This window comes from Theobroma cacao, chromosome 5 (assembly GCF_053813885.1).
Source record: "Theobroma cacao isolate CCN51 chromosome 5, ASM5381388v1, whole genome shotgun sequence".
Taxonomy (NCBI): domain Eukaryota; kingdom Viridiplantae; phylum Streptophyta; class Magnoliopsida; order Malvales; family Malvaceae; genus Theobroma; species Theobroma cacao.
This window is the reverse complement of record NC_142643.1, coordinates 25329698-25401786: the sequence shown is the minus strand read 5'-3', so window position 1 is coordinate 25401786 and position 72089 is coordinate 25329698. Positions and strand designations below refer to the sequence as shown.

The following is a 72089-nucleotide window of genomic DNA, read 5'->3' as shown; positions in this document are numbered from 1 at the left end:
ACCTCTTCACTAGTGTAGTTTCGCCACAACACTTTCACTGATGCTACTTATTTTGAACGGAGCTTTTTGACTTGTCGATCGAGGATAGCTATTGGTTGCTCCTCATAAGTCAAATCCTCTTTTAGCTGGATGGTCTCATACCGTATTACATGAGATGGATTCGAGTTATATTTCCTAAACATTGACACATGAAATACGGGGTGAATATTCGAAAGGTTTGGTGGTAGCGCCAAACGATAAGCCACCGCTCCAACCCTTTCTAAGATCTCGAAAGGTCCTATATATCGAGGGCTTAATTTTCCTTTCTTGCCAAACCTCATTACCCCTTTAGCTAGTGAGACCTTCAGGAATACGTGATCCCCCACATGAAATTCCAAGTCTCTCTGTCTATTATCAACATATGATTTCTGTCTACTTTGTGCTGTTAACATCCGTTGTCGAATCATGTGTATTTTCTCGGTGGCATCTTGTACCAACTCAGGCCCCAAGAGTTTCCTTTCTCCCACCTCTAGCCATCCAATGGGTTACCTACATCTCCGTCCATATAATGCTTTAAATGGTGCCATTTGGATGCTAGTTTGGAAACGGTTGTTGTAGGCAAACTCTACTAAGGGTAGATATTTATCCCACCTGACCCCAAGGTCTATCACGCAGGCCCTCAACATATCTTCCAATGTCTGTATCGTCCATTCGGACTGGCCATCGATTTACGGGTGGAAAGCCGTGCTAAAATCCAACTTAATGCCTAACGCTTCTTGCAACTTTCCCCAAAACCTACTAGTAAATTGAGCTCCTCTGTCAAATACTATAGAAATGGGGATACCATGCAGTCGTACTATCTCATTCACATAAACTCGAGCGTATTGGGCAGCACCATAAGCAGTTTTAACCGAAAAAAAATAGGTTGACTTCGTTAACCGGTCTACTATGATCCAAATTAAGTCGTAACCCCCACTAGTTCGAGGCAAACCCATTACAAAGTCCATGGCAATATGCTCCCACTTCCATTCGGGCACAAGTAATGGCTGTAATAGCCTTGCAGGCCTCTGATGCTCGGCCTTAACCTGCTCACAAACTAGGCATTTGGAGACGAACTCCACTACATCTCTTTTAAGTCCTTCCCACCAATACATCTCCTTCAAATCTTGATACATCTTTGTAGCCCCTGGATGTACCACATAAGTTGCCATGTGAGCCTCCTCCAATATTTCTCTCCTTAGTCCATCCCTGTCCGGCACATAAAGTCTAGTTCCATACCTCAACACTCCATCTGTGCCTTTGGTAAACATCTTCCCTTTCCTTCCTTGAGGGTCCTCTAAGGCCTTAGCTACGAAATCATCTTTACATTGTGCTTCCTTAATTCAGTCTATTAAGATAGGCCTCACTCTAAAATGTGCTAGCAATGCATTTACCTCTGAAACTTCCAAATGCACACTCATGTCTCCCAAGCTATGAATCTCCATAATCAAGGACTTTCTATCTGTGGAGATATGTGCCAGACTTCCCATCGATTTTCGACTCAAGGCATCCGCCACTACATTTGACTTACCAGGATGGTAGAGAATAGTATAATCATAATCCTTTAGCAACTCCAGCCACCTATGTTGCCGCAAGTTAAGATCCCTCTGCTGAAATATATACTTCAGGCTTTTGTGGTCCGTATATATCTCACAAGTCTCACCATATAAATAATGTCTCCAAATCTTTAAGGCAAACACGATTGTTGCCATCTCTAAATCGTGTGCGGGGTAATTCTGCTTATGCCTTTTAAGTTGCCTAGATGCATACGCAATCACCTTTCCATGCTGCATTAATACACACCCTAAACCAACTCGCAATGCATCACAGAATACCGTATAACTCCTTGTGCCTTGCGGTAGGCTTAATACTGGAGCTGTGATGAGACATGCCTTAAGCTTCTCAAAGCTATCCTCACAAGCATCAGACCACTCAAAGTTTGTATCCTTACGTGTCAGCTTAGTCAAAGGGGTGACTATTTTGGAGAAGTCTTTTACAAAACGACGATAATAGCCAGCCAAACTCAAAAAGCTTCTAATCTCCGTAACTGATGTTGGCCTTGGCCGTTTTTCCACTGCTTCAACTTTCTTCGGATCAACTTGTACCTCGTCCTTAAATACCACATGTCCTAAGAATGTAACGCTTTCAAGCCAAAACTCACAGTTAGAGAACTTGGCATACAATCGATGTTCTCTCAAAATTTGGAGCACTATCTTAAGATACTGCTCATGCTCCTCCCTACTCCTCGAGTAGATCAAGACATCATCAATAAACACTACTATGAACTTGTCCAAATAAGGCTTGAACACTCAGTTCATCAAATCCATAAAGGCTGCAAGAGCATTCGTGAGCCCAAATGACATCACCAAGAACTCATAGTGCCCATACCTTGTTCGAAATGCGGTCTTTGGTACATCTTCATTTCGAATCCTCAATTGATGGTACCCAGATCGCAAATCTATCTTAGAGAAACATTGCGCTTCTTGTAGTTGATCAAATAAATCATCTATTCTTGGGAGAGGATACTTATTTTTCACTATCACTTTATTAAGTTGTCGATAATCAATGCACAACCTAAGTGACCCATCTTTCTTCTTCACAAACAACACCGGTGCTCCCCATGGGGATACACTAGGACGGATGAAACCTTTATCCAACAAATCTTCTAATTGATCCTTAAGCTCTATAAGCTCTGCAAGTGCCATTCTATATAGGGTATGGATATAGGTCTAGTGTTTGGAATTAAATCTATGCAAAATTCAATCTCTCGCTCGAGAGGTAAACCCGGTAATTCCTCAGGAAATACATCCATGAACTCATTCACCACCGACACTTGGCTTACATCTCCAACCTTTGCCTGAGTATCCCTTACTATAGCCAAATAACCTAAACAACCCTATCGTAATAATCTTCTGGTAGATATGACCGATATCAAATTGGTTTGAGCATTACTCCTATCCCCCTGAATACTAAATGATGGTTCATCGGGAAAATCAAATCTAACCAATTTGTGATAGTAGTCCACACTAGCATGGCAGGGTGATAACCAATCCATTCACAAAATCACATCAAAGTCTTAGGTGTCTAACACCACTAGATTCATCAAAGTGTCTTTGTCCTTGACTCGCACAACACAGGACTCATATTCCCATTCGGCTACAAATACCTCCTTTAAAGAAGTAGACACCACTAATTGTTCCTCTCTCCTAACACGATCTCTACCCAACCGAGATGGAAAACATGGAGAGGTAAAAGAGTGGGTAGCACCAGGATCAAATAGTACCTAAGCATTCATATTACAAACTAAGAGAATACTTGAGACCACGACATTGGATGTCTGGGCCTCTTGCTGTGTTAAAACAAACACCCTTGCTTGGCCCCTACCAGCAGAACTCTGACGTCCAGATCTAGATGGCCTGCCTTAAGAGGAAGTACCAGTACCTCTTCCTCTAGATCCACTAGCCTCTCGACCCGATGGACCAGCAACGGAATGAGTAGATGAAATTAGCTGGGTAGAGCCACGAGTAGAATCTGGTGATTGATGTGCCATCGGATAATCCCTCCTAATATGCCCAGGTTGACTGCACCCGAAACAAGTTCTTGTAATAAGGAAGCATCGTCCACTATGTCGTCTCCCACAAGTATCATAAGGGTGGGTGACTTGACTACCTCGTTTAGAATCTTGTTGCCTCCCTAAATTAAAAGTTCTTTGTCCCGCCCCAACATTAGCACCAGGCGAGTCACTCCCCCTCTAGGGCAATCGTAAGTCTCTTTGTGGACCTAAACAGCTAGAAGACGGAACACCACTACTAAAATCTCTACAGCCTTGATAACCATCTGTCTTGGCCCTTTTTGCTCTATCTCTCGCAGCCCTACTCTCACTGGTTCTCATCTCAATGTGCTGAGCACAATCCATTGCTGCAAAATAGGTAGTGAAATCTCAGGATGCCACAGTCCTAAATAATGGCTCCACTAGACCATCCACAAACCTCTGAATCTTCATCTCCTTAGTATAAACGAGATAGGGTGCATAGTGAGCCAGCTGTGTAAATTTGATGTCGTACTCTGATACCGTCATACTCGAAGTCTGTACCAAAGTCTCCAACTCTTTGGCTCTGGCATTACGTACACTGAGTGGTAGGAATCGATCCAAGAAGGCTGCACTAGACTCACTCCAAGCCAACGATGCTACATCCGTCGGTCTACCTCTACATAAAGAGCTATACCACTCCTGCGCCACATCCTCTAATCGGAAGGCGGCTAGCTCGACTGATCGGACATTGGAACATCCCAAAGCCTTACAAATTTTCTCCATTTTATCCAAGAAAACCTGAGGTTTCTCCTATGCGTCAGACCCTGAAAATGATGGAGGCTTGAGCTTCAGAAAATCAGGAAGAGAAATCTCTAAGTGACCTCTCTCAACCTCATGATGTTGGAGATCAGCTTGTCCTTGGGAGCTAGGGGATTCTTGTACTGTAGGTCTCCCCTCTACTACCCTCTGTATATCCTCCATATGAGTCGCCATCATCTCTACAACCCAATTAACTCCCTGCAGGCCTGCTGCCAAGTCCTCAATGGTAATGCCCTTAGTGGGTTGTCTATCCACATCGCCCGAGGACTATCCCTCCTCTCATTCACTCACGGATGTATCTGCCCTCACTAACCTAGTGGCCCTGCCACGTCTACCCCAGCCCCGTAGGGTGGATGCTTGTGGCTTATCTACCATCTTAATAGGAGCATCTTGCTCCCCCATCCTTCTTGAGGTGGCTTGTGTCTTAGGTGGCATTCGTACCTAGACATGAGCAAACACCTGTTATTAAACACATTTCATAATCATACTTAAGGCAAAAGGTGGTTTCTAAGATAGGGAATCTATGCGGTCACTTGGTTGTAAAATGTGTCGCGGTTTACACTTCACAACTGGAGTTCCCATATAAAGACCCGACTCTCCGCTGGACTAACAAAAGGAAGTCCTAGAACCTAGACAAACCTAGGGCTCTAATACCAACATTGTCACGATCCAAATTTCGAGCCATAACCAGCGCAAGGGCCCAATGGACGTAGTCCACTAAGCCCAAGCAAGCCTATCTATTTATCCTACTCATCATTCTATCAAATATTGCTAAGTCACATTTTATAACTTTAAATCAAAATAGTGATAGACATTGCCAACTCGTACTGGCATTACTCATTTAAAATATACATACATTGTCTACAACATGTATTTTAATAATTTACATTAAGTTGTCTATACATATCAAAAAGAGACTCGATGCTTAGCGGAGAAACTCGACGAATGTACAGCTACTAAATGCCAAGACACCTACCAATAGTCGAGTCTACAAGGGCACCTCGACCTAGTTACCAACTGCCTCGTGATCTGAAAATATGAAGTTGAAAACGGTGAGTATAAACTTAGTGAGTGAACATGAAAGAGAACAAGTATACCATAAGGAATGTTTAACGAAATCATGATGCATTCTTTTTCAAAACAATGCAATTTGTTTTTGTTCTTATTAAACCCTTCATGTAAACCCCACATGAGAAAAATCACTTATTGGAAAGAGTCCATGCTCAACAAAGGTTTTGGAGAGTGAAAACTTTAATAGCATTCATGCGAATCAAGTCAAATAAATGATGGGTCCTAGCTTAAAATTGTCTAGACATGCTCAGGTTCATGAAAACTTAAAATTCTAACCCGAGGTAAAAAATGACCATTTTGCCCCTATTGTGAAAATTATCATCATTTCTAGTTTTCTTCGTGTTTTCATCATTACACATCATTTATGCGGTCTTATGCCTATTTAGACCTTAAAATATCATAAAACTTTCTTATGGGAGCTTATTAGAGAAAATGACAAAACTACCCCTGGCTTGTGTTATTGTGTCTATGCCTAGTTACAAGCCTATAGAGGTTGAGGTCTCACACTCATAGCCAACCCCATCATTTAGATTGAAGGTTTACATTAGATGAGCTAAATAAAAATTACAACATGTGGACAAAAGCCAAGTTTTGGAATTAAGTAGCTTAATGTGATAGAAACAGACTTAAAGAAAAGTAAAACATTAACTCTTACTGCAAAGAAATAATCTTGAAAGAACGAATACCAAAAGAATATCCTTGTTTATCTATACTAAGCCCTTCTCTTTATACATATTAGAATAATGTCCGTGCGTTGCACTTGAGTAAAATTAATATTTTCTAAAGACTAATTGTTATATTGATTACCAAATAAATTTAAGTTGGGGAAGATATTGAAATAAATTTGTAAGGGTGTATATATTTATAGGTATAACAATTCAGGGTGAAAATATTTATTTAACAAAATAGGTTTATTTGACAAAAATATACTAGATGCTTAAAAATGAAAGAAGTTAACATCAAGATAAGAGAGTCAAACTGCTAATTTCTATGGGAATAGGGAGAAGACAAGAAATGGGAATCTAAGGAATTATGATTGCTACATTTTTCTTGATTATAGGTGTAAGTATACATTCTGTTTTATATTATAGTTGGTTATCCACAATGTTTCTCATCTTAGTTTTTTATGAACATTGAATTAAATCTTGGTGGTTCGAAACTTAAAACCAAAAGTTTCCATAAAAGTTTCCATTCTATAACACAAAAAAGCTGCAAGTTGTACATCAAATATTTTAATAACATGTTGCTGGAGTTGACAAAAGAAATGTTTGTGGAAAAAAATGTTAAGAATGAATAAAACATTCACATTTGTAATTGTTCTAATACATATTTGATATTTTGATCCTTGAGAACCTCATTAAGCTACTATGGCTAGGTATGCCATTTGATCTCTAGATAAAGGCCATTTTAAATTGATGATGCTTTGCTAGAAGATGTATTAGATGGACTTACGATGTATAAAAACACTCTCTTTTGAGGTGTACAAATGTTTGCTTATCTAATGTTTATTATATTTGGAGCTTTTATATTGACTTTGTTAACCCTTGAATTGTTTAACATAATTTGATGAGTTTCTACAAATAATTATTTGCAGCGTGATGTCTATTTATTTTTTGTTTTTGCAACATTTGCAACTGTTAGCGACCATTCATCATAACAAGCATTCACCATCTGCTGTAAAGCATACTTACTTATTTTACCTTTTAATTCTTGCATTTATTTTTGCTAGCTTTAATTTGGTTTCTTTTTTCTTTTAAAGATAGCTTCTATATTTATTTTTCCTACAATTAATTATTATCTTTTTGATAGGCCTCCTTTTAATAGAAATAAATTTCCTTTCATGCATCAAACCATTAAAAATTGATCAAGAAGTACTATAATTAAATGAGATTGTTGCCATGAGAATTATGGCTCGTGCGAATCAAGATTGGATAGTCTTACATACGTAATACATTTCCTATTTAATTTTTCACATGATTAGAATCAGGATTCATGAATGGTAAAACTTCTAGGTTTCTTTTATACATTTATTTAATTAGTTTTTAACAAATAGAGAGTTCTTTGGCATGGCAAAACTAATTAAAACATTACTGTTGGCTTTTGCACTGGTGGTGGATTTGTTTATAATAATGTTAGTCTCGATAATGATGATATATATATATATATATATATATATATATATATATAATTTCTGCTAAATAAGAAGATGTTGTTGATGGTAAAAATTAAGGGAAAAAAAAACTAATTTGTAATGATATTTGCTTAAAGCATAATATTTTTCTTGACGATGACAATTGTATTTGGCCTTTCATTTTGCAGTGTTTACGGCTCTTTTTGGTGTAACATTAACAAAGGCAGTCCTCGTATGTAGTGACATGTTGCTAGGTTTTCCTTTTTTGAATTTGTCTTCTTACTCTTTTTTTTTAATTTGTTTATCAAGTTATGTTTAGTATTGATTGCAGCAAGATTGATGTATTTTTTTCTTGCAATGTCAGCTTCATGTCATGGTTATTTGTTATAGATTAGTAATATAATGAGTTTTTTCATGTTTTTTATTAAACAATGTTCGTTTAACATTTAAATTATGTACAATTGTAGTTTTGCTTTGCAGTTTTTACAGCTCTTTTGCACATATTATTATTTTGTTTATTTGTTGTGATGGTGTTTTGTCAAATTCTATTTGGTATTGATTGCAACAGGGTTTGCGTGTGTTTTCCATGCAATTTGTTTTGGCAAAATCGATCTATCAAATTTTTTTTTATTTGAGAAAGAAATGGACATGTGGAATTTTCTAAAAGGAATGGAGCTAGGTTTTGTCAATCTTTTTTCTTTATTTAGTCAGTTTTTAACGATTAAAAAGTTGTTTAGCATGGCAAAATTAATTAAAACAATACTGCTGGGTTTGGTGATTGATTGATATCTGAATTATTCTATTGATTTATCGCTATATTTAAACTTTTGTTCAAATTTCACTGACCTCTTTTTATAAAAAGAACAACATATGTGGCATTTTAAATAGATGATTCTTTGCTAGAGGAAACATTAAATGCACTTACAGCGTATAAAAACACTCTCTCTTTTGATGCACATAAATGTTTGCTCATCTGATATTCATTATGTTTGGAGCTTTTATGTTCGCTTCGTTAACATTTCGATTGTTTTACATAATTTGATGAATATCTACCAATAATTATCATTTTTTATGAAATGGATTCACTTTTTACGTCAAGGTAATGTTTATTTATTTTTTGATATCGCAGTGTTTGTAGCTATTTGTGGCCACCCATCGCAGCAAGCATTCACCATCTACTATAAAGTGTGCTAACTTATTTTAGCTTTTCATTCTTGCATTTATTTTTTCTTGGTTTGATCTGTTGTATATTTTCTTTTTAAGAAAGCCTGTATATTTATTGTCCTTGTAATTAATTATTATCTTTTTAATAGACCTTCATTTAATAAAAATAAGTTTCTTTTCATGGATTCAATTAACCATTGTAAACAAATAGACACAACCAAGTAAAAAATTTGAAAGCAAAAAGATTAGTTAACTTTAAAAATTTTGGTAATCCTACTATAGTTGTGTCCGAAGGTGATAGTTGTACACCTGAACTTAAGCAGATTTTTGAACCTTAACACAACAATATTCATGTTATGTCAATAGCCAAATCACAAATAAGTGGTCATGTTAACCAACATAAATGCTCATTCAATGTTATTGATGTGCCTATTGGATCACATATAGTCATTCATTTAACTATAGATGTTGAAGGAGAATGCAAACAATTTCGATTGAGACTAGAACGATTACTTCAGTCATGGGCTCAACAAAACCTTATTCTAAAAAAAGAAAATTCAACTCCTTATCTTCTTCTTCAACTGCCTTAAGTTGCTACGTTCCACAAAATACTACAATTCTAACTTACAATTTGTCTAGACATTGTTCCATAGCTTTTTGCTTCAGAGGATCAAATTACACATAATTACACATGTCCTTTTTGCTCTGTTCACATGTGATATGAAAAGAAGGCTGACATATCAAAGTAAAGTAGACATCTAACTTTCAGTTTTTATTGTTAAAAAGGCAAAGTCAAAATACCTCTTTTTAGACAAACGTTTGCCTTCTTAGATCATTTCCTTAGTGACAACACAAATAACACAAGAACTAAGTTTAAAGATAACATAATATTGTATAATAGTATATTCTAATTTACATGATTAGGGGGTCAAATATCCTGCTTATCCACTTGAAGTTGTCCATCGTGAGAAATTAATTAACTTTATAAACCTATAAATTTATATGATAAGCTACTTTAATGTGAAGAAAGATATAATTTTCATCTTAATATAAATATATTTGTTACTATTAGAATTATCACATTTGTTTCTCTAAGCTAATTAAAACATGTTAGAATATTTTTTTGTGACACGTTTATTTCTGCGACATTAGATTACTACTATTGGATATGAATTGAAGATGTTCTAAGATTTTTTTTTTGGTATTATGTAACCAATTTCATTCTCATAGTTCTTAACTGACAACACCCTTACATGCATCAGCTTGCTCACAACTCTTTGCTTCCTTCGATTGGATCAATATCTTGCTAGAAACTACTCTTCTTAAGTGACTGGTTTATATTTTTTTTTATTAAATATATGAGATCATTATGAATGAAATATTATATCTAAATATGTTAGAATCTTTTTTTGATGTTAGAAGAGCTTTAGAAACTTATCTAGTCTTTTATACTACCTGTTGTTAATATTGTACTGATTATAATGATCACATTATATGTATATCATTATATTTTCATAGTCTTCTCATTTCTATTTCATTTTTATACCAATTTTTACCTTGATGTTTGTCTGTCATCTCTTTTAATTGAATCTAACAATCACTTCACATGCTTGAGTACACAACATGAGCAATTTCAATAATAGTTATTCTCCATATATTATCAGTTTGACTATTGTCTACAAAATGATTAAACATTGCAGTTCACAAACTCAACGTTGTATACTTGAGTTGAAAAATTAAATTTATAGACTTTCATTGTTTTTAGAAGCTTCATACAACTCATTTTGAAAAATGATACTGCACAAATGGGATTGGTCACGTTTGGTAGGCCGGCAGAGAAATTGGTGGGAGCAGCTATCACAAAACTTGCAACTATCAACACTATTCATTGCATGACATTGCTTGGACCTGTTAAACCTTCGATAAACCAAATAAGAACTTTTATAATAGGTTTCACCTTAAGATGAATTAACACAAGAATTGTAAACTATAAAATCTTGATTGTGATGAGATAGCTCATCAACAACCCACCACTCCAACTTCTAGCAGCAACTTTGGATCATTGACACACCCATCAACAATTTAGCAACTAGAGGAGCAGTTTTTGCCATCACCAGACATCACACAAGTGGCCAGAGAACTTTTCCCAAAGAGCACACCTTAAAAACATCCTCATACTAGCTAAGAAGAAAAGCCGCTCACCAAAAAATATAAAACCAGGTTTAGTTTACATCATTGCATCGTCCATTATGCTTTAATTGAAATGTACACAAAACTTATGTTCTTTTGTTTCAAAATAGGGGGCACTCCAAACTAACCCCTTCATAAAAACATGGTTGAAGCTGGAACTTTTGGTGAATCCACTATTGAAAAAAGACATTGAAATTTGTTTACCAGCTACATGTTAGAATACCTCATCTTCTTGTTTCAAGGTTACATGTTTATTTGCACATTATCACTCTATTTTTGTATATGATTAAAGTGCTAGCAATACATTAACAAACTAGGTTAACTACACTACATGTATTTTGTAACAACATGACATCAAAACTCAATCAAATCCAACCTCAACCAAAGGTAAAGTAAGTTTGTTATAATATTTCCCAAGTTTGGATAGAGATGGATGCTCTTGTAGTTTAATATGATTTAGGAAGACAAGAAAAGATCCCATGGAATTCGGCATTTATTGGAATCTATTAGGAGATGTTTAAACAATATTTCCTATAAAATTTCGCATATCTACAAGGAAGGTAACTAAGCTGTAGATTATTTATCAAATCAGGGTCATCATCATCAAAATCTTCAAGTCTTCACACGAGTTCAAGGTGAGTTAAGTGACGTTTTGAAACTAGATAGATTGAATCTCTCATATGTTCGTTTTAAATAAATGTAAAGGAGTAGTACTCCTAATTTACTATTTTTGTAATTTCTTTTTAGATTCTTGTAAAAAAGGTGACTTTTATCTTTATAATAGCATTCAAAAATATGCATGTCAAGGTAATTCATCTTTAGGTATTTTTATTTTATTACTTTGTGATCATGTAAAATTAGAGGTAAGGTTGATGTCCCCCTCCTTTTTGTACGATTTTCATTTTATTAATAAAATTTTAACAGGGTAGCTAGGCCCTGCAAGAATTTTCAATATTAAAAAAAAACAGAGGTGAAACAGGTCTATATTTTGTAAAGCTTTGCCAAAACCTCATGTTGCATTTTGTTTATAGGCATTAGCTTTTGTTACTAAGCTAACAATGAATGTATAAAATTACAAAATGATAATTATATTGCCTTAGATTTTCGCATTACTCTTTGATGATTTGTATGTGATTTTAATTGTAAAAGCTTTCATCATTCCTTATCCACCAAAAATATTTAAAATAAAAAAAATTATAAATACAACTACTAAAACAAGTTTACTACTGATAGTGTGCAACACACGAGCTTATCTCTAATATGTTAAAAACTAACCTTAACATATAAAAGCCTTAATTTTTCATCTCTTTTTTCTCCCTTTACCTCATCTACATCTTTCTTTCTTTCTCTAAAATATTAATAAAATAAAATAAAAATTTTATTAAAATTTAAAAAAAATTATAAATTATTAGTATTTTAAAAAATAAAATAAAATAATAATTTCATTTTATAAATCAAACCATATAATAGCTATTTTATCCTATTCTATTCGGATAAATAACTACTCTAACCAATGTGCTATAACTTGGGATGTTAGGTTTGCAAACCATAATGACCCTACTTAAAATTTAGGGTAAAATATCACATCATTCTATGTTTTAATTGAAATTTTAAACAGGTCTATTAGTTTTCGAAATGGATACTTTATCTTAAAAATAATCTTCCACGGGGCATATAGGTCCAGCCATTAGCCAACTATTAGTGTTTTCGTTAATTTGATGACGTGATAATAAAGAAAAGATAATTTTACCTTTTATTAATTTTAAAAATTATTATTATATAATTTTTATTAATTTTAAAAAAATAAAGAAAGCACAAAGACTAGTTGAAAGCACGGATCAATGCTCCTTGAGTTTTTTGTAAAAATTATATAATGATAATTTTTTAAATTAATAAAAAATAATATTAGAATTTTTTTATATCTTTTATTAAAAATATTTATATTTTAGATAAAGTATTTATTTTAAAAACTAATTAACCTATTTAAAATTTAATTTTAGCTTAAAATTTAAGTCAAGCGAATCAGACCCCACGACCCATGGTGGAGAATGCCCAAAATGGGGGATCAGGAAGAAAGTGGTGAAGGATGACGTGGAGAAGTCTCATTGGACTAGAGGGAGTGCACAAGCTCAAAAGAATAGAGCAAGGAAGAAAGTAGGGTAGTGATGAGTTCTGAAATAAACAAGAGCCGACTGTTAGTTTTGAGCTCTCATTTTACTGATTTGCATTCGGAATCTTCCCTCATGGCTTCGGAGAAAGAAGCTGCCCTCGCAGCTGTTCCCTCCGATTCTCCTACCATGTAATCCCACGTTTCTCTTTCTTCTTCTCCGAATCAATTTCTTTGTTTTCTTTCTAATTCTTTTAATCATTTTAAATATATGTTTCTTCTGTGCAAACTCTTTTTTTTTTATTGAGATTAAGAACATAGTAATACTGGAACAGAGTACTAGATTGCCTAATTTTCTTTCTTATTTTTTCAGATTTGACAAAATCATCAACAAGGAAATCCCGTCTAAGGTGGTATATGAAGATGATAAGGTTAGTTTTATGCTGAAATGGACTTTTAGAAATGATCCTCAACTTTACTCCTTTACACTCAGAGCTTGATGGGATATAAACCCTTTTTTTCTTTTTGTTTTTACATCAGAAGATGCTTGCCAATGGCTAGTCAGTACCTAAACTTTGTAGAATCTTAGAACAAACTCTCTCGCCCAAATAGCGACCTGGAAATTTGTCTTGTTCTATTTTCAAGTGAATTAAGCTACATGTAACGATTCATAATTACAACTATTGAGCTCTACTCAATGTTTATCTTAAAGAGGGTAAAATGCAGACAGTCCCCGCACTTTTAAGTCGGAGATATCCCTGGAACTAGTGCATTTCGACAAGTAGGTGCTTTTTTGGGCTAAAATAATGCATGTCAAACTTGTAGGATACCACCATCTAACTTAGAAAGACACATTAGAGTTTTTTTTTTTGTTTTGTTTTACTAGCAATTTATGAATATAAGTTCTGCCGTGGTGATGCTAGAAGCAAAAAGCAATAGTGTGTTAGGATTTAATAACAAATAACATTTTTGAAGCATTAAAAATCTAAATTGTAATTTCTATTTGGATAAAAATGTGCATGATTTTACTTTAGTTTATAGTAATCATACTAAAATTGTTATTGCATTTTAGTCATGTGCTCAATTTTAATCTGTTATGATTTTGCTTTTTGTGACTTAGGAAATCATAAAGCATATGGAAAAAAGTAACAAACTAATTAGAACAATTGTTTTGCTTGAGGGGATATTTTTGTTTTCTTTCATGCTCCCAATGAGTTGTTTACGCATTTGTTGTTTCAGTAATATATGACCAAATGGCTTAAGACTTTAGCTTAGTTAGAGGCCTATTGATGGGGTTAGAAGATTCACATGGATTAATTATATAATTAGGGATTTATATTATTGATTTATACATAAATTTTATAATATTTCAGTTATTGTATATTTATCTATCAAGTATGAGGGTTTAGGAAGTATTTCAGAAATATCAATGTTGTTTTAGTTTCTAATAGCTTTTGGACTATCAAGATATTATGAAATGAGATTTTTCCTTAGATTCCTGTGATTTCTTCTTCGTTTGCTATGTTTAGTCTCTGTTCTCTGTTTCTCTCTCTTTCCCTCCCTTGTTCTACCTCACTATTTGCCAATTTACAAGTTTTAAATAGCTACCATTGAAACAGCATGTGCCATGTACCAGAGTGCAGTTGTGTTGACTGCAACTTTTCTTGTTTTTTTTTTTCTTCCAATTTTATCTTTTATGACTAAGTGAAAAAAACTGTTTTTTAACTGTTGGAATAAAAAAAAATGGCAAAAATGCAGTCAACATCACTGCCCTCTGGTACATGACACATTTTTGGTTTCTCAACTTTGATAAACAGTTGAGAAATAAAAAATCATTAATTAGGTATGACTTTTCCTTTTATTGGCCAAAAGCTTTAAACTATCGTATTGGTGAAGATTTTCTAATCTGCCATTTATCTTATTAGTCAAACACTTTGATCTCCATAAAAATGACCAACTTTCTCTATTTCTCTCTCCTTCGTTGACATTTTATGTTATATTTTAACATTGATGTACCTTTTCTTCCTCTTGTGATGGTTGTTGCTTTTTGCTCTACCTTATATCTTGCACCTTTTTCTTTGTTTGGTGTGCTTCTTGACCTTCAATCTTCATCTTTCTCACACATTTAGATTAGCGCCTTTATTTGGCCTCTTAGTTTGTTTAATTAAGAAACAAAAGGCTTTCTATTAAAAGATCTCATCTTATTGGTAACAAAAGAAATATGGTTTTAAGGTTTCTTTTTCTTTAAATGCTATTTCTGATGATAGTATATGCTATTTTAGCTTCCCAGTATTCGGTGTATGCATTTAAGCAATTTTTCATGTTTGGTTTCTCAACTTTTTTTGTTGATTATTTTTAGATGAAATTTGGAAGATTCTAGTGTATCACTTAAGATCTTTGGTACATGTTGCAATATTGAATTGGAATTAAATTCTATATGGACTTGGATAGGAAGGCCATTGACAATTTATTATGGTACTGAACCTTTAAAAGATAATGTAGCATAGTGATAGATTGATGAACGACTTCATTTGGAACTATCAAGTTAACTTTATCTTCATTGATTTGTTCATATGTTCTCTCTCTCTCTCTCTCTTTTTCTTTTTTGCTTTCAGTTTATTGTTATAAGTTTGGTAGCAATTGGACTAGTTGGTTGAGTTTAAGTTGTTTTACTTTTTTATTTTTTGAGCCGTTTTTGGGTTTGGCTTATTAACTTTGGAGGTCAATGCTGGATGGGGTTGGGTTTTGGGTGGGTCTTCCAAATTTGGATCAATTTTTGTCTCATTTACTTTGCAAGCAAATAGTAATCAGTTTGATTTAGGGTTGGGTTTGTGTCCTTGCCTTTTTTCATAACTTTCGGTCAGATAGGGTTGGCTTTTTGGCACTCTGAGCAGGTTAATAAGTGAAATCAAAGATTAGATACTTTTTTCTTTTTGTTATCTTAAACTGATATTTGATAGATGATTACCATTGAGTGCAATGTGGGAATTAAAATTTCAAATGTCTTTACTTAAGAGAAGCATGAAAAGCCATAAACTATGTTTATACATCAACAACATAATCTGCATTTGAAAGTTCCATTTTTTTGATGGCTTAATTTCCTTTCTATTTGTGAAGGTTATCTTATTTTATTTATTATTTTCTTGAATTTTATGATTAATGCATTGAACCTATCATTTGTGTGTGAATTACCATGTTTGTCTTCTCTATCTTTATTTGGGAGTAGGTTCTTGTAAATGCTGTCACTGTTTGTTTTGTTTTGCTTGATATGTTGAATCTTTTCCGTTATATTTAAGTTTATTAGCCATTCATTACACTAACATCATGTTTATTTGCCTTTTCTTTTGTATGTAGGTCTTAGCTTTTAGGGACATAGCTCCCCAGGCTCCTACACACATTTTAATTATTCCAAAATCAAAGGATGGCCTAACTGGATTGTCTAAGGTATAAGTAGGTTCAGGTTTTTTTTCTTCAAATCTAATTGAACAGTGGGCATTTATTCCCTCTAGCATGGAGGAAATTACAATCATGGTTCTGCATGAATTGGAGAAAATTTAGACTATACTAACCCAATACTATATCAATTTTTGTTAATTTGATTTGGTTTGTGTTTTTCACTTTCCCAGGGAAAGAGAAAATAAAAATTGGATTGAAAATTAAATGGGAAATGGAAAGAAGTAGAGGAATTTTGATGATAAAGAGAGTATTAGGGGGTAGATCCTAAATAGGATAGTAGGGGAGAGGAATGAAGAGAATCAATGGGGAGGAAAACGTTAGCATGTGATATTCAAATACTAATAGATACAAGATTTAAATCCCTAACTCAAAGTCAAATTTCCAAATATATCCTTAGTTAAAGAAGAAAAACCCTAATAAGACCTTAAAGCAATCCTCCATCTTTCACCCTAGTTGAAAAAACTTAACTTTGGAGAGTTAAATTGCAAATGCCACTCGTCTTTGATAAGCCAAAAAGTAGGAAAATCGATAACCTTCCCTATGAACAAAATACCCTATGAACAAAGTAGTAGTGTGTCATTGAGGCTAGAACTAACAAGCTCATCAACAAGTCATTGCAATCATTGAAACACGTGTAGGAAGACTACCCGAGAAAACTTAAGGCATAAAAGTATCCAAATGAGGTAATTTAGTATCTATACAAAAAAATGTGACTAATGATTCACTACTCCCTTCGTCTCATAGACATTGTCCTACGTTTTCTTTTTATTTTGTTAAAGCTTTTCAACGTTGACTTGAATTATTTTAGATATTTATTAAATCAGATTATAATAAATATGTATTTGAAAAATACTCCAATTCAAAGCTGTTAAGGGATTTTGTAAAAAATTTTAATTAATGATTATTTGAAAATAAAAAATGGTTGTGAGGCTCAAAAGTATCCCCAATGAATTGATTTAGTATCTATACAAAAAATGCAGCTAATGATGCAATACTCCCTTCGTCCCATAAATGTTGTCCTAGTTTTTACTTTGTTTGGTTAAACTTTTCAACTCGACCTGAATTTTTTTATAATAAATATTAAATAATAAATGACAAAAATAACATAATATTTGAATACTAATTATTTAAATATTAAAAATTATAGATTAACTAGTAAGATTCAAACTAATAAGTTCATATCAAATTAACACCAAACTTAGTTCAAACAACAAAAAAATTATAAAGCTAATCAGTAGATTTGATTAAATTAGTGTAAAGTAAAAATACAAATCCAGTGATGAATTTTTTTACATTTCAGTACCATTGATGCAAGAATAGGATAGTATAAATATGGCTGTAACATCAATTATTATTTTATGTACTAGGCTTTTCGTTTGTCTTCTTTTGTTACTCTTTTTCTTGTCTTTAACTCCATTTGTTTAATTAGGAAATAAGAAAATAATGTTCGTAAATCATTGGATTAGATTTAAAATAGCAAGTGAATTATTATTCCCCTATCTCATGTGACTCATATTCCTTGCATTTTAATTGGGAGGAAGGACATTCCCATGTTTGGTATGAAATATACCCATCGGAATGCCCTCCCAATCGGTCATGGAGGAAATGAAACTTTCCCAATAGGTCATGGGAATGTGATTCCCATTGCATTACCTTTGGTCAAGGTACGGACATTCCCATATGACATTCTAATGGGTATATTTTATACTAAGCATGGGAATGTCCTTCCTCCCAATTAAAATGCAAGGAATGTGAGTCGAATCCCGTATACCAAACGCAACCTTAGACCTTGTTTGGCCTGGTTGGAACTTTTGTAGGAAGTTTTGTTATGAGTAAAGTTGTTTAAAAAGTGCTGTAAAGAAAATTAAAAATAGAGTTTGTTAAATTTATAATGTAGACAGTAGGATATAGAAAACTATTTGATAGAATTTTGGCTTTTTTTTTTTATAAACAAATAAAATAAAGATTCAACATTATTAAACCAAATCATATGTTTTAAAGTGAAAGAAATAAATAAAATAAAGAAACCTATTTGTTAATTGGATATAGAATAAAATTTATTTCTACCATTTTAACAAATTAAATAAAATCAAATAAAAAAATTTAAGCTAGATAAAAAAAGATAAGTGTAGACATTATATTGCTTATAATTTTATGAATCATAGAAAGGTAAAATGAAAATGTAAAAAGAAAATCATTAAATATTTATTGCTATACATTAGTACTTTTTGGAGAAGTTATGATTTCTAGCTTTGTCTAGAAGTTAAAACTAACTTCCTGCATAAATTAAAATAGTTTGAGAGCCAAACCCATTCTGATTTTGTAGTAGAAATGCTCTTCCACAAGAGGAGCCTACTTAGCAATAAAGCACTCTAGAAAGCATCTATTGCAAAACTTGGTGGAGACAACTCTAATCTGGATAGGCCTTTTGACCAGAATGGTCATTCCCTACCAAAATTTGAATCAAACCATAGAAATGTGCCTCCATTTGGAAGAGACTTGGAATGGAATGGCCAAGGTAATGTGATGTTTTGCATTTTATTTGGGTTTTGGTTAATAATAAATACTTATGTTATTTCAGGTTTGGTTAAGTGATAAATATATCAGATTTGGAGATATTGAATGTAGTGATTGTCTTTTGCAGTTATCCTTTCTAGTTGTCCCCCGAGTTTTATATTTCTCTACCTATTTCCTCTGTTTTTCCCTAATTGCTTATGTTTTTCTTTGATTTTCTCTCTAAATTTCTATTATATATCTCTTTTCCCCTACTTGTTCTATGTCAATTTGGTAGCAGAGCTGAGAAGAGATTTTTCTATGAGCTTATCCTGTAGATCTGCTAAAAAAGATCCAGCTAAGTTTGTTAAAATAAAACGTACAGAGAAAATTTGTTCGTTGTTGTCCAGTTGTTTGATCACCTATCAATCCAAGTTGCAAGCCTTACTAGTAGGGTTGTGCAAAATCAAACCAAACCAAAAAATTGAACTGAATTTAAGTGAGTTTGGTTTTTTTCGGTTCGGTTAGATCGGCATTTGATGATATCGGTTAATTAATTTCAATTAGAATAATATTATTGATTCCATCTTCAGTTTGGAATTTTCGTAATTGAAGTAACCCAAGTTTATATTACTTATAGAATGAGGGGTATTTGGGGTTTTCATAGCTTAGGAAATTAAATCCCTAATTCACTTTGTCCATTTGCTACTGACAGCCTAAAGTCCATCCCTCCTCCCCACTTTGCTCTCCCTTCCTCGTAGCTCACCCTCATCGTCACTATGCCCTTACCATCGCCACAAGCCTACATCTCCGACCAATCACTAGTCGACAGTCACCCATCCTTTTCTCCTTTTCTCTTGTTTTCTTGTAAATTTTTGGTTCAAGCTCGGTTTTCGTTAATTGAACCAAGTGCACCAAAGTAGTTTGGTGTTTAGTATTTGGGTTAGTAAAGATACTTCAGTTTGGTTTTGGTTTTTACATAAGATGAATTCAGGTTTTTTGATTTTGGGGTTTTCAGTATCAATTTCATTGAATTAACCGATTGCACAGCCATAATAACTAGTCGAGGGCAAACCTATTAAAGTTATCTAGTCGTTAAAAAAGAAAAAATAACCGTAGTTATATTTGTGGTTATCTAGTAGTAAGAGAAAGACACAGCCACCATTTGTTTTAGTAGTTGGTGCAGATTCACCTATGAAATCATGTTGTTAGTTAACATCTCACATGCCCCTATGAAGCTGGTCGGGTTGCAAATAAGGCTGTGCAATTGGTTATTTTGGTGAAATCAGTGTTGAAAATCCCAAAATTGAAAAAATCAAATTCATCTTATGAAAAAACCGTAATTGAATCAAAGACCTTTAGTAATGGAAAAATCGAATATTGAACTACTTTGGTGAATTTTGTTTGGTTACCGAAAACTGAACTTGAACAAAAAATTTTACAAGAAAAAAGGGGAAGAGGATGGGTAGTTGCTGGTTGGTGACTAGTTGGAGATGCAGGCTGGAGGCAATGGTGAGGGCGCGGTGACGGTGAGGGTGAGCTACAAGAAGGGAGAGTTAAAGAGGAAGGAGGGATGGATTTTTGGCTATCAGCAGCAACGGGCCAAAGGAGATTAGGGAAATAATTTCCTAACCATTGAAAGCCCCAAAGGACCCCTCATTATATAAGTAATATGGACTTTGGTTGCTTTGGTTGGGAAAACTCCAAATTGAAGACCGAACCAATAATATCGTTCTAACTGAAATTAATTAACCGATATCATTGAATACTTATCTAATCGAACTGAGGAAATCGAACTTGAATTGGTTGGGCTCGATTTGATTTTGCACAGCCCTAATTGCAAATACCTTGCTTCGCACAGCCATGCTCCGACTACCATCCTAGTTTGCTGATGTCATTTGACACATTACTTGCCACGTCAGCATGTGTCAATCCATGTCAGCAATTGTTTTATTGCAAATCCTCCATATCTGCTAATTTTGACTTAACGATTGGAATTTGAGGTTCATTTCGCCAGATCCATCCTTTAAAGGTAAAATTTAGGGTAAAATACCTCTACCTACTTAAGTTTTAATCAAAATTGCTAGCGGGTCCATTAATTTTCGAAATAGACACTCCGCTCCAAGAGTGCAAACATCGTTAACAGAAATTATGAAATGACTAAAATATCCTTTCATTCTTTATTAATTTAAAAAATTATTTTTTTTGAAAAAAATAAAAAAATAGGGAGCATTGATCTCCCCAAAGGGGAGCACTCGGTGCTCCGTAGATGAGGAGCTTTTATATAATAGTAATTTTTAAAATTAATTAAGGGTAAAATTGTCTTTTTAATATTGTCATATCATTAAACTGACTAAGACATTAACGGTTGACTAATGACTGAATCTACATATCTAATGGAAAATATTTTTTTGAGGCGGATTGTCCATTTTGAAAACTAATGAACGTCTATGTAATTTCGATCAAAATTTAGGGAGGTGGGGGTATTTTACCCTAAAATCTAAGTGGTCAGATTATGAAATTTGTATTTTGAGGTTAACAAGATTACTTTGTAGCAAATAGAGAGTTTGGAGTATGATATTTGTGTAGCTGCTTTGCACTTACAAGATCAGTTGATTGCTTTTAGAAATAGATATGGCTTTGAGAATATTCATCCTAGTCTTTCAAGAATATGAATACCGCGATTTCAAAGATTATACACTTCAAAGTAGGAAAGTACCTGAAAATTGGAGATTAAAATGCATGTATGATTAATATTAATGGAAGTGAAGGATCAATTTGGAGAAATATGTATTCAATTGGGAAAATTATTCCTTGATTGTCTTTCAAGTTTGTTATCTCTAGTATGTTCCTCCAATGTGTTTGAGAAATAAAAATGAAAGTTGAAAAACATGCTAAAGATGTTATGGCTGTAAACGCATCCTTTATTTTTGAGGCCAAAAAGAACAATAATGTTGAAAAACGATTAAGAGATTGATGCATGGGGCAGATACTGATGAGTTAATGCAACATGATTTACTTAGAGTTGAAATTGTGGGAAATGAGAATGCTGACTCTAGGTTTTGCAACTCAATATGTGGCTATCCAAGCAACTGAACACTTCAAGTGATGTGTAGTGAAGATCCTTCATCTGTTGGTTTTATCCTTCCAATTATTGAGATTAAGCACATTGTTATTGATGATAGTTCTTCTAGTGACTTTATCATTCCAAGTGTGCTGAAAAATGAGGTGCAAGTTGCTTTGTTGAAGATGTTGGTGCCACTAGTGAAAATCAGGTTTGACACTGCTATTAATGGATCTTGCTGGAAATTTGTTTTGCTTCTTTTTTTTCAAAACTTGAGGTTGAGTTTTCTCTAACAAAGGGAGAATGGTGGAGGATGGAAATCTTCTAGTTGAGTGATTAAGTTATGTAGGACTTTGTTTTATATTACAAACGTTTGATAGTAACCTTTACATATATGTAGGCTATTTTAGATTATTCAGGTTTTTATATGTTGATTAATATTTTACTTATTTTCCTAGTATTTAGGATTTTATGGTTATATTTGGTATTTTGTGTTTTATTAGGGTTTTTGATTTAGTTATAAATACCTATGTTATTTATTTTTTATTAGGTTTTGGATGATGAATATTTGAGATCTTAAGATATTGAGTATTGTGATTTTCATCATCTAGTATACTTGTTTTCTCCCTGAGTCTTCTATTTCCCTACGTATTTCCTCTATCTTTCCTTAATTGCTTCTGTCAGATTTTCACTCTAAATTTCTATTATATATCTCTTTTCCCCAACTTGTTCTACATTAGTGCAACATTTGAACCCTGGTCAAGCATGTCTGAGCCCCTGTTTTTCCTTCTTTAATTTTTTTACTAAAAGTCAAAGCTCTCTTCATCATCTCCATCTCCCTCTAGTCTCATTGGTCATGGCCCACACCATCGACATCCTCACTAGGGAATCCACTGCCCTCTGCCAACTGCCAATCTCGTTCCCTCTCCATTCAAAGTAGACCTACCTTACCAAAATGTAAATCAGTGGCAATGGAAGCAAGTCCTCTCAAATGCTATTGAGGTTTGTTTAAGAAATTCTAGGAGAAAAAGATAAAATTTGTAGATTGATGGGTTCTAACTGTACAACTTGATCATTTATTCTCTTATTTGATGACTTGTGATTGTATTGAAGAGCAGTTTTTTCCCTAATTGAAATGCAAGAAGACAAAAATCAGCCATAGCTGCCCATCAGGAGCAATCTACGGCCATGCACCATTCTGGCCACACCACTTACCGTGAGATTTGTGAATTTTTGTTGCCACTTTAATAGTGGGCAATAGCAGTTTAGGTGGCTGCTGCTACTGATGGCCGCTATTTAAAAACACCTGCTTCAGACCACTAATTATATTACCTTGTAAATTTTCTTCCTTTCCGATGCTGCATCTGAAACTTGGAGTTTGGTTTGCCAAAGCATTTATAGAACCTTGGTTATTATAATTGAGAATTTCCATATTCCTTATTTGATCCCTCTGTTAGTCTTATAGTTTATTCTGTTTTAAGGTTAGGTTTTGTCCTGTGCTGAAACTTGCTTGTTGCCTCCAACCTGTTGTAGAACAGAGGGGTTTAGTTTTTGCCACAACATTTGAAATACGCTGGTATAATTGAGAATATCCATATTCCTTTATTGATCCCTCTGTAGTCTTATAGATGTGAATTCTATTTTGTAGGCTGAGGAGAGGCACTGTGAGATCCTTGGCCACCTTCTTTATATTGCAAAGCTTGTTGCGAAACAGGAAGGACTAGAAGATGGCTTCAGGATTGTGATTAATGATGGCCCGCAAGGATGTATGTATTCTTCCTTCCATGTACTTTTTAATTGAGAAATATTAATGTCCATTTCTGTTGGGAGAGAAACTTGAGGATGTTTTAGAATTTTATTGATATGGGTATGTTCTGTTGCAGGTCAATCCGTGTATCACATTCATGTCCACCTCCTTGGAGGGCGCCAAATGAACTGGCCTCCAGGGTAAGATGAAGTTATAGTTGATATAGGGTGGACACCATATTTAATGGAAGTGGGCATTGTCTGTTGTGTGGCCTGTTGATAATGTTAATAATTGAAAGCAGATTGGTTACAAATAGCTTTCATGTCTAATGATGTGAACGGTATCATTGTACTCAAGGCTACCAGCTCTTCAAAAGGGGAAAACTAATTAACCTTGTTGAAGTAATAATGCTTGGAATGATAATATGGCCTGCTTAGTTGTTCCCTGCCTTCTTCCTATTTAGTTTTCATATTAAATGGTTTAGAATTCATAAATTGTTCTTTGAGCAATTGTCTTAACCAAGCTCTTTCGGTGTTTGAATGTATATCGAAACATGACAGTAGAGTGGTAGGGTAGCAGCTGCATTTTATTGACATAAATTGTTCAAACATCAAAATTTAATCACCCAGGTTTCCTTGTTAGTTCCTTAAAGCCTTCTCCTGCAATGTTTTATTTTTATTATATTTCTAGAATTATTCTATTTTAACCAGCAAGATGGGCTTGCTCAGATTTCAGTTCAATCAAGGATGTGGCTTCTTTGGTTCGGAAATAGATATAAAACTTCTTGTGCTCAAATCGTTTCAATTTTTCGATTGAACTGGTTTGTTAAGTTTTTAAATAGGATTTGACTTGATTGAACTGTAAGTTTCTTTTATTGTTTTTAATCTTTAAAATTTTTGTAAGTTGTAAGATTCTTACCTTTATCTTCTCATTTTTTTAATTACTGCTCTAACTATAAAGGGATCAAGCAACATCAATGTAATAATTAGTAATGATTAAATCCTTCTATAATTTTCTTTATCGTTAATAGTCGATTAGTGATTCTTACACTCTCCTATAACTTTCACTACAATTAATTTCTGAGTAAATTGTATGTGCTTTTTCAAAATTTGGGGTGTATACTTCTAACGTTATCCTTCGGTGCCATTTAAGTGTTTGTACCAATGATGTGTGTGAAATTTTGATTATTTATTTAAGGGTAAAATGTAAAAACTTCTCTCAATATATTTTTAAAATACAATTTGGTCCTTTTTATCTCAAAATGCATTGTTTGGTCCCTTTACTATTCACTTTGTTTGGTTCTTTGATGATGGATTATCATTAGTCTAGACTTAATCTCAAATAAGTAAAAAATTAAAAAAAATACAAAGCATGTCATAATCTAGTTTAATTAAATAATAAAGAAAATATTTTTTATTTAACATTTATCAACTTAAAAAACAAAAAAAAAATACATAATGATGGAAAAAAAGAAAAATTAAAAGGAAAAAATTTATTTAAGATTATTTTATTAACAATTCAAAGTAGCTCATAACTTTGAAGCGAAAAAATAAAATTCTAAAAAAATTGACTAATAGTATTCTAATTAAATTAGGTTGTTATGGAATATAGACACATCACACCATATTAGATCAATTTAAATTAGACTAAATTTGATCAATGATAAATGTGTTATCTACATTCTAGATATTTCATATGGATATTACCTAGGTGATAATGTGAGATTTATCAAGAAGATCATGCAATTTGGATATGTATCTTAGTAGCAGATTGTGATAGCTATTGATCTATAAAGGGCTTCAACTATAAATAAGGGGTCACCCCACCCTCATTTGTATCATAGTTATTTTTTATTCCAAGCATTGCTTCAATAATACATAAAGAGCATTCTTTCAATATCTCTTTTTTTCTTCTTGTTTCTATTATTTCTTTGACAACACGTTATCATCATGATCACCAAAGAGGAGGTAATTTTCTTGGCTCTTCATTAACTAATTAGATTTTGATTCTGTATACCGTCCAGTTGGCTTGAAGCTGACAATTAACCTAGAGCATCCCTCCAGCCCCTGAAGCGGCGATGGGCCTCCAGAAACCCCTACAGTTGTCATAATTAATTTATGGGTCCATTTTTCTACACGTAGAATTATGGAAAATATTAAAAAGCTCAAGTTCCATATCTTGGAAGTGAGTGAAAGAAATTATCTATCTCGGTGCCTTGATGTGGATATGCATCTCCAAAGGTAAGGTCTTGCTAATGCAATTATTATAGATGGGAAAGCAAATGGCAAAGATAAGGCGAATGCACTGATCTCTATTCACCGTCATTTGCATGAGTTCGAAGACTCAATATTTATCCGTTCGAGACCATGAGATCTTGTGGATGAGGTTAAGAGAGAGGTATGATCATACCAAGACATCTCCAAAGGTAAGGCCTTGCTAATGCAATTATTATAGATGGGAAAGCAAATGGCAAAGATAAGGCGAATGCACTGATCTCTATTCACCGTCATTTGCATGAGTTCGAAGACTCAATATTTATCCGTTCGAGACCATGAGATCTTGTGGACAAGGTTAAGAGAGAGGTATGATCATACCAAAACATTTATCCTCCCTCAAGCACAATATGACTGGCAGCATCTCAAGTTGTAAGACTTCAAATTAGTGTCCGACTGCAACTCAACCTTATTTGATATTGTTTCTCGACTGGAGTTATATGGTGTTAAGCTCATTGAATCAAAACTATTAGAGAAAACTTTTTTCAGCTTCCATGCTTCAAATATTGTATTGTAGTAGTAATATTGGCAGCGTTAGTTTAAGACATACTCGGGGTTGATTTTTGTCCTTTTGACTACAGAGCAAACTAATGAATTGCCACTCAAGAACCATGATCTTAGACCTGCTAGCTCAAAAGCATTGCCTGAAGCAAATGCTAACTCCAGTAAGAGTACAGGCCGACTTAAGGATCGTGAACATAGGCAAGGGGCGGAAGACTTAACTGCCCTAGGCAATCCAACCTTTGGCCATATCATGGCAAGGGCAAAAAGCCCGTGAAGAAGCATGATACAAGTATCTGCTATCGATGTGGCATGTCTAGACACTACTCGCGTACCTGTCGTATGCCAAAGCACTTTGTTGATCTATACCAAGCATCCTTGAAGGATAAAGGCAAGCGTATTAAGACTCATGCCATTGAGAATTCTACTGCTTTGACTAATGTTGAAACTAATAATGCCTCTGTTAAGATGACTCACCTTGCTTTTATAGAAGTAAGAACGTTCTTGGAAGTCTCTGATTTCTTTAAGACCTTGCTAGCCAAGATAAGGCATCAGAATGATAAAAGACAACCCAGACTTAGGATTTGAGGATTTTAACGTTTCTTTGTTTTACTCTTTTTCTGAATATTACCCTTGGTTGATTGTTCCCAAAGAAGAACAATATGGTCATTTAATAAAATTATTATGAAATTGATTCCATATTTATTATTTGAAAATTTCAATCTCATGACTAATTTGCAAATTTTTATGATGCTTGACAGTTGAAGTTGTCAATACAAGAGAAAATGGGAACCATCGAGAAAAAAGAAGATGCATGTTTGCTTTATTGTGCAATGACACGTACCATACTTTATGGCAAGCACTTTTTCTTGAGTGTGACATTGCGTAAGGCAAATGTCCATGCAATATCAGGTCCCATTGAGATTATTGATGGCTTCAAGAATGCCACAATTGTTCTACCAAATGGCATCACCTTGCATATCGAGGATGACATTTTGTAAACCCCCAAATTGAACTGAAGTTTGGATCATTTGGATGATGGTTGGCTTGATCTCAAAATTGTTGTATTGAATAGTTGACTTTGTAATGCTTGAGTGAAGCCCTTGTACTAACCGAATAGCATAGTCTCGTAATGATTGATTTTCTTCTATTACTAGCTCTTGAACTTGTTATTGTCTTTGTTGGTCTGCCATTGAATCAATATGATTAGAATTTTGTAGATTTTCCCTACGAAATCTTCTAAATGTTCTCTTTATCTTTGGATCACAGGAAATAATCTCCAAGTTTCTTCTCATACATTTATCAAAAGCACCTGAAAAATAATAGAAGAAAACCTTGAATTAAGACTAATTTGTTTAGTATTAATATTAGAAAAAAAATAAAGAATGCAATTCCTCAGACAACAACGCCAAAAACTTATTGTCAATTTAGTACATGTAAGTGTATGTATTGAACAAATTACATAAAAGTAAGTCAAGTATTGTATCCCACAGAGAATTGTTTTTAAATTCTCACTAAATACTAAAATTATTCCAAATTAATGTTATCCAAGTAAACAAATTGCTGTAAATTAATTAAAAGCAAAATCTAGTTAACAGTACTAAACTAAAAACATGATGACAAAAGTTAGTTAAAAAATGTTGATTAAATGCCTAAGATTATGGAATCCTTTAACATGTTAATTTGAACATCTCTCATTATACTTAAATCACTAGGTTGTATTGTTAGCCTAGAAGCCACAAATATCTACAAGTTTCTGTCGAGGTTCTTGTAGAAATACCTATTCTATTTAATTAGTATATGTCTATGTGAATTAATTAAAGATAAGTTCATTAAGTTCATATTCTATTATTTATTACACATGCCAACTAAGTATGTCTATCCTAATTGCTAATCAATTAACCTAATCTTCTAGATTACATAAATACATGTTATTCAAATCCTTGGTCTATTCTGAATTCCCTTCATTAATTTGCATTTAGAAATCCATATCAATCTACCCTGTTGATCAGACAAAATAGAAGCAACAATAAATTCATACCCAATAATTTTAAGCAAACAAGAGATAAAATTCAAATTACATGCTAAGATCAACCATAATCCTAAAAAAAACTATTTATCTCATAATATTTGTAGCAAACAACACTTTCTCAAGAAAATAATCCATAGCTACAGCAAAAGAATACAGAGAAAACAAAACTAGAGTGAGAAACAATTCTCTATCGAGTTTGATCTCCAATCTTCTTGATTTCTTCTCACTTTTCTCTTGCATAGAACTTTCTCTTTTTTCTCTAAAAAGGCTATTGTTCCTCTCCTAATTTCTATGAAGAAAAGTCCTATTTATAAGCCCTTGAAAAGCCCTAGAATAAAAAATCTTTTAACATTTAAATTTGGAAACATCATGTTGGCACAGTGGTGCCATTTTCTTAAGTCCAAGTGTGAGCCTAGTTTACATCAGGGCATCGCAGGGCTAGGTAGCTAGTGACATGGCGCTTTGTTTTCTGTTTTTGTATGGGAGAGGTAGATGACCGTGGTGCCGCAGCACTGGAATCCTCAAGGCCGCAACGCTGACTCCTTCAAAGAGCCTTGTGTAGAATTATAGAAATTCATTTACTTCCAACATGATTTTGACAATGATCTGCTCAGAACTAGGCAAAGTGATAAACATAAAAGTTGTATCCCTTCCTCTTAGCTTTCTAGTGGTTCAAGAATCATGTCGATCTAACAGTTGTAACATGACTTATGCTCAAAATACTATAGCATGTTTAGCGAAAGTTTGTACCTAGCCATTTTTGCATGGTTGATCATTAAGCTTTATTGAGAACCTTCAAAACCAAAGAACTAAATTAGTGATGGAAAATTAGACATTTTAATTACAAAATTGAACTAAATTACTCGAATTAAAATAATCAACATACTTTGAACTTATAAACGAAAAACATAAAAACTACCCAAAAACTCACTTAAAAACCTCAAGGACTTGGCTAATTTCATGCCCAAAAATGTGCACTATTACTCTACATAATAGATTTATCAAAGGTATCAATATATTTCCAAAAGCATCAATACATTCTTTCCAAAAATGAGTTTTCAATGTTTTCCAAAAGATTTTCATAGGCGAAAGGTTTCTAATGGTTTATTGAAACTTGTTTTCCATGACACGTTATTTAAATTAAGTTTAAATGCTATGTTTCATGATTGTTATGGAAATGAAGGAATGATTTATGAATCATATGTATTTACAAGTGCATGGTTATGAAAAACTCTCCCCATTGCCTTGTCCCCTTCCACGTATCCACTTACGGAGTTTTTGCAACTCACATGTTATTTGTCCTCATTATTTTTGTTGTAGATCAATGATATCATTCTCTTGCTAACAACCAATGTCATAAAGACGTGATCCATTCCTCTTTTGGTAGGTGATTTAGTAGCCACTTGCAGCCTAGAGGTTGAGTCATGTTCCGCTGACGAGTCAGTCTATGTTATGTTTATGTTTGCATATTATGAAACATGTTTTATGGATTATGAGTATGTTATGATAATGTAGCCAGATGTTTAGGCATATTACATTATTAATCTATATGCAAGAGTTGATAATGTATGCATATAGATGTTTAGGTATGTTTTCGCATTGATGAATGTTTAATGATGAATGTTAGAAAGACTTGCTTGGGTTTAGTGGGCTATATCCATTTGGGTCCATGCACCAGTCATGTTCCATCACAAAATGGGATGTGACACTTACGCCATGGATGGCAGGTATGATTATGATGTCATTTGACGAGTGACTTATTACGAGGTTTGCATAGGTCTAATAGGTTTAGCCCGTTGGGCCTGTGTGTCGATTGCTACTTAGGATTAGGTCATGACAATAATGCCCTCTGCTAGGTGTACTATCTCAACCTTGGGAGGTTGCTCCTTAAATGGCTTACTCATGTGTGTCTCTGCTCTAACAGATTTAGCAGCTCTTCCACACTTTCCACAACCCTTGGCAGTGGTTGTACGCGACCTTAGAGATATCCCAATGACAGCATCTTATTCTACCGTGCCTTTAGCTGTCGCTTGTGTTCTATGTGACATCCTTATTTAAATAAGAGCAAACGCTTAACTCAAAGTGAACAGATAGGTAGGTTTCTAAATAGACAAGAGAATTTATGTAGTCTCTTGTTTATGATTTGTGCCACGATACACAAACCTCAAACAAGATTCCACAAAAAAACCCAACACTCTACTGAACAGAACAAAATGCTTAGGATTTATACAAACTTGGAGCTCTGATACCAACTTTGTCATTATCCAAATTCAGCTATAACCAACACACGGGATCAAATAGGTAAGCCCACTTGACCGAAGTAAACCTTAGATACAGATAGACAAAAATACAAAGTATTAAACTTTACTATGAGACTAATCTCATCATAATTGTATAATACATAAGTGTAAATAACATCATCAAAATTTTAAAAGAATAAAACAGAATTTAAATGCATAATCATGTGCTCAAACATTTGGAATAAAGATAAAATTAAAACATATAGACATGTATAAACAGATGCCATATCATGGCTAAGTAAATAAGTATTTAAAACTTATTACAACCATAAAACAAAGTGTCACGACCCAAATTTCGGGCCATGACCGGCGCATGGGCCCAATGGACGTAGTCCACTAAGCCCAAGCAAGCCTATTAATCTGATGTGTTCATCATTCCATCATAAACTGCTAAGTCATTTTTCAAAACTTAGAATCAAAATATTATTAAACATTGTCATCTCATACTGGCATACTAAACAAGTGTATATACATTTGTCTACAACATGTATCTTAACAATTTACATTAGGTTCATCTATACACAACAAAATAATACTCGACTTTCAGCTGAGGGACTCGAATGAATGTACAACTACTGAATGTCGGACACCTACCAAAAGATGGATATAAGTCTACAAGGACACTTCGTCCTAATTACCGGCTGCCTCGTGATCTGAAAATATGAAGTTGAAAATAATGAGTATAAACCCAGTGAGTGAACAAATAAGGGAACAAGCAACAACAAGGGAAAATTTAAAAATCATGATGCACTTGTTTCAAAACAATGTAATTTAGTTCCATTCATATTAAAAACCCCTCATCAAGCCCTTAAATGATTGATCATTTGAAAATCATGAATCCATACACAACGAACCATTTGAAGAATGAAAGCTTCAATGATACGTAAGCAAGTCAAATATGACAACGAATCTTCGCTGTAGCGGAAAGGCAGTTGCAGAGAGAATGAATTTTCGTTGTAGCGACGTTGGGATTTGGTTATTAGCCGAACGAGGGTTTCTCAACTGGCCAAGGGTTTCTCACTAAACCTCTTCATTTTAAACTTAACTCATTTAATCCTTAATGTTGGAAGTCCATGCTCCGATATGGTAGCAAAGAAGTGAAAAATAGGGCAGCAATTGGACAAGATAGGAGACAAAAACAGAAGGTTTTTTGCTGCAGCGAGAAAAAATCTTGCTGCAGCGAAATTATAACCCAGAAACAGAAGGTTTCTCACTACAGCAAAATTCAGCTGATGAAACAGAGAGTTTCTCGTTGTAGCGAGATTCCTTTTTGCTGTAACGAGAAGCTACAGTGACTATCTTGTTGCAGCAAAATTCATTCTCACTGCAACGAGAACCAGTTCTGGTGAAGGTTCTCAAACCCAAGAGTTTCTCGCTGCAGCGAAATACAAGATACCAATGAAAAATTTCCCTTTTCTCCCAAAGAAAAACCACCTTGCTGAAATGTCCAAACCAACATGAAACACATGACAATTTTCCAAAGTTTAACATGTCAAGTTTCACATGCACTACAACCATATACCATTACTCATAAATTTCCTATAACACACATATTTACATATGTATATATGTATACGTATACCCATAATCATCATACACACCATCCCATCATCATCATACATACCATCACATCATCATCATCACCATCTCATGCGCACTCCCTACTCGTACATGGCTGGGTCATCATCGGGTTATGTGCACTCCCTACTCGCACATAACCGGGTCATCCTCGGCTTATGCGCACTCCCTACTCGCACATAGCCGAGTCAATATAATTACACAACACTATGTTCAAACATATATGTATATCAACATAATGCAGCCGCATAGAAATTCATAATAACCACGTGTCATAACATAAACCATTTCTCAAGAGCTTGTTCCCAAGGCATTCAATTTTGAGAAAAGTTGTATAAAATCATTCAAACACTTTATACAAAACATTCACATTCCCAAAATGATTTTGATAGGCAGTCCATTCACCGATGATTGTAGAGCCTTTAGATGACTCCAATTCCCCTAATTGTCCAAATGAGATGATGGGGCATCCTTAGAACCTAGGATCACATTAGCATAAGCAATAGGTCAATTTACACACTATGAACCCTAAAAGCTATCTCTTAGCTGGTTTTCAATTGCCACATTAAATGGCTATCTATGTTCATTATCTTAATCACTAAAAAAGTAATGAACATACTCAATAATAAAATAGTTCATAATCCCAATTACTAGCCATTTTCTACAGCTTAAAACCAAGCTTAGTTCATCACTCACCCTTGGGTTTCTTTGTAGTTGAATTCCCTTCCAATAGCTTCCAAATAAGTGGGGTAATTCTCTCTTTCTCTCTCTAGAATGCCTAACTAGTGAGAGAAAGTATGGAAATAAACTTTACCAAGGGTTTTGAAGTGAGAGAGTGAAAGAATACTAGGGTTTTAGTCAAAAGGGCTTAAAAGTATGAAAACTAAGCTAGAGAGAGAAAATTTTGTAAGCTACACATCAAGCTTCCATGGAGGTTTTGAAGAAACGTAAGAGAGAAGAAGAAGAAGAAGACAAGCTGCTAGAAAATGGGAGAAGAAGCTGCTAGAAGAAAGTATTTATAGGCCAAACTTATCCATTCCCTTAAAATTACGAAAATGCCCTTGACTAGTTAGCTTGTTCTCATGCAACCCTTTGTGCAATCTTTTTACTCCTTTGACACTGGGATAAGATCCATAATGGTCTAGACATGCTCGGGTTCGTGATAACTTAAAATTTTAACCTGAGGTGAAAAATGACCATTTTGCCCCTATTGTGAAAATTATTGTCATTTCTAGTTTTCTTCATGTTTTCATCATTACACGTCATTTATGCAGTCTTATGCCTATTTAGACCTTAAAATATCATAAAACTTTCCTTTGGGACTTTATTAGAGAAAATGATGAAACTACCCTTGGCTCGTATTATTACATCTATGCTTAGTTACAAGCCTATAGAGGTTGAGGTCTCACACAAAGTGTCATAAACACTGCACGGATGAACTTTGAACAGATCAACGGAGTTGACTCTTGTTTCCATGCATAATTAAATGAAAAGCCAAGTAAAATCATTTAAATTTTTCATCCCAACACATATGTATTTCCCAAAAACACTTTGATGCAAGTTCACTCACCGATATTTGTTGAATCTTTAGTTGACTCTAACTTCTCTAATGGTCCAATTGGGGTTAAGGGGCCTCATTGGAACCTATCACACACCAAAAACATCACAGCCAATCCAATTTACATTAATATTGCTCCAAAAGCTATTTCCCAAATCAAGCTTCAATAGCCCTTCCTATCTACCTTCCAATTACCATTTGATTAGCTATTTATTTTCTTTTCTCTAGTAACACTAGAAATAGATAAACAACTTTAGCAATAACACAACTCATTACTTAAATTACTAGCCATTATCAACAACTTAAAACCATTCCTAATTCAACACTCACCTTGGTGGATTATAATGAAATTCCTTTTCAAAATTCTTCCAAGCTATTGTAGAAGTTCTTTCTTTCTCTCTCTAAACACCTAGCTAGTGAGAGAAAGTATAGAAGTAAGATTTCTCAACGGTTTTAAAGTGATAGAGTGAAAGAGCACAAAGGTTCTATGCAAAAGTGCACAAAAGCTTGAAAATTGGAGCTATTTTGAGAGAGGAAAACAAACGTGAGATAGAAGGAAGAAGAAGAAGAAGTTGTTGGAAATTGAAAAAGCTGCTGGAAAGAATGATATTTATAGCTCAAGCTTATCCAATCTCTTCTTAAATTATGAAAATGCCCTTAACAAGTTAGGTTTGTCTTCCCCCAATCCTTTGTGCAATCTCTTTACTCTTTTGAGAATGAGACAAAGTCCATAATAGTCTAGAAATATTCGAGTTTACGAAAAGTTAAAAATTTTGATCCAAGATGAAAAATGACCATTTTGCCCATACCTTGGAAATCATCATTATTTTTATTTCCTTCGTCGTTTTACCTTTTTTTTCATCATTCATCTATTCCTTAGGCCTACATACGCCTCAATATTGTTTGAAAGTCTACTTCTAGGGGGCTTACTAGGGAAATGACAAAATTATCCCTGGCCCGTGTTATCGCGTCTACACCTAGTTACGAGTCTATAAAGATCAAGGTCTCACAAACAATGTACAATTTCTTCATGTTAGTAAGATACAAATTAATATAGGATCTTTTAATTTTAGTTGTCTTACCTTTCAAACATTGTTCTCAGAACTTGCAGGAAGTTCCCAACCTTTGCTTGGCACACATGCACTTTGCGCCCTCAAATACTTGAGGCAAGAGCTTTTCAAAACTCTTGAGGAGCATTTCCCATTCATCTTCACTCATATTCTCGAAAAAAATACCCCTACTTTCGTGATTATAGTTTTGCACTGAGAAACTCATGCTTTTTACCAACCCTCATGCTTTGCTGTCATCATTGGTGCAGCTACTTTTTTTGTCATTATCATCACCATTTTTGGCGATAATATTTTTTGTGTCATAATTAGTATCGCCATTGTCAATTTCCTCGTATAAAGGAGATCATAAAGCACCATAAAACCCCGACATTGATCTTACGGATGAAAATCGTAAAGATTTTTACGACTTAGCCAAATTCAAATCATGACTCTGTAAAAGCTTTGGAAAATCTGCAACCTCATTGTAGATACCTTTAGTTTCATTGTCATCAAATTGAAAATTTTCCAAGTCTTCAATCCCTACCTCGGTTTTATCATCATCAGCTTCTAAAGTATTAAATACACTTTCCTTGGCTTTTGCACAAAGAGTCTCTAGTATAATTGAGGTTTCCTCATCACCACAAAACTCCTGAGTCATCATTGCACCTATATCGGCAAGACAAAGGCCAACATTAGTAGCTTTCTTCAAGAATATGGTTCACAAGATAAGAACTCATACGGAGGACACCTCTAACGATGGAAGTGCAATTTGTAAAAGCTCTGCATCCTTAGATGGATTGAGATTCGATATATACTCAATTTCGAACTCTGAAAAAGGAACGGAAGGTTGAGGCCAATGCAACCATTCAAACTATGGATCATCAAGCCACTCTGGTAAGCAAAGCCCATGATCTATGGGCACAAGCTCAGTTGCCCCGATAGTATAATTTTCATGGTGGTTATTTTTCTTGACAAGAATGTTTCCCGCATGCTAGTCTAGATTCAAGATTCTTATGTCAAAAATCCCAATTCTAGGAATTGAAGCCCTAACTCTCCTGCATCAAAGTCATGAGAGACAAAGTTTTGTAGTGAGGCAATCTTATAAGGTGTTTCAAAAACAGCAGTTGCTTCGTTGACATGGAATGCAACATGAAAGACTTTCACAAGAGATGTTGTAGGAACACCAACGAACCCACCATGATTGAGGAGATAAGCAGCCAACTCACGAATGCTAGTTTCACCTACACGTACTGAACGTTTTACTGCTAGTTGTCCTAACATTAATCCCCCAAATCCTTTTGGGTTATTGAAGGCTAAAGGTTCTTCATCAATAGGCTTTGCTACAGCAATAGTTTCACCACTCTAGTTATGTAAAAAGTAGGCACCACCAAGCCCATTGGACACTAGCGTCGGTAATTGTCATGACCTGGTACTCCCTTCGAGCCCGTGACATCTGCTGCGATGTCTCGATAGACATTCATTACCAGAAATGTCAACCGAAACCTCGCAAGGCTCTCTCATCAGTTTTATATCTCCCCTGTGAGCAATAGTTACTAAATATCATGTTTTAAGGGAATATAAACTATTTTAAAATCAAAACAAACAAAAAAATAATTTTTGCCACATATGGGTATTTTGGTCATTTTTACCTGAAAATTTTGAAACTTGGTAAAAATACAGCATACGATCAAAAAATATACATTTCTTATCTAAAAATAATTTTAGTAATCTAAATCATCCATTTAAAATAAAATTTTGGCTAATCAAACTAAATAAAAATATTAAATAAAATATTCTATTTTCTTATAAAACAATATTTATAGAACTCTGCGTAAATAATTTTTGTAGCGTAAAAGGAAAATAAATTCATACATACAGTGGCACACACATCCAGGTATACAAAATATTCTACAATGACATGTGGGCCCCCAAAATAAACATATATGTATAAGACTATAGACCTGCGATTTCTAAGGGTGCAAACCCAAAAGCAAACCCTCGACATAATTAGCGGTCTACAGACTGCCCTGAGCCTGAAATGGGTGAAAAGAAGGGTTGAGTTTTTATAAACCCAGTGAGTAAGCAAATTTCATCTATAACATCTAAAGCCGAGTAAATGGAGACAATTTAAAACATCTCATCATAATATGATTCATAACATCAAATCTCATTTCAACCCACGTAAATCAATTTCATTTCATCAAAATCAACAAGGCTTATGATTCTCTTAAAACTTGGCTCGTGCCAAAAACTTGCACTCTGTGACACCTTGCACCGAGCATCCAACCGAGTCCGCCAAGGCTGTTAAAATAACATATAAGTATAAAACTCATTTTTTCATTTAAAAACACAGTTATTCCTTGGCGTTGGCTAAGTTTCACCCTCACGTGGTGGTTCGGCGTGAGGTGAACTCTAACTTTACCTTAAGAGATACCCTCCGCGCCTCTTGTACCAAGGTAAAATATAACCGGGTTTATCGTGCCCCTCTAATAGGCTGGTCCATGAAAACCCGCCCACTGTAGTAAGCTAATTAAGTAACCCACCAATTCAATAAAATTTTCAACAGCATGACATGGCTAATATAATATTACCAGCCTGTCAAGGCAAAGCAAAACAGTTCATATATTCCACACAAACACAAATCCAACCATGCTTGCCATCCCATTGTCATAAGCCATCAATTCAAACTATATGTCAAAACATATATATAACACAAGTATACAGTCTCCACTTACTCAATTTCCAAAACCAGTATTCAATTTCAAAACAAGTTATAAATCTCATTTCGTTTAATCAACACTTCAATTATAAAACATAATAATTTGCAATTTAAATTTATTTTTCTTTAAAACATAAAAACGGGTATAAACTACTTTAGATAGTTAAGATGAAAGTCTGATTACTCACAATAGCAGGAGTTTGAAGTACTCCTATTATTGGTCCTCGGGCACAATATCTTTACCCTTATCAAATGGCTCACCACCTATACATAATACACGTCACGTAATTCAATATATTTGTGCCAAACTGTTTATGAATGAGAATTGTCTGAATAATCACTTAAAGACGGTGTTCTACGTAGGTTCAATTGTGATCGAAATGAATTTGTATTTGACCTAATTCGAACTATACACCATTGATTTAACCAAAACATCCAATTCAACTCCAAATATATTCATTACACTCCCAATAATCTAATACACCAAAGCATTACAATGAACTTGATTTTTGACTAACTTCACCATTTTTCGAAATTCATTCCGATTCCGAACTAACATACTAATCAATGTCTACACAGTCTCGTAAATCCATAGATATATCATTAGGAATCAAATCTAAGTCCATTTATTATGATTTTCTCATTTTCCATCAAGCCATTTTCTAAAGGAACTATATTTTTCAATAACAGGTTTCGATATCCAACCCCATAATTCATCAATTCCTAGCTAAATAACATGAAATACAACCAAATCCATCATCAACATGCCCAATAGAAAATTCGGCCAAATGAGGGTGGTTGAAGAACATGTGATTTTCTTGCTTGTTTTTCCTTCCAAACATCACAAAATGACTAAAAACACTAGGATATTATGAAATCTAGCAAAATTCATCACCAAAACTTCTCTCTCTAGATTTGGCTAGCAAAGGTTCCCTCTTGAAAACTTGAATTTTAGCCATGGAGAATGAAAAAGAATGCATGGGAAAGGTCGATCACAAGCTAAAATTAAAAAATCTTACCTTTACTTGCTTGATTCCTTGAAATCCAACAATTTCTCTTGAATTTTTCCTTCCTAGGGTTTGTTCTTCTCTTTTGCTCTTTGTTCCCTAGCTTGGTCAGCCATAAGAGTGATTTGGGAAGAGTGTGTGCTGGTTTTTTAAAGGGAATTGTAGAAGGATTAAAATTTACCACGTGTCACCATGTAATTGGTCCAAGATTAAAAACTTAACAATTAAGCAATTTCTCACCACCACATGTAATCCCATAATTATCCAAAGTATAAAGTGATAATAGGTGAAATTCATGGGCTTGACAAGTGTCATGGTGGTGTAAAATTTCAATTACGTCCTCATGGACATGTGAAATGATCGTTTTACCCTTATACTCGAAAATGTCAAAATTGAAATTTTTCAGTCCACAATTTCAAATTATGCTCCAAATAGTCAAACTTGGTCAAAAATCTCGTCCAACATTCCAATTTTGCCCTTAGGTGGCAAAATGATCATTTTGCCCCTACGTTATGAAAATTCTCGATTGGACTCCAAATCAATCCTCGAACTCCGAATCGCCATATTAAGACATTCTAAGATTCAATAACTCTCACATACATCGTAAAATCTTTATTCGGCCTAGTTTGAGGCTTAAATCAACTTGATTGTACCACTAGGTACAATATCGACTTTTAACGATTTTTCGATACATTCACTTATGCATACATTCTATCAAGCACATGAATGACATGACAAGTATATAATAGAGTAGGGCTTGACAGTAATACCCCGGAGGCTATGGCTATGGCCACCTCAACTACAAGAGCATTGACTTTCGGTGCTCTTTAGCCATCAATAATTTCAATTTTCGGCTAGGTGTCAAAATCTTCCTCCACATTAGTGGCAAGGGAAAAGCAAAGGGTGGAGAAGCTTCAATAGAAATTTGCAACTTCAAACACTCATTTCAAAGAGCGAGCAAGATTGGTATGGCTAACTTCAAGAATTTTGTAATTGAGGTGAGTGAAGGATTGGAGTTTGCATCTTTGAGATCGACTGAACGATTTGAATCCTTGATGTTGATCAATGGCTATCGCCATCCTAAAAAGACTCATGCAGGTCAAAATGTCAAACAATCATACCAAAGATAGCTTTTCCCAAAGGATTTCTTAAGGATTAGTTTTCCCTAGAATAAGAATAGCCTTCATGTATCTACAAATTCACAGCCTTACATTAGTATAAGAGCAACAATTTTATATGTATCTCAAATGAAATTTCAAGAAGCAATTGATAATCATATTTGGAAAGATATCAACACCACTCTATAGTTCAGACTAGCAGAACACAGAATATGAATTCAACTCTAGATTTTAAATCCATTATGTACTTGTTTTTTTAGTGACTTCCCAAAGAACTATTAGAAAAGCATTAACATTTAGATTAGCTTTTGGCAAATAACAAGCCGATGACCTATTCTGACTATAACACTTGAACCAATAGTTTTGAATACCACCTTAAACAACTCCCTTTCGTGATAGTAGAATGAGTTAATTTGTTTTATCATACATACATACATACATATATATATATATATATATATATTCTAGAAAGAATTTTAAATTAATACTTATTAACCACGCTTCACATATATTGGCCTAAAATTCATGAACCGTTTAGACTAAACTTGGTTGAGTTCAAAACAATTCTTACTAACACAATTCAACCATTAATATAAGGTGCTTAGGCTAGTAGATATTGATATTTCTAGGGTCTTCTTTTACTTATACTATCTCCTTTATTGGAAGGTGCGTATTAATTCTTCTTCTTCTTCTTCTTCTTCTTTTTCATTTTGTGGCAAGATCATAGAGAATTAAAAGATCACGAATGATTTCTAATTAATTTCTAATTTTGGAATAGTATAAATGACATGAACAAGCATCACACTTAGATATAAATATATTATATATGTATGTATTTGTGTGTGTGTATATATATATATGATGCTACTCATGCACCTGCTCGTATTCATGTTGCAAAAGTTTGGTGTCATATTCATTTCTTGGATTTTGCCTACAACCTACAAGATAAAAGGCTAACATTCATCCATCAAAACCTAGATATTTTTCCCCATTGAACATCAGTTCAAAAGCGAGGATCAAAAATCAAATTAAACAAAAACAAATAAATAAAGGAAGGAATTGAAACATAAATTCACATAACAGACTTGTAATTAAACCCCCCGCTCCTTCACTTATAAATTATCGTAATGTTCTGTAAATTAGAGAAAAATGAATATCTCAATGAAATTGCAATTTCTTGGCTGCGAGGAATCAAAGTAAAATTCAAATTCACCGTGCAAAAATGACATTATAACATTTAATGCTATAGAAGGGACAGACAAAGAAACCCTGAATACTGATTAAGGCATTCAGAGAAGAACAGCATTGGGAGCGAGAGAGAAGCAAACTGTCACTGGGAAATAAAATTTCCTCATGACCTCACCTCCACCCTCCTCTTTGTTAATTTACGCATATACAATATATATAACATTTCTTTTTTACCATGTGTTTTCATTTCATTTCTCTCTTCTCATTTCCCTTCCCTTCTTTAAAACGACTCTTCTCTTGTTCCCTCATATTTTCTTGCCAACTACCTCTATCTTATCTCATCCCAATACTTGACATCTTAGAGAGGTACAATTTAGTGGACACATGGCCCAACAAATATTGGGTTTCCATATTTGGAATCATATTAGTTGCCTTTAGGTATTTTTAATGTTTCCCCATTGAAAATTACAACTAAACATTACCTTTTTTGCTTTTGACCATCATATTAGTTGCCTTTGGGTATTTTTAATGCTTCCCCATTGAAAATTACAACTAGACATTACCTTTTTTGCATTTGACCACTGCTTAAGATCCGGTCTCCATTTCCCTAATGCTAGTCTTTATGCTTTCCTCATCAAAACTAATTGCTACTTCTTTTTAGGAATTAAAATACTTGATCCCTTGTATTGTTACTAGCTTTTTCTTTTTCATGTTTTTGACAATGCTAACTACATTTTAAAAAAGAGATTTTGAACTCATTTCTTTAAGTAATTTACTTAAATATTTAGATGAAAGAATTATTAATCTTTTATTTTTATTATTATTATTACTATATGTTAGACATGTTAGCTTAAGAATAATGATGATGGAATATCCAAGAGGGGTGAATTGGATTTCAAAAATTCTTTTCACCAAATCGAACTTTTGAACGTGATGACAAATTTTCAAATTTGTTTTCACTTTAAAAACAAACCAAGAGAAATGAGCAACTAATGTTGAAAACAAATTTTCAAAAGTCTTCAAATATATCAAAGTGAGTCAAAAGAGATTTGAAAAGAGAGTAAAAGAACAAGTTTAAAAGGAAATTCTCAAAACTCTTCAAAGCAAAGTAAAAAGCACAAGTGTGAAAAGTGAAAAATAGATAGAGCTATGAGTTTCAAAAAATAAAAAGCACAAGTTCAAAGAGTAAGAAAAAAAGAGAGAAAAGACACAAATCATTTACAGAGATTTGACTTTCTCCAAAGGTGCTTACATCCTCTCTCTTCGCTCACCAAGGAGTTTGCAATCCAATATATAAAACTACTTTTTAAGGATCAAGTATAACCTTTAGAAATCACTACTTTTCAAGGAGCAAGCATAACCTTAGCCTTTTCAAGGATCAAGCAGAACTTCTTTGTCTTTTCAAGGATCATACATAACCTCTCGTCTTTCTGAAAGATCAAATATAACCTTTATAAGAGTACCTTTTAAAGGTTAAGGCATAACCTTTTCTCTTTTACAAGCTTAAAGCAAATAAACTTCTAAAAGGTTGATTTTGCTATGTGAGTACATGGAGGAAGAGTTTGGTTGAGCTAAAAAATGATTACAAAAGATATGAGTGAGAGCACAAAGATAGCTCATGAGTTTTTTGGAAAAATAGGAATGGCTTGCTCTAGCTTGGTTTTCCTCTCCTTTTACGCTTCCTCTACTTCATTTCATTTGATTCTTGATCAAATGATCTTTTTCTCTTCTCTTCCCTTATCTCAAATGTGTTAGAGAAGTCCCTTTTATACTTGGAAAAAATTTATAACCATTGGGATGATTTGATGGGAGAACTACTTGTTATTCTTTTCTTTTTCATGTGTTTTGGCAATGCTAACTACATTTTAAAAATGAGATTCTGAACTCATTTCTTTAAGTAATTTATTATCGACTTAAATATTTAAATGAAGGAATTATTAATCTTTTAGTTTGATTACCATTTTTACTATATATATTTAATCTTTAAAAGTTTTTTTTTTAAATAAAATTCAACTTTAACATTCCTAAATAACAAAAATACATGAATTTACCTCAATAGTTACTTGTTCTTTTGGATTGCTAATAGTAAAGAACAAAATACAACTAAAGTAACGTATGTGAATACTATTGTGGTAACAGTGCCATATCATGTGGGGATGTCAATGGGTTGGTTTTACCCGGATATCTATGACTATCTGATCGATAATATAAGATTCGATTACCCTATAATCAAATTTAGAGTGACTTTTTATCTTGTCAATGATCTTACTCCTTACTTGGCCATTTTGGACCCTTTTTTTATCTATGTTTGATTTTCTTGCTCCTTTCCCCCACTTAGCCACTCTTCATATCTTTGTCCCTTTCACTGTGGTACTATCTTAACAAATACCAATGATGGTCTTTGAATTTTTTTCATATCATTTTCCTTTTCATCAAGTTTGTAATTTTATTTTAAATAATAAGTGGATCTTATACTTTCTTTTATTGACATTTAAATTTATTGATAATATAATTACTTTTTTTATTCCATCCATTTTTTAAATTAGCACTTGATTTAACACCCTAAACCCCACAACTAATGTTATGTAATATCATTTAACATGTTATTATTTATTTTTATCAGTATATTAATTATTACTTTAGAAATGATTTTTCTCTTGTATACTCTACTCAATGGCTTGCTTTGATGAATGCATTGAAATAATTGAATTAAAAGTGTGATCTATAAATCATCAGAATTGATTTATAAATTTAATGAACTCACACCATAACATATGTAACAGTTGTTTAATACTAATTTTAACAATTGTGAAAACCATATTATAATGTTCAACAATTTGTAAATAATGAATTATTTTCTCTCATTTATGCATTCGAGTGGTAATACCTTTAAAGAATACAATATGTTAACTAATTATTAAAAAGCTAAGAACTTAAAATTGCAATTGGCAATTTATTTTGGTATTTGAATCATATGTAACCCCTTAATTAATTTTTGTGATCTGCTTGTTTCTAAGTATGTACTCATTCTTAACCATGTCACATGTATTTTTTAAAATGGTCATTGACCCAATAATGCCAATCTCTTGCCCAATGAATGTAGTGGCATTCCTAATCTTGTCCTTATTTAACAAAAGTACTTTATCTTTTAACACAATTTTCTCAATAAGAAATCTCATCATTGATCTCAAATATATGAAGTCTCTTAAGCTCATCAAGTAAGTTGCATTCTTAATCTTGTTAAAAGTCAGAGGTGTTACAAGAAAAGTGTCACGACCTGATTTTCGGGCCATGACCTGCGCATGGGCCCAATAGACGTAGCCCAAGCAGGCCTATATATATACTCCTACTCATCATCCCGTCAACTATTCTTGCATTTACATCTCATAATCTTAACCGTTAAGTACTTTAATAGTAAATTATAACAATCAAAGATTGCATTTTATAATGACCCAAAATAACATTAACTATTACCACTCATGGTGGCTTTATCAATCAAGATGTACATATATGGTCTAAGACATACATCTTAGTACTTTACATCACATGTACATATTTACAAACAAAAATGACTCTAGGCTTCCAGCGGAGTGACCAAGGAGAAGGTGCAGCTATGGAATGCCAATATACCTACCAAGGATAAGAATCTACGAGGACACCTCTACCCAGCTACCGGCTACCTCTTGATCTGAAAACATGAAGTTGAAAACGGTGAGTATAAACCCAGTTAGTGAATATAAGAAGGGAACAAGCAAATGATAAGGAAAATTTAAAGAAATCATAATGCATTTATTTTCAAAAACAATGCAACTTAGTTTAGTTCTTATTAAATCCCCTCATTAAACCCTTAATGAGTTAATCACTTGACGAAAAGGTCCATGCACAACAAAGGATTTGAAAAGTGAAAACTTCAATAGTATTCAAGCAAGTCAAGTCAAGTAAAATGACGGGTCCTCGCTGTAGTGGAAAGGCATTCTCGCTGTAGCAAAATTTGTCTCGAATTGTCAACTAGCCGAGGGTTTCTCACCAAACCTCCTCATTACAAGCTTAATTAATTAAATCCTTGATGTTAGAAGTCCATGCTCAACCATGATGTTAAAGAAGTGGAAAATATGTCAAAAACCAAATAGGGTAGCATCCAAGATAGAAAGTTTCTCGTTGCAGCGACAAAGCATTCTCGCTGCAGTGAGATTCAGGCGGCCAAAACATAAAGTTTCTCGCTGCAGCAAGAAAGATTCTTGTTGTAGCGAGAAGGAAGTTGCAGGCGGCAAAAACATAATGTTTCTCGCTGCAGCGAAGAGCTTCAGCAACTTTCTCGCTGCAACGAGAATCAAGCCAATGTAACCCTCCAAACCCGAGAATTTTTTGCTGCAACGAGAATGAATCTCGCTACTGCAAGAAACAGGACACCAACAACAAATTTTCATTCTATCAAGGAAAAGCTATTTAGCTGCAAGGACAAAATCAACTTGAACATACTTAGAAATTCCCAAGGTTTAACATGCAAGATTCACATGTATTACAACCATATACCATACTCATGAACTTTCTATAACACACATATTTATATATATATATATATATATATATATATATGTATACACATCATCATGTATACCATCCCACCATCATCAGCTCATATGCACGCACTTCCCACTCGCACATAGCTGGGTCATCATCGACTCATGTGCACTCCCACACCGCACATAGCTGGGTCATCATCATCACACAAAAAGGAACATCCAATGCATATTATACATATCAACATATTGTGATAACACATGAACCATTTATGTGGCACATTTTCACAACATCAAAACATTTCACCAAAGGCTTGTTCCCCAGGTAAATTTTTAAAGAAAAGTTGGATAAAAATCATTCAAACGTTTCACCCCGAATACATCTACATTTCCCAAAGAAATTTTGAAATGCAAGTTCACTCACCGGTATTTGTTGAACCTTTAGTTGACTCTAACTTCCCTAATGGTCCAATTGGGGTTGAGCGGCCTCGTTGGAACGTATCACACACCAAAAACATCACAGTCAATCCAATTTACATTAATATTGCTCCAAAAGCTATTTCCCAAATCAAGCTTCAATAGCCTTTCTATTTACCTTCCAATTACCATTTGATTAGCTATTTAGTTTCTCTTCTCTAGTAACACTAGAAATAGATAAGCAACTTCACCAATACCATAACTCATTACTTTAATTACTAGCCATTATCAACAACTTAAAACCACTCCTAATTCATTACTCACCTTGGTGGATTATAATGAAATTCCTTTTCAAAATTCTTCCAAGCTATTGTAGAAGTTCCTTCTTTCTCTCTCTAAACACCTAGCTAGTGAGAGAAAGTATGGACGTAAGATTTTTCAAGGGTTTTAAAGTGAGAGAGTGAAAGAGCATAAAGGTTCTATGCAAAAGTGCACAAAAGCATGAAAATTGGAGCTATTTTGAGAGAGGTTATGGAGGTTTCATAACAAGCTTCCATGGAGGGGGAAACAAACGTGAGATGGAAGGAAGAAGAAGAAGAAGCTGCTGGAAGGAATGATATTTATAGCTCAAGCTTATCCAATTTCTTCTTAAATTACGAAAATGCCTTTAGCAAGTTAGCTTATTCTTCTCCAATCCTTTGTGCAATATTTTTACTCTTTTGATGCTAAGGCCAGGTCCACAATGGTCTAAAAATACTCAGATTTACAAAAACTTAAAATTTTGACCCTAGATGAAAAATGACCATTTTGCCCTTACCTTTGAAATCATCATTATTTTTATTTCCTTCGTCCTTTTACCCTTATTTTCATCATTCATTTATGCCTTACGCCTACTTAGGTCATAATATTGTTTGAAAGCCTACTTCTAGGGGCTCATTAAGAAAATGACAAAATTACCCCTAGCCCGTGTTACAGTGTCTACACCTAGTTACGAGGCTATAGAGGTTGAGGTCTCACAAAAAGCTTGGTTTGAATAAATCAATGAATATAAAGAGAGAATAAAGGCTTAACAAAGGAGTAGCAGAACTTTTAACTTAAGTAAGCAAAGATGAGAAACACTTGATTTGAAGAGTGAGATTGAAGGAATTTTCTCTTGAAAGCTTCACTCTTGCTTAAAATATCTTCTCTAGGTGTTCTTTCTCATCAAAAACGTGTTTCAGCCTTCCATTTATATGTGAGAGCCTTATCATAGCCGTTTGAAGGATTGATTTCAAAATTTTGGTTATTAAATCTGTCTTCTTCTCACTTGTCTGATATGAAGTATCAATACCTATGATTTTAGTCTCAATACATTAATTGCCCATTTCAATTGCTGTCTCAATTCTTGAATTGCATGTCTCAGTACTTGTTCTTCATTGGTAATTTCCAAACTAAGCCATGTCTCGATACTTCTGTGGCCTAATGTCGATACATAGCAGCTTGCTCTTTGGAAATCATAATTGGAGATGATATCTCGAAACTAGACAAACTGGTCTTGACACTTAAACATTTGGTGTAAAACCCACCCTATAAACACATGTCATGACACACATGCACTGAGTAGCATGTTATTACGTTAGGAAAGTTCCTAAGAATAGACGAAACCCGATATCGTACCTAACGGTACACTTCAATTGATTTAACCTCGAACTAGTTCAAATAGGAATCGTATGATGAAATTTAATATTTTACAGTCCAGGAATGACTAAAAATGATTGTTCGGAGTTCGAGGGTTCAGTTGGGAAAAAATTAAAAATTTTGATGTTCAAGGGTAAAATCGTCATTTTGCCACCTAAGATATTAATTTGATCATTGACTGAAATTTTTGACCAAGATTAACTATTTGGAGTATAATTTAATGATAGGAAGGGAAAAAGTTTAATTCCGATGATTTTTGGAGTGTAGGGGCAAAATCGTAATTTTACCACCCGTGGACAAAATTTGAGATTTTGAGAGAATTTAGATCAAATTTGACAAATTGGAGAATGGTATGAGTATAAGGGATGAAAAATATATCTATGGGCAATTTTTCAATTTTTGGGGCAAAAGTGTAAATGTTGAATTTTACGGGGGCAAAAGTGTAAATTTTAAATATTACTCCACCAAGACTTTGGATAAGTCTGAGAATTTTATCTAAGCTATGGATATGTGAGACAAGTGTATGGCAAAAATTTGGAAACAAATGGATGGCTAGAATTTAAGGAATTAATAAAATATTAAAAAATGAATAAAATAATATTATATTTTTTTAGCCTTTAAAAAGGTCAAAATTTCAGAATTCTCATCTTCTTCAAGCTGTCCAAACCAGGAGAGAAAAGGGGGAAAAGAAATAAGAACCCTAGCAGAAATATTTGGGGAAAATCAAGAGAAATCAAGAAATCAAGCATTAAAAAGGTAAATTTCATTGATTTTCCTTGTGATTTTCACTACCCATGCATTTTTCTCATTTCCATGCAAAATTAGAAAGTGGGTATGGACACCCATGCTGGCCAAACCTCCATGGATGAGTTTTGAGCTTGAGTTTTGGTTGATTTTAATTGAATTAAGTGATTTTAGTTAGGTTATATTGTAATATAGCAAAAATAAGCTAGAGAAATACTTTTCTCCCATTGAAACCCATTATGTCAAATTTTCTGGGAGAATATTGGCTGCTGATCTTGATGTTTATTTGAGGAATTATGATGAATAATGATGAATTATGAGCCTAAAAAAATAATGGAAATTTTCGGAGTAAAAATACGAATTTTTACCCACTAGGGGTATTTTCATAATTTGCTATCGGAACAGATAATTTGCACCACACTAAGGGGCATTAAGTCAATTTGGGTGCAATTGAGGTATAGAAATTGAAAAAAAAATTAATTTAGAGTTTGAACGGACGCGTATATCGATTTATCGGGTAAAAGACCGAAATAAGTTAACACCGTGTTTAGGCGAAATTTAGACATTTTGCACTTCATATCATGCATTAGTATAGGATTTAAGTCAGTTATATAGTGATTTAGCATCAATGTGGTGACTTGTGTAATTTTTGCAATGTGTCTAGGAAGAGAGCCTTCTAATAAAGGCAAGAAAATCGTACTCGACGAATAGTGATCTAGGCACTTAGAAAGCATTTAATTTGTACAAACGGTGAGTAAACCTATTATTATTGTAAATTATCTAGAGTTTATTTTTAAATGCTCTTTATGTATTTTATGAAACGAAAATGAGATTAAAATGGGACTTTTGATGTTTTAGAAATAAATGTGACAAATAAATATATTGTGTTGATTATCTGAAATAAGAAACTTTTGATTATGAAATTGAGTAAATGGGAGGCTGCTAATTGTCTTGAAAAATATATTTTCCTATGAATGGCTTATGATATATGAGTATATGTGGCTATATTTTATAATTGCATTGAGAATTTATGGAAACTGTTTTTTACTATGCAGGCTGGGTAAATAAATAAAAGCCACGTTATACTATCGAAATTTTATTAAAATTGGTGGGTTTAGTAACTGCAGTGACGGGTTTTCATGGACTGCCTATTAGAGGGGCACGGTAAACCCGGTTATATAGTTACTCCGATTGTAGAGGTGAGGAAGGTAACTCCCGGGGTAGTGTTAGAGCTCACTTCACGTCGACCACCCACGTGAATGTGTAACTCGGCCAACGTCAAGGAACGGCTTGTTTTCAAAACTAACATGTGTTTAACATATAAATATCTTAACAACCTTGGTGGACTCGATTAGATGCCTCGGCCAAGGTATCCCCGAGGATTAGTTTTTGGCTTGAGCCTTGTTTCTAATAAAAGTCATAAGCCTTAACAACTGTTTTGGTAAATTACAAATATTTTATGGTTTAAGAAATAAATTGAAAACCTTATGAAATGGTTTGTGATTTGTCGTTTAAACTTGCCTCAATTTTACTCTCCTTTAGATATTTATAATAATGTCTGTTTACTCATTGGGATTGCAAAATCTCACCCACCTCCTTTCCAAATATTTCAGGCCTGTGGTAGCTTGTAGATACTCGATTTTGTTGAGGATTCCAGTTGACCCCTCATTTCACAGATAGTAGGTTACTATCACCAACACTTTGTATATTTACGGGCTACTTGTCATTGTAATTATTATTGTACATTATAACTTTGTAAATTATTGTATGTATGAATTTATTTTACTTACATGTGTTTCTATAAATATTGTTTTATATAAAAATGCTATATTTTAATCAATATTTTGAATAGTAATATTTGTCTATAAATCCTTTTTAAAAAAATTTATCTTTTGATTTACTTGAGCGGGAAACGACTGGTAATTATTTAAAATGGAATGTTTAACAACGATTGCTCACAGGAAAGGCTAGAAACTGATACGTAAGCCTTGCGGGGTTCCAATTGGCATTCCGGGTAATGAGTGTAATCGAGACGTAGCGGCGGTTGTCATGGGCCCGAGGGAGGTTCGGGTCGTGACAATTTGGTTGATATCAGAGCTTTCGGTTTAAAAGCTTATGGTTTTGAAAGAAGTTTTTGATTTTTAAAGTTCTTGAATTTAAAGTTATTTTAAAATAATTTACAATGTCATTGTGGCCCAGTTAAGATTAGTTAGATGCATGTAGTTGCATATAGAGTCTTAAGTCGTCTAAACCAATTTCGTTCTTTTGTAGATCATTATGCCTCCTCAACGTGAGCTACCACCTATCACTAGATCTACCGATAAGGGAAGAGGTCACCCCAGACAGAGTCAGCCAGATTCCATAGAAGAGGAGTCGACTGCGTCTTCTTTTAGAGCAGCTCCTATTGCTGAGTCTACTGACATTCTTGTACCTCCTCCACCACCTGTTGCTGCTCCTAGCGTACCTTCCATGTCACCCGAGGCAACTCAGGCATTAGCGGCTTTTCTCGCTGCTCTTACGGGCCAGGCTCAGATTGGTCTAGTTCCACCCGTTGTTTCCCCTGTAACAGCTCTAGTACCACCACCTCCTATTCCACCTTAAACACCGAATGTCTCCATTTCTAAGAAATTGAAGAAAACTAGAGAGTTAGGTTACGTCTCATTTACTGGTGAGTTGGATGCGATCGCAGCTAGGGATTGGGTTATTCAAGTATTGGAGACACTGGCAGATATGGGATTAGATGATGAAATGAAATTGAAGGTGGCTACACGGTTATTTGAGAAGAGAGCCCGTACCTGATGGAATTTAGTAAAGTCTCGCTCTTCTATACCGCTGACTTGGACAGATTTCCTCCGAGAGTTCAATGGTCAGTACTACACCTATTTCCATCAGAAAGAGAAAAAAAGAGAATTTTTGAGCTTGAAACAAGGGAACATGACCATTGAGGAGTATGAAACTCGTTTTAACGAGCTGATGTCTTATGTACCTGAGTTGGTGAGATTGGAGCAAGACCAGGTAAACTACTTTGAGGAGGGACTCCGTAATGAGATACGGGAGCGTATGATAGTGACTGGCAAGGAGTCGTATAAGGAAGTTGTGCAGATGGCCTTACGAGTTGAGAAGCTCACCACTGAGAATAGACGGATCCGAGCTGAGTTTGCAAAGAGAAGGAATTCGCCTACATTCTCAGGTCAGTCTTTAAAGAGAGGCAAAGATTCGACATCTACTACAGGAAGTACTACCTCAGCGTCTATGGCATCCACTAGACCTTCATCTCAGCAGTCACAGCCGAGATCTTCTAGATTTGATCTGCCAGTGATGAGTAATCAGAAGGAGACTTCAGGAGGATTGGATAGAAGCCGTAATTGCGGAGGATTTCATAATGGGTCATGTAGAAAGCCTGTAAGATGTTTTCAATGCGGCCAACAGGGGTATATCCAGAGAGATTGTCCTCAGTTGAGACTGGGTACAATAGCTATTTCTACTCCTCTAACTCGTCTTAGTATATCGCGGAGAGACAGTTCAGGATCACAGTCCAGACAGGACCTAGTGATATGGTCAAGCATGGGGAGTAATACCCTAGAGCAGCCATCTTTCATACCGCAACCCCAGATTTTGACTAGGATTTTTGTAGTGATTGAGGATGAAGCCCGAGTTCGACCTAGCACAGTGACAGGTACTATGATTGTGTTTGATAGAGATGCACATGTTTTGATAGATTCAGGCTCCGATAGATCGTACGTGAGCATATCATTTGCATCATTCTCATATAGGAATCTGTCACCATTAGAGGAAGAGATTATAGTGCATACTCCTCTAGGCGAGCGGTTAGTAAGAAATACGTATTATAGAGATTGTGGTATTAAAGTTAGGGAAGAAGAATTTATGGGTGATTTAATTTCTTTGGAGATTCGGGACTTTTATTTGATCTTGGGTATGGATTGGTTGTCCACTCATCGAGCAAAGATAGATTGTTTTAAGAAAGAAGTGATTCTCCAGAGTTCAGAAGGAGCAGAAGTTGTATTTACTGGGGAGTGTCGAGTATTACCGTTTTGTGTAATCTCGGCCCTCAAAGCTTTGAAATTGGTGCGAAAGGGATATCCGGTATACTTGGCTCACGTGATTGATATATCGAGGGATGAACCTAAGTTAGAGAATGTCCCCGTAGTAAGTGAGTTCCCTGATGTATTTTTTGATGAATTACCGGGACTTCCTCCTGATCGTGATATCGAATTCCCCATTGACTTACTTTCGAGTACTGCCTCTATCTCTATTTCTCCATATAGAATGGCTCCAGCAGAGTTGAAAGAGTTGAAAGTACAGTTGCAAGAGTTAGTGGACAAGGGTTTTATAAGCCCTAGTACATCTCCGTGGGGAGCACCGATTTTATTTGTGAAAAAGAAAGACGATGCACTTCGGTTATGTATAGATTACCGACAGCTTAACAAAATGACCATTAAGAACAAGTATCCGTTGCCGAGGATTGATGATCTTTTCGATCAATTACAGGGAGCTACAGTGTTTTCTAAGGTTGATCTAAGGTTTGGGTATCATCAGTTGAGGATTAAAGAACAGGATGTACCCAAGACAGCGTTTAGGACTCAGTACGGTCATTATGAGTTCTTGATCATGCCTTTCGAGTTAACTAACGCACCGGCAACTTTTATGGATCTCATGAACAGGGTGTTTCACCCTTACTTGGACAAGTTTGTTATTATGTTCATTGATGACATCCTAATTTACTCGAGAGATAATGATGAGCACGCTACCCACTTGCGTATAGTATTACAGACTTTGCGGGAAAGACAGTTGTATGCAAAGTTTTCGAAGTGTGAGTTTTGGTTACAGGAAGTGGTATTCTTAGGACACAAAGTATCGGGAGCTGGAATATATGTTGATCCCAAGAAGATAAAGGCAATTTTACAATGGGAGCAACCTAAGATAGTGACGGAGATTTGTAGTTTTCTCGGATTAGCAGATTATTATCAGAGGTTTGTTCAGGGGTTTTCCTTAATAGCAGCTCCTTTGACCCGTCTAACTCGTAAGGGAGTTAAGTTTAAGTGGGACGATGTGTGTGAAAGTCGATTTTAGGAGCTAAAGAACCGGTTAACCTCCGCTTCCGTTTTAACACTTCTTGTTAACGGAAAAGAATTTGTGGTGTACAGTGATGCATCTAAGTTGGGGTTAGGGTGTGTGTTGATGCAGGATGAAAAAGTTGTGGCTTATGCTTCTAGACAACTAAAGAGGCATGAAGCAAATTATCCTACCCATGATTTAGAGTTAGCAGCAGTGGTGTTTGCTTTAAAAATATGGAGGCATTACTTGTATGGTGAGCATTGTCAGGTATTTACGGATCACAAGAGTTTAAAATATTTGCTCACTCAGAAGGAGCTTAATTTGAGGCAAAGGCGATGGTTGGAGTTGATAAAAGATTATGACTTGGTGATAGACTATCATCCGGGAAAGGCGAACGTTGTAGCTGATGCCTTAAGTCGTAAGTCTTCATTGTCTTTAGCCGCATTTCAGAGTTGTTATTTTCCAACATTATTAGAGATAAAATCTCTTGGGGTCCAGTTGAGAAATGGTGATGATGGATCCTTATTGGCAAGCTTCATTATGCGACCTTCATTACTTAATCAAATCAAGGACATTCAGAGGTCTGATGATGAGTTAAGAAAAGAAATTCAAAAATTGACCGATGGGGGAGTTAGTGAATTCAGATTCAAAGAGAATAACGTCTTGATGTTTAGAGACCGAGTTTGTGTTCTTGAGGAAAACCAGCTGAGACAGGCGATCATGGAAGAAGCCCATTCATCTGTCTATGCATTATATCCTAGAAGCACCAAGATGTATAGGACTATCAGGGAGAATTATTGGTAGCCAGGTATGAAGCGAGACGTAGCAGAATTCGTAGCAAAGTGTCCCGTATGTCAGCAAGTTAAGGCGGAGCATCAGAAGCCATCAGGTACACTTCAGTCTTTACCTATTCCCGAGTGGAAATGGGAGCATGTAACTATGGATTTTGTTTTGGGACTGCCGTGGACACAGAGGGGAAAGGATGCGATCTGGGTGATCGTAGATCAGTTGACTAAGTCCGCTCACTTTTTAGCTGTCCATAGTACATACTCTATTGAGAAGCTGCCTCAGCTCTATATAGATGAGATTGTGAGGCTACATGAAGTTCCCGTTTCCATAGTGTCAGACCGAGATCCTCGATTCACTTCTCGACTCTGGCTGAAATTTCAAGAAGCTCTCGGAACCAAATTGAAATTTAACACTGCTTTTCACCCACAAACGGATGGTCAGTCAGAGAGAACTATCCAGACTATGGAGGATATGTTGAGGGCTTGTGTCATGGATTTTCTTGGGGGTTGGGATAGACACTTGCCGTTAGTGGAATTTGCTTACAACAACAGCTTCTAGTCTAGCATTGGTATGGCACCGTACGAAGCTTTATATGGAAGGAAATGTCGTACTCCACTTTGTTGGGATGAAATGGGTGAAAGAAGGTTAGTTAGTGTGGAATTGATTGATCTAACTAATGACAAGATCAAGGTTATACGAGAGAGGCTAAAGGTAGCCCAGGATAGGCAGAAGAGCTATGCAGATAAACGGAGAAAAGATTTGGAGTTTGAGATCGATGATAGAGTTTTTCTTAAGGTTTCTCTGTGGAAAGGTGTGATTCGATTTACGAAGCGGGAAAAGTTTAACCCGAGGTATATTGGACTATTCCGAATCATTAAGAGAATTGGACCAGTGGCTTATCGATTAGAACTACCTCCGGAGTTAGATCGGATGTACAACGTTTTCCATGTCTCCATGCTTAAGAAATATGTATCAGATCCCTTTCACATCCTTGAAGCACCTCCCGATCGAGTTGCATGACGATTTGAAGTTCAAGGTGCAACTTGTGAGTATCTTGGATCGAAAGGATCGATTATTGAGGAACAAGAGTATTTCAATGGTCAAAGTGTTGTGGAAAAGTGCTCGAATGGAGGAAATGACATGGGAAGCAGAGCATCAGATGAGGAACAAATACCCGCATCTATTTGTCGAATCTGGTAAGTGAAATTTTGAGGTCAAAATTTTATTTTTAGGGGGGTAGAATTGTAAAACTCGACCCTATAAACACATGTCATGACATGCATGCACTGAGTAGCATGTTATTACGTTAGGAAAGTCCCTAAGAATAGACGAAACCCAGTATTATACCTAACGATACACTTAAGTTGATTTAACGTCGAATTAGTTCAAATAGGAATCGTAGGATGAAATTTAATATTTTACAGTCTAGGAATGACTAAAAATGATTGTTCGGAGTTCGAGAATTCAGTTGGGAAAAAAATGAAAATTTTGATGTTCAGGGGTAAAATCTTCATTTTGCCACTTAAGATATTAATTTGATCATTGAGTGAAATTTTTGACCAAGATTAACTATTTGGAGTATAATTTAATGATAGTAAGGGAAAAAGTTTAATTCCGGTGATTTCTAGAGTGTAAAGGTAAAATCGTAATTTTGCCACCTGTTGACAAAATTTGAGATTTTGAGAGAATTTAGATCAAATTTGACAAATTGGAGAACGGTATGAGTATAAGGGATGAAAAATATGTCTATGAAAAATTTTTCAATTTTTGGGGCAAAAATGTAATTTTTGACTTTTACGGGGGCAAAAGTGTAAATTTTAAAAATTACTCCACCAAGACTTTGGATAAGTCTGAGAATTTTATCTAAGCTATGGATATGTGGGACAAGTGTATGGTGAAAATTTGGAAACAAATGGATGGCTAGAATTTAAGGAATTAATAAAACATTAAAAAATAAATAAAATAATATTATATTATTTTAGCCTTTAAAAAGGTCAAAATTTCAGAATTCTCATCTTCTTCAAGCCGTCCAAACCAGGAGAGAAAAGGGGGAAAAGAAATAAGAACCCTAGCTGAAAAATTTGAGAAAAATCAAGAGAAATCGAGAAATCAAGCATTAAAAAGGTAAATTTCATTGATTTTCCTTGTGATTTTCACTACCCATGCATTTTTCTCATTTTCATGCAAAATTAGAAAGTGGGTATAGACATCCATGCTGGCCAAACCTCCATGGATGAGTTTTGAGCTTGAGTTTTGGTTGATTTTAATTGAATTAAGTGATTTTAGTTAGGTTATATTGTAATATAGCAAAACTAAGCTAGAGAAATACTTTTCTCCCATTGAAACCCATTATGCCAAATTTTCTAGGGGAATATTGGCTGCTGATCTTGATGTTTATTTGAGGAATTATGATGAATAATGATGAATTATGAGCCTAAAAAAATAATGGAAATTTTCGAAGCAAAAATATGAATTTTTACCCACTATGGGTATTTTCGTAATTTGCTGTCAGGGCTGATAATTTGCACCATACTGAGGGACATTAAGTCAATTTGGGTGCAATTGAGGTATAGAAACTGAAAAAAAAATTAATTTGGAGTTTAAACGGACGAGTATATCGATTTATCTGGTAAAAGATCGAAATAGGCTAACACCGTGTTTAGGCAAAATTTAGACATTTTGCACTTCATATCATGCATTAGTATAGGATTTAAGTTAGTTATATAGTGATTTAGCATCAATGTGGTGAATTGTGTAATTTTTGCAATGTGTCTAGGAAGAGAGCCTTCCGGTAAAGGTAAGAAAATCGTACCCGACGAACAGTGATCGAGGCACCTAGAAAGCATTTAATTTGTACAAACGATGAGTAAACCTATTATTATTGTAAATTATCTAGAGTTTATTTTTAAATGCTCTTTATGTATTTTATGAAACGAAAATGAGATTAAAATGGGACTTTTTATGTTTTAGAAATAAATGTGACAAATAAATATATTGTGTTGATTATCTGAAATAAGAAACTTTTGATTATGAAATTGAGTAAATGGGAGGCTGCTAATTGTCTTGAAAAATATATTTTCCTATGAATGGCTTATTATATATGAGTATATGTGGCTATATTTTATAATTGCATTGGGAATTTATTAAAGCTGTTTTTACTATGCAAGCTGGGTAAATAAATAAAAGTCACGTTATACTGTCGAAATTTTATTAAAATTGGTGGGTTTAGTAACTACAGTGACCGGTTTTCGTTGACTGCCTATTAGAGGGGCACGGTAAACCCGGTTATATAGTTACTCCGATTGTAAAGGTGAGGAGGGTAACTCCCGAGGTAATGTTAGAGCTCACTTCACGTCGAACCCCCACATGAATGTGTAACTCGGCCAACGTCAAGGAATGGCTTGTTTTCAAAACTAACATGTGTTTAACATGTAAATATCTTAACAACCTTGGCGGACTCGGTTAGATGCCTCGGCCAAGGCATCCCCGAGGACTAGTTTTTGGCTTGAGCCCTGTTTCTAATAAAAGTCATAAGCCTTAACAACTGTTTTGGTAAATTACAAATATTTTATGGTTTAAGAAATAAATGGAAAACCTTATGAAATGGTTTGTGATTTGTCGTTTAAACTTCCCTCCATTTTACTCGCCTTTAGATATTTATAATAATGTCTATTTACTCATTAGGATTGCAAAATCTCACCCACCTCATTTTCAAATATTTCAAGCCTGTGGTAGCTTGTAGATACTCGATTTTGTCGAGAATTCCAGTTGACCCCTCTATCTCACAGATAGTAGGTTACTATCACCAACATTTTGTGTATTTACGGGCCACTTGTCATTGTAATTATTATTGTACATTATAACTTTGTAAATTATTGTATGTATGAATTTATTTTACTTACACGTGCTTCTATAAATATTGTTTTATATAAAAATACTATATTTTAATCAATATTTTGAATAGTGATATTTGTCTATAAATCCTTTTAAAAAAAAATTATCTTTTGATTTACTTAAGCCGAAAACGACTGGTAATTGTTTAAAACAGAATGTTTAACAACGATTGCTCACAGGAAAGGCAAAAAACTTATACATAAGCCTTGCGAGGTTCCGATTGGCATTCCGGGTAATGAGTGTAAATCGGGACGTCGCGACGGTTGTCATGGGCCCAAAGGAGGTTTCGAGTCGTGACATTTAGCCTCTAGAATCTTAAGCTCTAAGGATAAAGTCTCGATACTTTTTCAGTGTGTCTCGGTGCCTTGACATTTCCTCTCTAGAAACAGATGTTTTAAGGTGAAGTCTTAATACTTTGAAGTTCAAATCTAGATACTTTTGGACTTCTTATCTAGAATTTGAAGACTAAAAGTGAAGTCTCAATATAATGAAGTTTGTGACTTGACACATTTGGACTTGATCTTTAGAATTTAGTTCTTTTGAGAAGATGTATCTATATTTTATGTTCAAATCTCGAAACTTTTGCACTTGTGCTTTGAAATTTGGGCTATCAAAGAATGAAGTCTTGATACCCACCAGAGATATCTTGAAACACCTTTTTCCTTAGGCTGTTTTTTAAGGCATGTAAAGTTTAGAGTCTCGATACCCTTATACGAGGTCTTGATACTTTAAGTGCCTCTTTTAACACATTTGAGCTTTAAAACTAAGCCAATTTTTGAACAAATGCTTAGGGGTTTTCTAAAGTCGTAATATACTTATATTTTCATTTTGATCATTAGCTTTTGTCATATTAAAACATGGATCAATTACAAAGCTAACACAATACCACCCCATCCTCCTTTTACTTGTTAAGTCGACTTCACTCCTCTTACTTGTCAAATACAATATTTGACAACCAATGTGATAAATTTCAATGCATTTAAAGAAGATATTGTCTAATATGACAACCTTAAAAGAGTGCTAGTAAGGCACTCTTTAGAAAGATCCTACTTCTTGTATTTCAACATATACGTTCACTTTCAATTGCTTTCTTGTCAAATAAAACCAACTTTGACATTATTTAGTCTAGTTTTATTTTTAGTTAAAGTTTTAAAAATTTATAAAAATCCTAAACTACAAATTTTCAAAATTTATTTTTTGAAATTCTAATTTTACATGCTATCATAAAAAATTATGATCAAAAGTTAGTTGAGTTTGATTAAAAAAAGGCAAAAGTGGGCATTTTTTTTTTTAAGGGCAAAAGTGGGCATTTAATGTGATCACATTGAAACTAGTTGGAAAATTTAATTTCGTCGATAATTCATTGGAAATTTGTTAAAACTTTCCAACCTAATTATTTGGGTCGAAATAAGCTAGAATTTTTGTTTCATGTAACAAAAGAATATTTTATTTTTCACCTCTTAATTTTACTATAGAGTAACTTACATCTGTTATCCCTTAAAAGATGCTTTGTATACCATTTTAGTTTAAAAGGAAATTTGTTGGCTGCTGTACCTCCAAAATTATAACGTAAAGGTCAGTTTAGGCAACTGACCACATGTGGCAGCAGGCATGTAAATAAACTACTTATTTGAATTTTTAAATTTCAATTTTAAAAATCATATTATATTGGAGAAGGCAAAAATAAAAAATATTTACTAAAGTCTAGAAAAATATTAAAATTGTTTATTTGAAAATTTGAACTTTTTAAAAAATTTTGTTTAAAAATTTTTTTCTTAATTTTTTTTGTTTTGTCCCTCGTCTCCCTATTTTTCCATTTTGATATACTGTAGAAAGTGTAGAGATTAATAAAGCAATTTTTAAATTATAGAGATCAAAATGATATGTTTTAGAAAATTTAAGAACTAATATATAATTTACTCTGTGTTTTATAGTAATCATTTATAAAATAAAAATAGTAACTAAATAAAAGTTGAAAGTCTTTCTATTTAAATGATTAAAATTTAAAACTCGATCTAGGCGAATATAAATTAAATACGATAATATTGAAGATAGGAGAGACGAGATGTTCCATTATGTAACTCCAACCCCTTCTATCAAAGTCAGCAGGCTGAGCGGGTGAGCCCAACTAGCTTCGGCGTCAGCCCAAATAAATATCAGTACCACCACGTGTAATTTGGGATAAACGATAAATACGGATTTTCTTTTTAATTTTATAATTTTCGGTGAAATGAAACAAACATTACACACACAAGGCTGTCTTTGAACTTGCCCCCCACAAAGAAAAGGGAAGGAAATCCCCAAAATTTCCATAGTATTCATTTTCTCTCTCTTTGGGAAAAGTCATCTTTGATCTCCTCAAGGTTCGTCCATAATTTTCTCATCTCTCATCTCTTCAATCTGGTTTGATTACTCTCATGATTTCCTTCCATGTCTTCCTCTCTGTATTTCTGTAAAATTTGTTGTATTTTGTATTGAAGAATTTATGAAGAAAACCCTTTTTTTTGTCCAACTTCATTCGAACTGATCAATTTGAGCTAAAGAAGGTTTTATTGTGTGGTTTTTGGGTGTACGGGGTTGAAATAATTGCTTGATCTGAGTTTGGACTCGTCCAAACTCAGACTCAACTGTTCAGGATCATTGGATTTTCTTTTGTTTTCTGGATTGCTTACTGTGTAGTTAAATTCAATTATTTGTTTGAAGAAAACAGTCTTGAAAGAACGAGATTTATATAAATTGAACGTGAAAATGGAAAACCCTTTTGTCCGCCTTCATTTACTTTGTTTGGATTGAGCTCAGCCAGTGAAAATTTATCTCAAAACTAAACAAAAATCAATTTACTTTTAGCATTTCATTTTTATGGTAAAGATAATAATTTTATTAATTCAAAAAAGGAAAAGAAAGGATGATAATTTCATTTCTTTTTGCTTTAAAATTAAATCCCAAGTATTTTTGCTGGATTTTTTTGTGTATTTGTCCAATTTGCACATTCAAAGGGTAGAAAGAACCAAAAGAAAAAATTTTTAACAATGTTTTAGTTATGAAGAATCACTTCACTGTCGATTCTGATTCTTGTACTTGGTTGTAATATCAAGTGGTTTGACTTAGGGAAGCCCTTCCTCTGTGTGTGTATGTTTGTTTGTATGCATTCTTTAAACATGAAGAGAAAGTAGTATGACTCAATTGATGGTTGTAATGCATAATTTCTAGGGAACTGCATGTATCTTCATATACTTGGTTCAATTAAAGAAAACCCTATGATTCTTTTAAGTCTTTGAAGTGGACATAAGCCATTAAAGATAATCAAAAGTTCATATTGATTACCACTTTGCTGATTGTAATCAGTTTTGCTGATAAAATAGCTAATTGAGGAGTCTGCAAGATTATTTGTGCATTTTTCTTTTCAGACTTTCTCAAAGAGAGGGCAATGTCAACTGGAAGAAATACCCATTGGTGTTATAGATGCAGGCGACCAGTTCTCCTTCAAGGGCGTGATGCAGTTTGCTGCTATTGTCGTGGGGGATTTGTCCAAGAACTAGACGATATGGTGCATATCAGTCCTCTGGATTTTTTTGGACTAGATGGTGATGAAGATCGCATCCAAAGGTTTGGTCTCATGGATGCTTTTTCTGCCTTAATGAGGCAGCGACTAGCTGACAGAAATTTTAACCATAATATCAGGGGAAGAACAGATTCAATTCCTGAGAACACTTCACCATTTGGTCCCTTATTGATTTTTGGTGGTCAAATTCCTTTTAGGTTGTCTGGGAATGGTGGGTTTGAAGCTCTTTTTAATGGGGCACCTGGAATTGGTTTTACACGAGGTAATGCTGGAGATTATTTTATAGGTCCTGGGTTAGAAGAATTGTTTGAACAGCTCTCGGCTAATGATCGTAGGGGCCCTCCCCCGGCATCCCGATCTTCAATTGATGCAATGCCTACCATTAAGATTTCACGAAGGCATCTTCATTCTGATTCACACTGTCCTGTTTGCAAAGATAAATTTGAACTGGGATCTGAAGCAAGACAAATGCCATGCAACCATATATATCATTCGGATTGTATCATCCCATGGCTGGAGCAGCACAACTCGTGTCCTGTTTGTCGACAAGAATTGCCACCACAAGGACCAGGTAGCAGCCGCAATTATCACTCAAGTGGTCAAAGTAGTAGCAGCAGTTTGGGAACTAATTCCAGTGGAAGGGAGAGTAGGGAGAATCACAGTAGACGGAATCCGTTCTCATATTTCTGGCCATTCCGTTCGTCTAATTCTAGCTCTAGCCATAATGGAGCTGCTGGAAGCAGTTCCCCGAGTGTACACGAGAACAACCACTCGATGGGATATAGTGGATGGCCTTTTGACTGAGGTCTGTATTTTAGGGACATGATTTCTTTCTGTTCTGTTGTGATCATAAGTCCTCAATTATGCTTTACAAATTACTTGGATTGGAAGTGGTTTGCGATCCTAGAGTCTTCTGAGAGTCAGTGTAAAAGTAATTGAGGTCAACTTCGTCCAGCAACTTGTGTAAATGACTCTTTCCCTTGGTGGCGAGTATTTGTGTTTTAAATGTTAAATGGATGTTGCGAATGAGTATGCTCAGAAGGGTAGGTTACTATCACCTAGAAAGGAAAAATTACAATCAGAAATAAATATCTTTAGTTAATAATTGTACTCTCAGTAGATAAGGCTTGAAGGCTGGCTTAAGGTTAATGATGATCAAATCAAGTATCCTATGCTTTGAGGTGAGGTGTGATTGAAGTAAGTGTATGACAGGTTACTTTCCTGATTCCCTGCACAGATTTCCCTTACGACAATTCCTTATTAAGCCCCTCTACTGCATTGCCGTTAATTCAGCATGACAGCATCTGGAAGTATTGGCCGACAAGGTACAGCACGCACACGAACACTGCCTAGCTATGCATGAAAAGAATAAGAACAATCACTAGCTAGCATACACATTACTTTAAAACAGTTGTTCTGATTCACATCTAATTCAAACCACAAAGTTAAAGAATCAGGACATAACCCAAGAAATTTCTACCTTGACTTGCATTCTCTTAGCCAACCTCTTCAAGAAAAAACTAATTTCCACAAGAAACCACTCAGTTGGAACATAAGCCCAAACGTATCTTGCAAAGTAACCATATGGCGTCTCCCTCGTTTACCCTTTGCTCCTCAAGGCAACTTGTTTGTTAACCATGCTAGTAAACACCACATGTTACACATTATCATAAGCTCCACTTTCTTGCTAATCTGTGGTCTAATTGTGCAAATGACTTATTGATTATCCCTTTGATCTTACATTGTCTCATCACTTCTTTGGGAGGAAAAAAGATCTTATACACTTTTGGCACCTGATGCATACTTCAGAAATATGTAAGACCTTACACTGCAACCTTCAACTTTAGCCCACCACATGAACCAAAGAGCCACTACAATGTCCACTAGAGAAACCCAAACAACTACTAGAAGTTCCGATAATCATTGCATAAGATGGAGACCAACTTAGTAAGAAAAGACGAATTTAACTCTTAACACATATCAAGCCACAAAGAATGACAAAGATAATTATAGACACCTTATTTTATAACTTATTTAATGGTGGTCGATCCTTTCATACATTTTTCCTGATATAGAGCATATTTAACTTCAGTCTCTTAGTTCTCAAATATATTTTGCACAACATTCAATGAAAGTTGAATTACTTGTTCTTCGAAGAGGTATTTTCCTATGTCGAGATTATAATGTTCATGCTTTATGAACTGAAATGGATGTAAAGATTATTGTCCACATAATAGCCCAAAGTACTCATAGATCTTATGATATTCTGTACATTCTTGCCTCTATTGGAAAATGTTTACAACACTTCAACAATCGAATCACTCATATCCATCGTAAGGGTAATCAAGCAGTAGATTTCTCATCTAATCAAGGCCACTCACATAGGGGACTCAAGGTTCTTCATCATGCTGAAGGTGAGCTAAATAGCATCTTAAAATTAGATAAAATAAACTTACCATATGTTAAGTTCAAATAAATGTAAGAGAGTAGTTCTCCTTATTTATTTTTTAATGTTAGCTTATTGTAAACGGGTAATAATATTTCCCATAACATTATTAAAATTTGCTAGGAAAATAATCTCTCTTAGAAATTTTATTTTATTTTTGCATATTAATCATTGTAAAAGATATATATCGCTTATCCTATGCACAAGGTAAATAAATGATAGGAGATTAATATTTTTCTTAGGTTTTTTATTTTTCAATTTATTTTTGGAGGTAAGGTTTATGTCTCCCTCCATAATGTACTTTATTTTTTGAGTATTAATAAAACTTTAACAGGGAACTAGTCCTGAGAGTTATTCCAACTTCAAAAAAAAAGTTGAAACAAAACTCTTCAAACGTTTCACAACGTATCCTTAGAATTTTTTCTGAATTAAAATAGATGTTTAACAATAAATTTGCAAATTATCTCAAAATTGTTTTTTAGAGTGCATTGATTGGTAAAATATTACTTAACAATGCATTTGTTGATCTCAAGATTGGTAGGTTAAAGAGGGCTGAATAGCACTTTAAAAGTATTAAAAAATTAAAAAAAAAATGAATGAAGAAACTTAAGGAATGATAAAAAAGATAGGGAAATAGTTCAACAAATAAGGAAGAGTAAAGAAAAATGAACAATACAAAAGACTTTATAATGGTTTGATCCTCCTGACTTTCATTCATTGTCTTGACAACCCTTGCTTAGGAATTTTTAAACCCAATTTCATTAAGCTAGTGGAATTAACAATTTTCACGAAATTTTTATAGGCCGAGTTATCCCAATCTTTAATCTTTGGTTGTACAAACCCTTCAAATGTTTCCAACATTCGATATATTTAAAAGCAATGAGTGAACTCACACTCATTAACCAAAGCAAACAGCTTTTACAAATGAACAACATGTTCACCAACAAATTTGATTACACCTTTTAGAGCACAATATATATCTTTTCCAGTGATAAGAGTTGAGCTCAAATATTAAAGATGAACTAGAGATGAGTTTTTCACACTTTCAGCCCAATTCCTTGTCCCTCTTCTTTTCCTCAGTTCAAGTCCTTTTCAACTCTTTATAGTAGATTTCAAAAATCTAGTCTCTGTGCCAAATCTGCCCATTAGATGTGTCAGAGTTTGTAGCAGACTTCTGGTTCACGTGACTTGCATAGCTGTTTGACCTCCCAAGTTAATCGCCTAAGGTTCTTCATTAGTTCGACTTACCATTTGAAGCTTTGAAATTCAGTCTTCATATTGACAGCATGACAAAGGTGTCTTAATCGATTTTGTTTTTTGAAAAGCATTCATGAACTTTCATTAACAATCAGGAATGAAGCATTCCTTTTCAGGGAAGGTTTCTTGATCTATTAAAGTAGCTTTGTTTAAGCTTTTAAAATCTTGAAATGCCTCTGGAGATGTTCAATTGCGTAGTTGACTAACCTTTGTTTGGACTGACTTTTAGTTCACAAATCTTCAATGCTGCTTTTCCCCAAAAAAAAAAAAAAACTATACTTGTTAATCGATTAACCAATCATCTTATCCTTATTTACACTCATTTTGGTTTTGCTTTCTTTGAAAGCTGAAGATACATATGAAAATGCTATAATTGTACCTTCAAGTAGACACATTAGAAAGCTAGATGAGAATGCTTTGTTATTATAAAAAACAATATGGAGTCCACAATATCTCTTTTTTTTCGATGATGACAAAAAACCGCTTGATAAAGAGAATAGTATTAATGGTTCAAATATGATAAACTTGTACAATGTATATACATGTATCAAAACAATAAATTATTCTAGTATGTTCAGGTTTACAATACAAAGATATTCCATCAAGGCTAATCAACAAATTCTATTAGAGCCTAAAAAATTTTATCTGACCCTTTAAAAATTTCTTACAAAATCATGTACAAATTAGAAAGAATTTAGGATTTTGTTACCGAAGCACCCCCTAACTATATGCAATGGGAGCAAGGGTGAGAAACAAGATATGTTTCTTTACCTAGGTAAGCATGAAGTAATTTCTCCCTCGCTACAATAAAGAAGACTTAAACCAATGGAATTTTTTTGATAGTAAAGGCATAAATTCTGTTAGTAATTTTCATTATTGATGAAAAATTTTATTGTTGTTTAGTTGAAGATGCTTTAGTCGGGAAAGGTCCTTCCATCGGTAAAGGAGTATTCTATCAATATATTACCAACAACTTATTCCATCAACAAATCATTGATAAGTCTAGCCGATTTTACCTGGTTAGTCCCATTTAAATTTCAATTGTAGAGTTGGTATTGGAGTAGGATATTGACAACTGATTTTAATTATTTGTGGATTTAAATATTGTCTCTTGAGTTTAAATGCTTAAAACTCACACTTTTATTTCTTTTTTAGTATTGGAGAAGGTTTATGAGCACATTGAAATGCTCTTGTGCTCTAGATAAAGCTGAAACTTTTGAAAAACATTTTGAAACTTCATGAATGTGTTGAGAGGGAGAATTTTTAAAGTTCTTATGCATTTATTATACCCTTCTCACTTTGAACTTGAAAGTTTTCAAAGAAGAGCTTAGAGACTAACAGAGCTAGGAGGAGAGTTTTCAAGAGATTTTAAATGTAAATATGCTCATGATTTTGTCATATAAAAAATGGGGAGATGGTTAGCATTGAAATATCTTATGCTTTGATTTGACAAAGTTGCTTGATATCTTGGTTTTATTGACAAGCATTTGAAATTATCAAAATCATGTTTTCATCCTCCTAAAGTCTTACAAATGTTAAAAAAGTCATTCATGCTTGGAAAACATCAAAAAGCTTTCAAACATAAGTATTCAACTTGAGAAAACGTACAGCAAGCATGCCTTAACTTGATATTTGATCATAAGCAAGAAACAAGGAAGATATAGCTCAAGTTAGTACCAAAATGACAAGAAATGTTAAAGAAACAAGACTACAATTGATCTAAGAGCAAAGGCAATCAATCCAAGGACAGAATGGATGAGAAAAACATGAAGAATCAAATTCCAGTTGATCTTTAAGGAGCTTCGTCAATCTTATGCAGAATGGGCAAGAAAACATGAAAACAAACAATCATAATTGATCCTATAGAGGAGGTAGTTGATCCTCAGGCAACAAGCACGAGAAATCTCACATTTGAAGAAGCCATAATCGATCCCTAAGGCTTGGTAGTTGATCTTCAAGGCCAAAACTTCAAAGTAAAAATCAAATGTAAGTATTTGAGATTTTAGAAGAACATAGTAAAAGTCAAGTGTAAGCCATGATCAATCCCTAAGGCTTGGTAGTTGATCCACATTTGAAAAAGCCAGTGTAAGGGTTATTGCTTGATCTCATTAAAAAGAAAAAATCCTTTTAATAGATTACAAATTCCTTTGTAAGCCAAGGGAGTGGATGTCAGCATTTAAGAAAGCCAAACCACTATAAAAATCCTTATGTCTTGATTTATTTTTATGCTTTATGATTTATTATTGATATTTTCTTTAAACAAAAATCATTTGCTTTGCTTTTGATACAAGAAGAAAATTTGCTTTTCAAGAAGGGGTTATTTTTCATTAAGCTTGCAAAAAAAATTTTAAAATATCAATTCATCCCTTCTTGATATTCATTGCATTGAGCTTGCTGCATTAACAATAGGTATATAACATAACTTTTACAATATTCCATTGACCTATTTATCTTGAATGCATTTATTTACACAGGTTTAGTATGCTATACAGGGCTGCACTTATATTATGTCACCTTTCATGGAATATTTTGTGGTTGGTGCCAAAGTGATTTTGTTGCTATTATGGTCAAAATAATTTTTATTGTTACAACAGGTATCATCTTTTAGTCTTTATATTTTGAGCAAAATTTCAGTTTTGCTTTTCTCCCTGAGGTCTTTAATGTGATGATGTTAACAGAAGATGCCTAAAGTGTTTAAAGAATAAATGAAAAACTCCACAATAGTAGCACTGGCATATCTATTTCTATTTGAATTTTTTATTATATGCCCTTTGGTTTGTAAGATACTTAAGTATGAATGATTTGTTATTCTATCTTATGATCGAACAATGCTACAACTTTTCATATTTATTTATAGGGTAAAATGTCTAGAGCTTCTTAAGTTTGGGCCATACGTGAGTCCAAAAGTATAAACGACGTTAACAAATAAATGCAACCTAGCACTCTCTTAGGTCGATTGGTGATGCTCTCTTATGTCAGTCAACCACCCCGCGGCTGGATTTGGTTGCGAGAGTGCTAGGTTGCATCATTCCAACACGATCTTGTGCTCGCCAACACTTGCTCCCTTGCCCATTGAGACCACCAAATCTAGCGTTCCTCGGCTAGATCCGACCATGAGAATGCCAAATCTGTTGTTCCCACGATGCTAGGGAACCCTTCCAAAGCAAGATTGCACTCGTCAACACTCCATCGTGCTACAAGAATGCTGGATCCAATGCTCCTCAACCAGATCTAGGCATCGGAGTGCCAGATTCAATGTTTCTGCAGTTGAACTTGGCCGAAAAATATCTAATCTTGCCATGCTAGTTGCTGCCACCGTTTGCAGCCATCCATGGTGGAGAAAATTTAGTTAAAGAAGAGAGAGAATACTAGGGTCGAGAGAAAATTATATTTTATATAATGGTAATTTTTAAAATTAATAAAAGTAAAATCATCTTAAAAATATTATTACGTCATTAAACTAACAAAAATTTTGATGGTTGACTAATGGTAAAATTTATGTGTCTAATGAACGATATTCTTTTGAAACAGAGTGTCTATTTTGAATATGAATAGACTCGTATAGAATTATGATCAAAATTTAAGAGAGTCATAATATTTTATCTTTATTTATATTTATAAATTGTGAACCATTAAGGTTGGCACTAACATCAGAAACATTTATTGTGCTGATTCAATGCTACGCAATATATTAAGTTTAGATCTTTAGGATTTAATGATAATGAAAACAAAAGAGTGATAGATTGTTGGATGCTATATTATACCTTTGCTTAATGAACATAAGGTAAAAGGGAAAAGAATTAAGGCAGGTGTGCAAAGCAGACAGCCGCACCCTTACTGCAAATTTAAAGAAGCTAAAGGAGCTCTAAATAATTCTCTCTACGACTCTATATGTAGCCTACTAAGATTTGAAAATCTCTAAACACCATATTCAATATGGCACTTAGGGGAACCATGTACCTTTTCAGTTGTCATGCCTTTCTCATGTATAGACAGTACCTGTGCCCCGTGTTCCAAACAACTTGCTTCGTGATGTGTACGAACAGTTTTTTTACTTGGTGTAACAATTTTTATATATTTTGTAATAAATATTATTTGTAGATATTGGTAGAATTGTTGCTTTTTTTTTTTTAAGATATCTTGTTTATTGATGAATACAGAATAATTTTTGTACATATTATGATAGTTTTTGTATATTTATTAATAAATATTATTTGTGCATATATCACAGGTTAAGCAGTAAAATTCTATCAGTAACAACATTCATAATTTTTTACCATCGATTCACAATTTTTAATATCAAGAGTGTACAAATTTCTTAAAGGCCATTGCATAGCGCAAGGCTTTACTAGTTTATCAATAGTTTCTCTGCCATTAAAAAGAAAGTTCATCATTTAAATAATTCATTTCTATTCAATAATTGTATGGATAAAGAAATTCAATAATTATAATAACTTAAAAAGGCATTTTTAATTATAACTATATCTGGACACATCATCCATTACGTGAGTGAACGAAGAACAATTAGTGAAAAGAAATTAAAAAAAATTGTAAAAAATAGGTGGAAGAAATTTGGGAATCTACAGTTTCGGTTACCCAATCAATCCACTTCTAAAGCTTCCAATCTTGTCTTATTTTCTGCTTTATATACATATATATATATATATATATATATATATATATATATATATATATATATGTTACTTTTCCTCTCTCTCATCTCGCACCTTTGCTTCACCAAAAACCTAAAATCTAAAGATTAAGCCAAGCCATCTTCTATTCTAACAGATGGCTGACAAAAACCAGTCAACAAACCACCCCTCTGTTAGAACAAGAATCCACACTTTTCCTTATTTTCTTCAGTTTTTCTCTTCTATTGGGTCTGGACTTTCCAACTGCAACTGGAAAATGCATATTGAAAGTTAATGAATTTATTTTCTTTCTTTCTTTCTTTTTATTTTGTCAATTTCTTTGAATTGAATGGTTTCTCCGGTTATAAAACAAGTCAAATGGAGAGCAGCCACGTGTTAAAATTTTTAAAAGCATAATTAATTAAATGATGATCTAGATTTACAAAACATGTGTTAAAACATAATTAATTAGATAATTTTTATATGTTTATTATTGTTTAACTTTTTTAAATAATTCCAAAGCGTTTGATTCAAGTTATTAAACTCATAATAGTATAGACTAAGTGTATGTAGTGTGATAATGTTATAAATCAACTCGTTGAGTTGAAAAATTTTAATTTTATTGTGAAAACTGTTAATTTTTTTTAAATTTGAAAAGATATTATATTTAAAAAATATTTTAAAATTATTTACAATAATTTTAAAAAAATTTTATTTATGCTCAATTAAGTTTTTATATTTTTTTTAATAAAATAAGATTTTATAATTACTGATTGATCGATCATTATTAATTAAAATGTCATTTCTAACATATATAGTACCGACGTAATATGTTGATATATCACCGCAAATGATGGTGTGAAATACTTATATTGTCTGATGACATGGTCAAATGATATTTTTATTTTTCATATTAGTATTAAATGGATATAAAATGATAAGTGATTTTTTAACTAATCATAATTAACAAGCTATTATCGTAAGAATTTATTTAACTCAGAATAAAATTATAAAAACGTAATAAAAAATAAAAAAATGATTTAAATTGTTTTGCATAATTCAAAGATATTACAAAGCATGATATGTCATTGGAAAAATTATGCTAAAGGTTAACATTAGATGGAAAAGAAAAGAAAAAGGGGAAACTGTAAAAACAGAATAATTGACCGCGGTGTCCGTGTCTTGTTCCTTTTCAAAGTTGAGGTACTCGTCATAAATAAATTAAAAAAAGCAATCCTCACTTGTCAATTTGCAGATAGATACTTGACTCTCTCTTTCCTTCATCTTCAAAGTTCACACCCTACACATATTTTCTCGTCTTAAATGTAAAACAAGAATAAACAAACGAAGAAAGAAAGAAATTAGCAACACAAAGGCAAGCGTTTTCCCTCTCGCGGAAATTACAATTTAGAATGTTGTAAAAATGGCGCACCTTGTGATGTATGGTGGTTGAGTTTGTTGGAGGAGAAGGGCCAAAAATGGGTGCACCAAACGCAGAGGCAGATCAGGAAAGCAGGGAGAGGAAGCAAGGGGGTGGGGCATGATGCTGATGGTGCATTATGGGAAAAGGTGAGGAAGAGCAGAGGTTGAGTACAAGTGTGAACAGTGAGGTATCGGTGGAGAATGCCGGCGGTCCAATTTCAAGCTTAAGCTTACTATTTGCTCCCTCTGCCTCTGCCTGTGGCTGTGGATGCAAATCTCTCTTTGGCCTTAGATGCTTCCTCGTGTTGCTCCTATCTCTTGCTCTCTTCCTCTCTGCTTTATTTTGGCTGCCCCCTTTTCTTAATTTTTCAGATCAATCTGATCTGGATCTTGATTCCAGGTTCAAAGGTCCGCCTATTGCTTTCCTACCTTTTATTCTTTAATTTATATTCATTTTAGTATGTGCATGGATAATGGATCTGTATTTTGTTCTTACATTTTATCTTCTAGGTGGTTCCTGTTTTCTGAGTTATTTTTGG

At 34.0% G+C, this 72089-nt stretch overlaps 4 protein-coding genes across 5 annotated transcripts in view; 3 read left to right on the top strand and 1 right to left on the bottom strand.

The window, feature by feature from the left end:
- The first annotated feature begins 12964 nt into the window (after window positions 1-12964).
- Window positions 12965-24286, top strand: HIT3 (HIS triad family protein 3). 2 transcript variants are annotated; one of them, XM_007028148.3, is made up of 5 exons: window positions 12976-13224; window positions 13406-13463; window positions 16387-16476; window positions 23694-23811; window positions 23929-24286. In XM_007028148.3, exons 1-5 carry the CDS (start codon window positions 13091-13093, stop codon window positions 23994-23996), a joined length of 468 nt encoding a protein of 155 aa, XP_007028210.3. In that variant the 5' UTR covers window positions 12976-13090; the 3' UTR covers window positions 23997-24286. The 2 variants fall into 2 exon arrangements, with proteins under 2 accessions (XP_088662632.1, XP_007028210.3); XM_088806506.1 differs by lacking the exon at window positions 16387-16476 and having other exon boundaries at window positions 12965-13224.
- Window positions 24287-35132: 10846 nt separating this feature from the next.
- Window positions 35133-39903, bottom strand: LOC108662199 (phosphatidylinositol 4-kinase gamma 8). Its single transcript, XM_088806848.1, is given in 4 exon segments — window positions 35133-35402; window positions 35475-36127; window positions 36130-36509; window positions 39572-39903. Coding segments are annotated over 4 exon segments (1635 nt in total).
- Window positions 39904-60460: 20557 nt separating this feature from the next.
- Window positions 60461-62820, top strand: RHC1A (RING-H2 finger C1A). Its single transcript, XM_007028145.3, has 2 exons — window positions 60461-60595; window positions 61640-62820. Exon 2 carries the CDS (start codon window positions 61660-61662, stop codon window positions 62596-62598), a length of 939 nt encoding a protein of 312 aa, XP_007028207.3. The 5' UTR covers window positions 60461-60595; window positions 61640-61659; the 3' UTR covers window positions 62599-62820.
- An 8535-nt stretch (window positions 62821-71355) lies between these two features.
- Window positions 71356-72089, top strand: part of LOC18598570 (hydroxyproline-rich glycoprotein family protein) — a 6158-nt gene continuing 5424 nt past the window's right edge. Inside the window, exon 1 of the mRNA XM_007028142.3 lies at window positions 71356-71958. Within this exon, the coding sequence (XP_007028204.3) occupies window positions 71688-71958 (271 nt within the window). The 5' untranslated portion in view covers window positions 71356-71687. The remainder of the gene's footprint in view (window positions 71959-72089) is intronic.

Coding starts and splice junctions, on each gene's coding strand:
- HIT3 (XM_007028148.3), top strand. CDS start 13,091: ATGAGTTCTGAAATAAACAAGAGCCGACTGTTAGTTTTGAGCTCTCAT. Junction 13,464..16,386: donor TGGTATATGAAGATGATAAG/GTTAGTTTTATG, acceptor TTTTGTATGTAG/GTCTTAGCTTTTAGGGACAT. Junction 16,477..23,693: donor GCCTAACTGGATTGTCTAAG/GTATAAGTAGGT, acceptor TCTATTTTGTAG/GCTGAGGAGAGGCACTGTGA.
- RHC1A (XM_007028145.3), top strand. CDS start 61,660: ATGTCAACTGGAAGAAATACCCATTGGTGTTATAGATGCAGGCGACCA.